The following is a 72,089-nucleotide window of genomic DNA, read 5'->3' on the forward strand; positions in this document are numbered from 1 at the left end:
ATGATTATAATAGTAATGGTATTAAAATATAAAAAAAACAACAATGTAACATAACAAAAATACTATATATAAAATCTATGTACTTAAATAGAAAAATACACTATTATAATGATAGTAATAATAAGTATAATAACGATATTGAAACACAAAACAAAAACAATAAAGATATTGAAGTAAAGTAAAAAATAAGCCTATACGTAAATATATATATATATACATATATACATAAAACATATATAAACATTGGTAATAATAATAATAATAATGTTGAAATATAAAGGCAAGTATAGCATTAAAAATATTAAAGTAGAATAAATAAAAAACCTAATTACAAATACACATATATATACGCATATAACAAAAGCACATAATAATAATAATAATAATAATAATAATAATAATAATAATATGAAAATAACAATGATATTTAGATAAAAAACGAAAAGAAGGAAAAAAAAAACGAAAACAGGACTAAAATTAAACTAAAACAAAGTTGTGAGGTAGATTTGAAAAGAAAATAAGGAGGAGAGGACCAGATTGCAATATGCGCGCAACGTGGGAGGTTCGAAAACAGAAATATCCCCAATCATTAAGACGCAGTGCTTGGTACAGGGCTAAATTGAAAACCTCAGAGAATTAGGTGGCCAAATTGCAAAATCATAGGAAAAAGGTAACTAAAGCACTAAATTGCAGCGCACTGGAGAGGTTGAGGGACCAGGGGGACAAATATCCCTAAAAGCAGAAATACACAAATCATGGAGTTAGGCGCCGTTTCACTTTTGACTTTTCAATTTTTATTTTAAAACCATTTTAACCTTTATGTATTTTTTTTCTAAGAAAACTGCTCTCAACCCCCTTTTATCTCTTCCTCCTTCCTTCACTAGGGTTTCAACACCCATCGTCACGGCGGTTCACCGTGCCAAACGGAGAGGGAGCGCCACGGGTAGATCCGTAAGACTCTTTTCTTCCTTGATTCTTTTTGTTTTAAAGTAAGTTAATGAAATAAAAATAAAACAAAGCAAAGATAAATAGAAAGATTGAGATAACAGAGGAAAAAATTGAAGTTCACCTTCTAAGCTTTTCTTTTTCTTTTGTTTTTGATACAAATTTTTTGTACATCCTCCCCTTACAAATGATAGATTTTGGCTTTTTAAGGCCGATCTACAAAACATTCCTCTTTTATTTTTTGTTTTCGTTCTTTTTTATTTCTTCCCCATCCTCGTGATGCTTTCTCTTCTTGTTGTTTTGTCTCTCATACATGTGTGTCGATGTGGGTGGCTCACGAGGAGGTGAGGGGCGTGCGTGGGTGGTGCGCGTGATGGCCAAGGGTGAAGGGGGTGGCGGCTGAAAACTTGGTGGCTAGGGTTTTTTTTTGCTGAAAATGTTTAGTTTGTTGGGCTAGGTGGGCTTTAGGTTTTTTTATTATTTGGGTCATTTGATGTGGAAGTTGGGCCTGCTGTTTTTGGGGTGGGTATTTGGTTGTATTTGGGCCAAAATTGGCCTACAACAGCTGCCCCTCTTTGCTCATTATCGTGTAACGGGAATAGAGCAAAGACATAATGAAAGGCCAATTTTGCCCGGTTTTGCCAATTGTTGACTTCTTTGGCGCTTCTCTTCTTCAGGTAGTCTCTTTCCAGTCCCTCGCATCTTGTAGCTTTAGTTCATTCCACTGTGACTTCAAAGAGATAGAAACTTGTATTTTCAATCTACTCGCATCTTCAGGGCTGTAAGATCCGTCGTGTTTTGCTCTTCTGCAACTTCGAGAGATGAGATCGATATCTTCAATATGTTCACTACAACTTCGTGGAAGTGAGGTTTGTGGTCTTTTCTTCGCAACTTCGTAAAGGCAAGATCTTATATCCTCGATCAGCTCCATCGCAACTTCGAAAAGACAAAATCTGGCGCCTTCAACCACTTCAATCTTTATTCTCTACTCGGCATGTGATCTTGAGCTCAACTCATTTCTCGCAGTATGAATTGATTCTTTAAAAACAGACATTAAAACAGAAATTGAAAATAGCTCAGCACATGAGCTAAGGCTCAACTCACTTCTCGCAATGTGAGTTGATCTTTTTGAAACTTAATTTGAAAAGCAGATTTTGAAAATACCTCGACATGTGACCCGAGGCTCAACTCACCTCTCGCAATATGAGTTGATTTTTGAAAAACAGAAATTAAAAGGCTCAACTCACCTCTCGCAATATGAGTTGATTTTTGAAAACAGAAATTAAAAGGTTCAACTCACCTCTCGCAATATGAGTTGATTTTTGAAAAACAGAAATTAAAAGGCTCAACTCACCTCTCGCAATATGAGTTGATTTTTTTGAAAAACAGAAATTAAAAGGCTCAACTCACCTCTCGCAATATGAGTTGATTTTTTTTTTTTTTGAAGGCGTAAATTGAAAACGGAAATTGAAAATACCTCGGCGTGTGACTCGAGACTCAACTCACTTCTGCAATATGAGTTAATTTTTTGATGAACAGAATTGAAATTACCTCGGCGTGTCCCGAGGCTTAACTCACCTCTCGCAATATGAGTTGATTTTGACGAACAGAAATTGAAAAATAGAAATTGAAAATACCTCAGCACGTGAGCTGAGGCTCAACTCACCTCTCACAATATGAGTTGATTTTTTTGATGAACAGAAATTGAAATTACCTCAGCGTGTCCTGAGGCTCAACTCACCTCTCGCAATATGAGCTGATTTTTTTGAAACACAGAAATTGAAGAACAGAAATAGAAAACACCTCAGAATATGACCCGAGGCTCAACTCACCTCTCGCAATATGAGTTAATTTTTTTAAACACAAAAATTGAAAAACACCTCAGCGTGTGACCCGAGGCTCAACTCACCTCTCGCAATATGAGTTGAATTTTGAAAAACAGAAATTAAAAGGCTCAACTCACCTCTCGCAATATGAGTTGATTTTTGGAAAACAGAAATTAAAAGGCTCAACTCACCTCTCGCAATATGAGTTGATTTTTGAAAAACAGAAATTAAAAGGTTCAACTCACCTCTCGTAATATGAGTTGATTTTAAAAACAGAATTAAAAGGCTCAACTCACCTCTCGCAATATGAGTTGATTTTTTGACAAACATAAATTAAAAGGTTCAACTCACCTCTCGCAATATGAGTTGATTTTTTTGAAAAACAGAAATTAAAAGGTTCAACTCACCTCTCGCAATATGAGTTGATTTTTGAAAAACAGAAATTAAAAGGTTCAACTCACCTCTCGTAATATGAGTTGATTTTTAAAAAACAGAAATTAAAAGGCTCAACTCACCTCTCGCAATATGAGTTGATTTTTTTGACAAACATAAATTAAAAGGTTCAACTCACCTCTCGCAATATGAGTTGATTTTTTTGAAAAACAGAAAATAAAAGGTTCAACTCACCTCTCGCAATATGAGTTGATTTTTGAAAAACAGAAATTAAAAGGCTCAACTCACCTTTCGCAATATGAGTTAATTTTTGACAAACAAAAATTAAAATTACCTCAGCGTGTCCTGAGGCTTAACTCACCTCTCGCAATATGAGTTGATTTTTTTGAAGAGCAGAAATAGAAATCGACAATACCTCAGCGTGCCCTGAGGCTCAACTCACCTCTCGCAATATGAGTTGATTTTTTTGACAAACATAAATTGAAATTACCTCAACGTGTCCCGAGGCTCAACTCACCTCTCGCAATATGAGTTAATTTTTTGAAAAGCGAAATTGAAAAGGAATTGAAAATACCTCAACAGACTCGAGGCTCAACTCACCTCTCGCAATATGAGCTGATTTTTGAAAACATAAATTGAAGAAAACAGAATTGAAATTACCTCAAGATGTCTCGAGGCTCAACTCACCTCTCGCAATATGAGTTGAATTTTGAAATGAAATAAAAGCATCGAATACCAAAACATGTTATCCGTGGAACTCGTGTCTTTTCCTTTAATTCAATACAACTATTATAACATCTTCTTATTCTACTGGAGTACCTGTATATGTCATGCATGATGTTATCATGATATACACATGTTTGTCTTAAATGCCTTTATGCCTACATGATTATGCTATGCGCCTTAGGCATGTTTGTCGATGTCCCTTTCCGTCATGATTTTGATGATCTGTGTTCATTGCTTTGACTCTTGACTTTCTCTTCAGCCCTGTGCCGGCCCTCTAGCTTCACGAGTAATCTGCTTTCTCGCTTATCGCTCTCTTGCCCTGGTTGAACTTTGTCCTTGCGTTAAGGCTCTTGTACTTATCAAATTTTCATCCGTAATGCTTAACATTTCTTTTGTTTAGAGTATGTCATTTTACCATTTATCATGTAAATAAACACATAATGAGATGCATGAAAAGGTCGATAGGGACAAAATGATCTTTCATATTCATCTATTTCAAATGTGGCAAACAAAGCAAGTTAAACAATGAGAGTAAAAATGTCAAAAGGAAGAAAGGATCGATTCAACGGATACAAATGCTCTAGATATTCAACACATGAACTCTTCCTCGCTCCTCAATCAAAATCTTTTGAGCGTGGCTTCTTGCGTAGAAGATTTCGAGCTTTTAGAAATGCTTCAAATCGTAGCCTCACCGCTTGACCTATCGCTCGACCGCCAGTTTGTTTCATTAGGACGCCTCTCGGTTTTCATCCTAATCTTTTGTACTAATCAAAACGCCTTTTCGGTTTTCGCCTTGATCCCTTTTTTTTTTTTTTTTTTAAGATGCCCTTTTCGGTTTTCATCTTAAGCATAATATTTCTTCACAAAGATCTCGAGTTCACCGGATTCGACAACTCTTTCCCATCCATCTCGGTAAGGATCAAAGCTCCTCCTAAGAATGCCTTCTTTACGACGTACGGTCCTTCCCAGTTTGGTGTCCATTTCCCTCGCAGTTTTTTTGTATTGGGAGAATTTTTCTCAACACGCGTTCTCCTTCATGGAATTCTCTTGGTCGTACCTTCTTGTCATGGGCTGCGATCATTCTCTTCTGGTACATCTGCCCGTGACAAATTGCCCTTAGACGTTTTTCTTCAATGAGGTTCAGCTGATCATATCGAGCTTGTACCCATTCTGCTTCTTCTAACTTTGATTCCATTAAGAATCGTAGAGAAGGGATCTCAACCTCGATAGGTAGCACAGCTTCCATTCCATAAACCAGAGAGAAAGGAGTTGTTCCCGTAGATGTTCGTGACAGATGTGCGATATGCAAACAAAGCAAATGGAAGCTTCGTGCCAATCTTTAAACGTCTCTACCATTTTCCCAATGATCCTCTTAATATTTTTATTGGTCGCTTCAATGACCTGCTCATCTTTGGGCGATAGGGCGAGGAGTTATGATGCTTTATTTGGAATTGCTCGATACTTCCTTCATCATCTTGTTATTCAGATTCATGGCGTTATCTCGAAATGATTCTTTCAGCAAACCATATCGACAAATGATTTCCTTCTTCAAAACCCGCAAACCGCAGTCTTGGTCACATTGGCAAATGAAGCGGCTTCTATCCATTTTGTGAAGTAATCAATGACCACAAAATAAATCGATGCCCATTAGAAGCTTTGGAAAATAGGCCCTATGATATCCATGCCCCACATAGAAAAAGGCCACGGAGAAGTCATGACGTGAAGAGGCGGCAATGGCTACATGAATTTTATCGCCGAGATTTGACATTTGTGGCATTTTCCGCAAAACTAATGCGCCGCTTTCCATCGTCAACCAAGAGTAACCGAGTCTCATAATCTTTCCGCCATACTAAAACCATTAGCATGTGTCCCATGATTCCTCATGGACATCTTCAAGTATCTTTCGGCTTCAACATCATCCACGCGTCTCAAAAGTACTTGATCCTTTCCTCTTTATACAGATATCCCCATCAAGAACAAATCCACGCCATTCTTCCGATTGTTCTTTTGTCGTTCTCATTCGCTTGTTTGGGATAGCTTTGATTCTTGATATATTCTAAGATATCATAGAACCATGGCCGTCCGTCTGCCTCTTTCTCAATGCTACAACAATGTGCGGGGACCTCGATATGCTCATTTTGAGGGCATTATTTCGCTTCTTTACTTGCTTTGAACATTGAAGCCAACGTGGCTGTGGCATCGCCTAATCGGTTTTCTTCTCGTGGGAAGTGATTAAAAGTTATTTCTTCGAATTCTTTAATCAATTCTGCCACTAGGTCACTGTATTTAACCAGTTTCAAGTCTCTCACTTCCCAATCTCCACGGATTTGGTAAATCACCAAGGCTGAGTCTCCATATACCTCTAAAGTTTTGACGTTTCATTCAATAGCTGCACGAAGTCCCATGATACATGCCTCATATTCCGCTATGTTATTAGTACAGAAGAAGTTTAACCTGGCAGTGAGTGGGTAATGGTTCCCTTCTGGTGATGCTAAGACTGCTCCAACCCCGTGCCCCAATGGGTTTGATGCACCATCAAAGCTCATCTTCCATGACTTCTCTTTTGGTGACTTGCATTCTTTTTCTGTAATGCACATCAAATCTTCATCCGGGAATTCAAATCTCAATGGCTTATATTCATCCATTGTTCGGGTCGCCAAAAAGTCAGCTATTGCGCTTCCTTTTATTGACTTTTGACTCACATAGACGATGTCATACTCGATAGTAAGATCTCGCCACCGTGCCATTCTTCCCGAGAGTGCAGTGCCTCCATCATGTACTTTATTGGATCTAGCTTTGAAATTAGCCATGTCGTATGATACAAAGATATATTGCTTGAGTCTCCGAGCTACCCAAACCAGAGCGCAGCGAAGATTTTTCTATAGACGAATACTTTGCCTTATATTCAAGAAACTTTTGTTGAGGTAGTAGATCGCATTTTTGACTCGTCGTGTTGCCCCAAAGACGCAACCCATTGAATTCTCGATCACACCAAATACAATATCAATGGTCTTCCGGATTGGCGGTACTAGCAATCGGAGGATTAGACAAATCTGTTTTATCTTGTCAAAGCCACTTGGCACTCCTCGCTCCATTCTCCGGATTATGTTTTCAAGGAGTCGGAAGATTGGGTCGCATTAGTTGGTAAGTTGAGCGATAAATCGGTCGATGTAGTTTAATCTCCTAAAATCCTCGACTTCCTTTTTGCGTGCGGGGTGGCTTTTATTTTATCCGGATCAACTTCAATGCCTCTCTCACGACAATGAAGCCAAGCAATTTTCCGAGGTAGCCCCAAACGTACATTTGACGGATTGAGCTTTAGCTGAAACTTTTTCATCGTCGAACAACTTCTTCAGGTTCGCTACATGCTTTTCTTCCCCTCGGGACTTAGCAATCATATCATCGACGTAGACCTCTATTTCTTTATGCATCACGTCATGGAATAACGTCACCATAGCCCTCTGATATGTTGCCCCTGCATTCTTTAACCCAAAAGGCATCACCTTGTAGCAGAATGTTCCCCACATCGTTATGAAGGTAGTTTTCTCCATATCTTTCGGGGTCATTTTGATCTGATTGTACCCCGAGAATCCATCCATGAAGGAAAACAATGAATATTTTGCCGTGTTATCCACCAACGTATCAATGTGTGGTAAGGGAAAATTATCTTTAGGACTTGCTCGATTCAGGTCACGATAATCCACGCACATTTGTACTTTGCCGTCTTTCTTTGGTACCGGGACTATGTTAGCCACCCATTCTGGATATTTAGAGGCTTGTAGGAAGCCAGCATCAAATTACTTCTTGACTTCCTCTTTTATCTTCAACAACATCTCAGGCCTCATCCGTCTTTGCTTTTGTTGAATAGGCTTGCATTCTAGCTTTAATGGGAGCTTATGGGCTGCTACATCTTCATCCAATCCTGGCACGTCCTGATACGACCATGCGAATACATCTTTGTATTCATGAGCAAAGCAATCAAATTATGTCCGGTGCCCCGAAATAGAAGTCCCAATCTTCACTTCTTGCTTCCTTTCTTCGGTTCAGATTTATTATTTCAACGGATTCTTGATGAGGCAAAATCTTTTATCCTCTTGTTCCACCATTCTTAGCAAATTAGAGACGAGACATAGTCTTCAAATTTTCTTGACTTGAATTCTCCTAAACAAACAACCTTCTCAAAATCGATTTCAAGACTCGTAACGGGTTTGTTCATGCTGTTGACATCTGAGCACCTGAAAGTTGAATGAAAAAGGAAACTATAGAAGGGCATCCAAGTATTGAAACTAACAAAGAAATGTCATGCGAAAAAAGAAAATCGTGACAAAATGCATCTTCATTGATATTCATTTGAATGATAAAGAGCGAATGCAAGCTCTTACAAAAGAATTCTATTATATCTAAGGACACAATAGAATGTTAATGTTTGAGCATTACTCTGAAGACTTATAAACTACAAGAAGGTCCTCGGCAGTCTAATTGTTCAACATGAAACCAGGGGGGCAAAGGTGTATCCTTGAGACATCTTTACTTGTGTCAGCTCCTTTGTCAATGACATTTATATTAATGTTCTGAAAACCCTTTTCGATCATTAACATTGTGCCTTTTGCATTGTCCTGCCTCGAGTATATCATTCCCACAGACGTAAATGTTCTTGACAAAGGAGGGAATTCCATAGGCTCCCATTCTGGTTCTCGGCCTTTACAATCTTTCAAGTTTTTCATTGAATTCAGCCTCTATTACTCTAGCTTGTCGGTGAGTTTTATACGGATGACGTGGTTCCAGTCTTGTGGTATTACAACTGCGAATTATATATTTTATCTTCAGCGACCGAGTATGGGATATGCAATGTATGAATGAATGCATGAATGAATATATGAATGTCAAATGAATGTCAGTCATGAATGAATATGCAAAAATTTGGTGTTAATTTCAAGATAGCCCCTGTTTAGGCATTTCCTTAATCAAAGGAGTATTACACAACGTTTGGTCACTCGATAATTGACTCCTCCATTAGAAACCCGTTTTGGCAACCAATCTTTAATCAACACCTTCCTAATATGATGCCTTTAATGCATGATGAAAAACAATAAAGCAAAGATAAACAAACTTGATTAGTAATTTAATATAGGCGTAAAAACATAGAGAACTTCAACAAATCGAACTACGACCTAGTTTATTAAATGCACCCAATCCTCTTATATAGAAAGTGAAAATGCAAAAGGCAAGAGGCATTCCTCCGTGCACTTATTTTGGGGACTACTAAACGGACAGAGGTTTGGCATGGCTCTAGTTAGGTGGCTCGTATGGTTCATTATATGCGGTTTTGGTTCTAGATAGGTACTCGAATTGCCTGTACTACCATCTCGCTAAGATTAGCACGAGCCTCGGTCATAGCCTATCACAGCTCACGAGTTCAATTAGAGGATTACATTTACTTATGCCTATGCGGAGGGACAAGTTAACTCACGAAAGCATAAGTCATATGGAACCCGAAAGTATTCACTAGCCTGTGCGGAGGGACGAGTTAACTCACGAAGGCGTAGCGTTTACTTTCACTTAAACGGACGGAGCCCGGGTAGAGAGCTCTTGTTATGCAACAAAAATGCACGTGCACGGTGTGTGGGGAGAAACTTGCAAATTAAAAAAACTAAACCAAAACTAAAATCACAAAAATTTAAAGCTGAAAAACAACCGGATAAAACAAGTTAGAATATATACAACACGATGCAAATGCATGATTTTTTTGAAAACAAAAAATTTGAAGATCACGACTAAATGTTAATTTGAACAAGGAACTTTGAAAATTTTGACAACTCGAGTTTAATTCGACTCGACTCTCAAAAAGGTCCCCAGTGGAGTCGCCAGCTGTAGCGACGTAAAATTTTTTTAGCTTAGCTTTCGGTGGGTCGCTAATTGTGATGATTTATTAAACATTTGATAACCAACTTTCGATTTTATTAATAAAGGGAGTCGCCACCGATCCTTTTTATAGGTGTGATCGGACACCTAATAAATTTATTTTTAAAACAAAAAGAAGGCCAAGTTTAGGTCTACGTGAAAGTCTAGAGAAAAATTTGGGTTCGGAGTCGATTCTGCGAGGAAGGTATTAGCACCCTCGCGACGCCCAAAATTGGTATCTTATAAACAAGTGTTGTCTTAATTTTCAAAATTGCTAGTCCAAAGTAACATTGAATTGTGATCCGATCAAAACACGAGAAATTTCAAGTTTCGCTTTCTATTGAGAAGGATATACCGCTTTAACACGAGTCGATTGATATTCACCCAACATAGCGATGAAATCGATGGCATAGTGTTTAAATCGGACGTTGCCTTGCTTATTGAAATAAATAAAACACGAATAAATATTTTAAAATAATGAACAACGGGTAATATATAAAAGTATGGGGAAGCGAAAGATAATAGTTGGAAATACATCAAGGCACATAATACATACAACAATAATGTTAAAAACAATGACAATGCATGCGATATTAAATGTAACAATAGTATGAAATACGAGAATACAATGAGAACACGATGAATATACCTATAAAGATAATTGAGAGTATATATGTAAAATGTATATATATGTATATATAAATAGTAATAGTGTTAGAAATATACTATATATAGTGTTTGAACTATATACATAAGATGGTAAATAGGTATATGTAACTTGTATTATTAAAATATGTACATAGGGTAATATATACAAAAATTTAACTAATGATATTGAAAATACATGTTCATAATATATATAAAGCATATATATAATATAATACTAAAACATTTTACATAATATATACACATATAATTACGATGTTAAAAAAACATATTAATATTAATAATAATACTAATATTACATAAAGATATACTTATATATATATATTAAAGATATGTACATATATGATATAATACATGAATAGTACGATATTTAATATATACGTAATATGTATAATAAAAATAATAATATATAAAAAATATATACGTATATAACAAAACATATACTACGGTTAATGATTATAATAGTAATGGTATTAAAATATAAAAAAAACAACAATGTAACATAACAAAAATACTATATATAAAAATCTATGTACTTAAATAGAAAAATACACTATTATAATGATAGTAATAATAAGTATAATAACGATATTGAAACACAAAAACAAAAACAATAAAGATATTGAAGTAAAGTAAAAAATAAGCCTATACGTAAATATATATATATATATACATATATACATAAAACATATATAAACATTGGTAATAATAATAATAATAATGTTGAAATATAAAGGCAAGTATAGCATTAAAAATATTAAAGTAGAATAAATAAAAACCTAATTACAAATACACATATATATACGCATATAACAAAAGCACATAATAATAATAATAATAATAATAATAATAATAATAATAATAATAATAATATGAAAATAACAATGATATTTAGATAAAAAACGAAAAAGAAGGAAAAAAAAAAACGAAAACAGGACTAAAATTAAACTAAAACAAAGTTGTGAGGTAGATTTGAAAAGAAAATAAGGAGGAGAGGACCAGATTGCAATATGCGCGCAACGTGGGAGGTTCGAAAACAGAAATATCCCCAATCATTAAGACGCAAAGGCTTGCAGTACAGGCTAAATTGAAAACCTCAGAGAATTAGGTGGCCAAATTGCAAAATCATAGGAAAAAGGTAACTAAAGCACTAAATTGCAGCGCACTGGAGAGGTTGAGGGACCAGGGGGACAAATATCCCTAAAAGCAGAAATACACAAATCATGGAGTTAGGCGCCGTTTCACTTTTGACTTTTCAATTTTTATTTTAAAACCATTTTAACCTTCATGTATTTTTTTCTAAGAAAACTGCTCTCAACCCCCCCCTTTTATCTCTTCCTCCTTCCTTCAGCTAGGGTTTCAACACCCATCGTCGCCGGCGGTTCACCGTGCCAAACGGAGAGGGGAGCGCCACGGGGTAGATCCGGTAAGACTCTTTTCTTCCTTGATTCTTTTTTGTTTTAAAGTAAGTTAATGAAATAAAAAATAAAACAAAGCAAAGATAAATAGAAAGATTGAGATAACAGAGGAAAAAAATTAAAGTTCACCTTCTAAGCTTTTCTTTTTTCTTTTGTTTTTGATACAAATTTTTTTGTACATCCTCCCCCCTTACAAATGATAGATTTTGGCTTTTTAAGGCCGATCTACAAAACATTCCTCTTTTATTTTTTTGTTTTCGTTCTTTTTTTATTTCTTCCCCATCCTCGCATGCTTTCTCTTCTTTGTTGTTTTGTCTCTGTTATGTGTGTGTCGATGTGGGTGGCTCACGAGGAGGTGAGGGCCGTGCGTGGGTGGTGCGCGTGATGGCCAAGGGTGAAGGGGGTGGCGGCTGAAAACTTGGTGGCTAGGGTTTTTTTTTTGCTGCTGAAAATGTTTAGTTTGTTGGGCTAGGTGGGCTTTAGGTTTTTTTATTATTTGGGTCATTTGATGTGAAAGTTGGGCCTGCTGTTTTTGGGGTGGGTATTTGGTTGTATTTGGGCCAAAATTGGCCTACAACAAGCTCCAATGTATTTATCCAATATAGATTGTTTCATTTTACTCCAAACAAAATAAACTTACATTGCGAAGTGTTGCACTCGTTATTATTCAAAAGAAAAATCTTCAAAATAAGGCAATGTTTTGCGTTTCGGGAATTCAAGAAAACGTACCCTAACTTATGGGGTTCCGATTTTCTTGTTAAACCTAAATAGCCAAATATCCTTTTGGATTTCTAGATACACAAAGTTTTCGATAAAAATTAAAGACAAACTTGTTCCCGATGATTCAAACGTCGCATCCTAACTTACGGGATGTGGCGCTTTGTTATATCGGAACGGAAGAGCCTTTGATGCTCGTTTCAACTTAATTCAAGCATTTTTCAAAACAAACATTAATAAAAATGGATCGTATTTTAATTATTTTCAAATTTTCAACATTCGACATTAAGATATTAATTAATCAATTAGGTACCAATTTTGAGCGTGACGAGGGTGCTAATCCTTCCTCGCACATAACCGACTCTCGAGCCCATTTTCTCGAACTTCGTAGACCAAAATCGTTGTTTTAATAAATCGTAATATTTTATTAAAGCAATCAAGTCATGAGATGATCCGATCACACCTAAATAAAAAGATTGGTGACAACTGCATTTTTATTTTTTAAAATAAAAATCGACCATTTTTCAAAAAAATGATTTTGACATAAAGATCATAATCAATACCATCCAGCACATCAACATTTGAATCCAGACCAACTCTGAATCTTCCTTCTCCGATCAAGGGATAATTTCCATAACTTGACCTCCATATAACACAAAAAACAAAATAGACCAAGACAAGGGCAAAAGCCTTAACCATGCAAAACGAAAATTGCACCTAAACGACAAAAAAACTTGCACTTTCAAAAGTAGAGTCAATCGAGGCAAGATATAAATCACGCTAAATTATTAATATGATAGAATCACATAATAAAATTTTGTGATTTAATTTAGACAAACAGATAAAATATATATAAATATGGCACATATCATAAATTTATTTATTTTTGTACAACGATAATTTAAATTTAAATTATTTTTGGGTAGGTAAATATGCGATCAATAGGACACAAGTTGAATTTATATATCATAAATTTGTTGGTTATATAAAATTTAATTTAGCTTTTAATTATATGATAAAAACTTTGTTAACGTATCAAAATTAAAAATATTTAAATTAAATATTGAAAGTTTGATATTTTGAGATTCTTATTTATAAATTTGGTATTTAATTTTATAATTAAGGGCTTTTATAAATAAAAATAATAATTTACTTAGAAAAACCACTAAGTATATTAGTTAAAGGGTAAAAGTATTAAGGTAGTGTAGGTATTTAAGTGCTGATTGCATTTCAATCTTTTTATTGAAAAAAGGGATAAATTAGTACTTATACATTTCGCAACGTGCAAATTAGTCCATTCGTTAAATTTTTTTGTTAAATGATTATGTGAAACGTTAATTTAAATGGTCAATTACTAATTTGGTCCCTGAATTATAGTTAAAATATTTTTTAAATTTTTAGCAATAATTCTAAAAAAAAATCTTAAAAATAAAAATAAAATATTAAAATTATATTAAAAATTATTTGGTGGCAAATTATATAACTTCAAAAAAGTTAGAACCTCTTGCGATTAGATGAATGCTTCCTTAGTTGTTCTTGATTCCGAGAAGCTTCATGGCTACCTCCTAGGTGACGATTACAACTGCATTAGCTGGAAAAGCTCTAATATAGTAGGACCCAGGCCTGTGTAGCATCCTCTAAGTCTAGACATCCTGTATATCTACGAGGTAAGGAAACAATTAGAATATCCTCCTTTACTTCCAATATTATTTCGATTGTTATAGAACCTCCACCATGTTGCTATCTATCTTATTGTGCTAGGAAAGGCATTCAGATCATCATCTTACTGAATTTAAAACTTGAAAAGGATTTTTCGGAGAGCTTTTATCCATGTCTAAAGGAAAAACAGTTGATCAAAACTAGGAATAAATAAATAAATAATAAAACTAGATATAAATTGAAAAATCAATATGCAAGGATGTTAGAATGCTTAAAAAATATTGTAGAGCCACCACAAAGGCGCTTGTAACTTGAAATGCATTCCACTTAATATTTTTTATATTATTTTAATAATTTATATTTACTTTTAAGATTTATTTTAGTTTTTTGAAATATTGTTAAATATTTTAAAAAAATCAAAATGATATTTTAACTATAGTTTAAGAATCAATTTAGTAATTAACCATTTAAGTTAACATTTGCATCATCCTTTAACATAAAAATGAATGAACAACTTATTTTATATGTTTTGAAATGTATAAAGACTAATTTACTTATTTTTTCAAAGAGACTAAAATGCAACACACCTTAAATACAGGAACTTTTCTGATACTTTTACTGTTTAAGGGTTATTATTGTCATTATGTTAAGAAAGTTAAGTTGCATTATTAAAATTCAGTGATGAAGGAGTGGACAGGATAATTTCTTTCCTTTTTTGGTTACGGTTTTATGATTAAAATTACAACAACTCTACTTTCCATAATTAATTTCCTTTTTTGAAGCAAGGGATGATTTCTTTCTAAATATATGCAATTTTGCTTTCAAGTTTGTGTGAAAGGTGGTTCCAACGCCTAAAAATAACCCTTACAATGCTTTAGAGAATGGCTAGAAAAAAAGCATGTAATCCCACCATTCAATTTTCAAGCGAAACCCAATATTTTAGACTGAAACAAAGATTTAAAACAACATAAAGTTTGGAAAATGAATTCTGTATCATAAAAAATCCAACCATTTCTTTTGTTCTTAAGTTTTAACCACAAATGAATCATTTTTGTTTTTAACGGTTCATGTTCTCTAAGTTTCTTGTATTTGAATAAAGGGTTTCCTCAGACTGAATCTCAACATCTAAACAAAGATTAAGATTCTTACTAGCTTTGCCAATAAGGGTTCCCTTTAATTGATTTGAATAAAAAAAAAGGGTCTTTGAAAATGGGAAAACTTCCGGCAATCATTGGTATTTGTTCCGTGCTTGTGGTGGCTATGGTGGCAGCAATAGCCGTTGGTGTCAGCCGTGCTAAAGATAGTGACAATGATGATGCCAAAGTCTCGACTTCCGAAAAAGCGGTCCAATCCATATGTCAAACTACTGATTATAGAGAAACATGTGAAAATAGTCTTTCGAACGCCAACACCACCGATCCCAAAGAGCTGATAAAGGTCGGTTTTCAAGCGGCAATCCAAGAGATTGGCAAAGTGATCGCCAATTCCTCTACCATCCAAAACGCGGCTAAAGACCCCATGACTCGTCAAGCTGTCGACAATTGCAAAGAGCTCATGGGGTACGCCATTGACGACCTCAAAGCCTCGTTTAATCAACTCGGTGCATTCGACGTTAGTAAGCTAGACGAATACGTCGAGAATCTCAAGATATGGATGGGCGGTGCCATTACGTATCAACAAACATGCTTAGACGGGTTCATGAACGTATCCAGTGAAACCGGTGTGAAAATGAAGGCGTTGTTGAATACTTCACAACAGTTAACCAGCAATGGGTTAGCCATGGTGACCGACATAACTAAAATCATTAAGGACCTTAACATTCCAGGCATGGAAGGAGTCAGCACGGGGTCTAAACGTAAGCTAATGGCGGAAGATGGGTTCCCTTCGTGGGTTAGCTTTAAGCAACGACAGCTACTGCAACAAAATGTGGCGGACATGAAACCTAATGTGGTGGTTGCTAAAGATGGTAGCGGCAAATTTAATAGCATCAATGAAGCCTTAAAGGAAGTGCCTATGAAAAATACAGCTCCATTTGTGATCCATATTAAGGCTGGCGTTTATAATGAACAAGTTTTGGTTGCTAAAACTATGACTAACGTTGTGTTCGTCGGAGATGGACCGACCAAGACTGTCATTACCGGTCGGATGAACTTTGTCGATGGCACCGTAACATTCAAGACTGCAACTCTTGGTAAGTATCATATCTATATGAGTTTAATTTACATTGTATAGAATTATATTCACTAACATATAACAATATTCACAGCTGCTGTGGGTGAAAGATTTATTGCAAAGAATATTAAAATAGAGAACACAGCTGGAGCGATCAAGCACCAAGCAGTGGCACTAAGGGTCCAAAGTGATCGGTCCATCTTCTACAATTGTCAAATGGATGGCTACCAAGACACGCTTTACACCCACAGTCACCGTCAATTCTACAGGGACTGCACCGTCTCCGGTACCATTGATTTCGTCTTCGGCGACGCCGCTACCGTCTTACAGAACTGCAAGCTTATCGTTAATAAACCACTCGACAACCAACAATGCATCGTCACCGCCCAAGGACGGACCGAACGCCGTGAGGTTTCCGGCATGGTCCTCCAAAACTGCACCATCTCCGGCGCACAGGACTACCTTCCGGTTAAGGCCAAGAGTAAAACACACCTCGGTCGGCCTTGGAAAGAGTACTCAAGGACCATCATCATGCAATCTCAGCTCGACGACATCGTCACCCCCGAAGGATGGATGCCGTGGCAAGGCACCTTCGCCCTCGACACTTTGTGGTACGCCGAGTTCAAAAACCGAGGACCTGGTGCGGTCCAGACCAACAGGGTTAAATGGAAAGGTATACAACAGATCAATGACGCTCAAGCTAAGGAATTCACTGCTGGTGTGTTCTTACGTGGTGATGAATGGATCCCGAGCTCTGGGGTGCCTTACATTGCCGGCATGGTTCCTGGTGTATAGATATCGGGGAAATATATACATATATATCTGAAAAAGATGATGAATAAGTTTATGTAGAGAGAATAAATGAGAATAAAGGAATGTAGTAAGAGAAAGTTTGGTTATAGATTTAGATAATCGAACTAAGTTTTAGGGTCTACGGTATGACTTAGTATCTTACGAAATGATAATAAATGTGGAAGCTAGACATGAAGTTTCATGCATCTTTGCTTGTTGAATAAAGATGCTTAGCAAAATGTAAGTAAAATTTTTATTGATGAAAATCGGAAAGCATTGGATTTTTAGTATAATTTCCTTTTTATCTTCTGTCATTTTCGTGAATTTTAAGGAAGATTTATACTTTTAATTTTTATATTATCTTAAAAGGTAAAATTCTTTTGGTATAATAAAATAAGGTTTCAGTTTTGATTTCTGGGAGTGTCAAGAAAAGTTGTTTCCATATGCTGTTGCCAAAGCATAATAAAATCTTAACAAAAAGTTTCTCATGCTTCTTTTTTAAGTGGTTCCTAATTCTTCTTTCAACAATGTTTCTTCCAAGTTTGAATTTACAATTTTCAATGAAAGAAATTATTGGTAAAATTAAAATTTTTATCAATATTATCGGTCAAGCAACAATAAATTTAGTATCTTGAAATAATGTATTAATACATGAAATTAAAAAATAAACTCTAGAAATAATATTATAATTTGTCAGTGTATAATAATTGTAAAAAATAAAACATATAACAACGTTATAACTTTGGGGTAGCAAAAAATTTACAAAGGTGCAAATTGTTATACCCTAACTTCCTGAACTGAGTAATTAATAAGGTTACAGATGGTTTAGACGAACCCCTTGAAATAACATCTTGATGGAATACCTTGGACATACTCCTCAAAGTCACACTTCAAATGTATCCCTTGAGTCGACATTCGAGAGGACCCCACTCATTAACGGTCACACTAAACTCCAACTGCGTCCCTATACGAGGTAATAGAAAGCAAATCATAGTACCACTCAACCTATACATATAATGACATACCACTTGACTACTTGCCTTGAACTCTCCTATAAGGTCTTGACACCTTGTGACCGGGCTTAAGAGCATATAAGACCCATGGCCTGGGGCAGAACCAAGATTCTCTCCTTTCCTTTCTCCTACTTATTTTCACTTCAAATTTTCTCAACGTTTTAGCCACTTCCGATCATCTTATCTGGCGACTCTCCACTTTATATTAAACAAAGTGAACCACACATCCCCTTGGCAGTGTGAAATTAAACCATCAACATAGATGAAAATAAAATTCAATACTGTGAATTAAACATTTTCTATCTTGCAACATAAATTTTCTTTAATTCTTTAATTAATATTATTTAAATTTTAAAAATAAAAAACAAAATTTTATATTAATAAATACTTATAATATTTATTATTAAATTATATCTCAAATTGAATTAATTTAAAAAATTAAGGAATAAAAAATATTTAATTCTTGAACATGACAATAATTTTAATTTCTAAATTTTTTATCTATTTTAATTTTAGAATTTATAACTTTTTCGAATTTTAATATATAATGATGTGATACTTTAATATTATACAACATCATTATCTACTTTTATAACATGTGTCAGATCAAAATTAAAAAAAGTTACTAAATTTTATCATTGATCCAAAAAAATTTCAGACATCAAATTGAAAAAAATTATCAATTTCACGGTTCAATGTTGTCTTATCTCAAAAATAAATTCAAAACTTGAGCCACAAAGACCGGGCCGGACAGATTGGCCTGCCAGTGCCAGGGGCATGTCTAACTCCAGCCCAAAGTTTAGTATATGTCACCAAACCGCATATCTCTCTGCTCCGCTAAGCGGGAAAAACAGTCCGTTCAAAGTTTTTGAATTCTCTCTCTCTCTCTCTCCCTCTCTCTTCGCCATAGTCACTGGACTTCGCTGCCCCAAAGTTCCTTCTTTTCCTTCGTTTTCTCTCGAAATTTTCTCGGCAGACAAACAGAAGATACTTCCCCATTTTTCCCAACCTAAAAACTCTGGGTATCCCCAAATGACTTCAAGTCAACGTCAAAACCGAATCAAACCCAAATCTAAACCCTAACTACGGATGAAGAATATGACAGGGCACCAAAAGCAACCCCAAAACGGAGAGTCCGGCGGCGGTGAATTTGGGAAGTTCCACGGAGTTCAGCCGGAGCGTGATTTGGAAGCTAATTGGGAAGTCGATCTTGCCAAAAAGCTTGAAGAGTACCTCTTGAAGATTTGTTCCGGTGAAATTACTGGCTCCCAAGACGATGAAGGACATAGCTCAGTAAATTTTGCTGAAGGTTCTGCCTTAATTTTCAATTTTCCCTAAAAAAGAAGAATTAATTTTCAATTTTCCCTAAAAAAGAAGAATCCTTTTTTTTTCTTTAAATTCTTGTGGGTTTTCTAATTATTTTTTATTTATGTATTTATTTATTTTCCTATGCAGCTGCATTGTTGCTTCAGGGTTCAGTTCAAGTGTATAGCCGAAAAGTAGAGTATCTATACAACTTGGTTTTGCATGCTTTGGAATTTCTTTCTCAAAAGAGGTTTCTTTTTAGTTCCCAAATTCTTTGTTTTTTCATGTTACTTCCACATTGTCATATTCAATGTCAGTAAGGATTGCTCCTTAAATTAAATGAAGCATTCTTCTTATAAAAGATGGTGCATATGTTTCAACAGGCAACAAGATCAACCCAATGGTGAATCGATTCAGGCCGAAGAAAGTGCTTCACGTGCTTCTCCGGATGAGGACCATGATAAATTTTGGGACTTAGATGACATTCCAGGTGACTTTGAATTGATGACCACTTTTTTTCACTTCGGGTTTAAATTGTTTATGGTATCAGCTAAAACCAACGCTTATATTCGCAGTGGAAGCAAAGATTAGCTTAGATAGTTCGACGAACAAAGACACTTTGGTTAACCACTTTGTGAAGCCCCCCGCAAATTTAGTTGTTCTTGAAGGTGATTGTTTAGACACTTCTGGTGATGGCAGCGAGTTAGAGTCCTATCTGGTATTCATAGTTGCTTCACTCGATAGTATGATGAAGTTTGACTAACTATGTTGCCTAACTCTTTGATTGTTATGTATAAATTTGTGGTTGCAGTTGGCAACAAATGATCTCTATCAGGATTTTATTCTATTAGATCCATATGATGCAGCAGCTGTTGATGATTATTTGAATGGTGATGATGCTGGTAAAGGTGAATATGGCACTAATAAGGGAAGTTCAAGGCGCAAGAGCTTTCAGTCTCCCACATGGCGTTCAGGGGGAACTGCACATAAATCATCTCACAGAAAGAATAAGGATACTAATGCTAATCAATCTCCTAGGGTTGATTGCGATTTTGGTGTTAATGATTGTAATATGGGGGCCGTTCCTTCTGCCACTGATGACTTTGGGAATGTAGATCATGGATGTGATATGGATGATAGGTATTCAAATCCTAGAGACTTAGATGATTCAGATGACGACGACGATGATAATGATCCATGGAAACCTCTGAATCCCCATGAACCTGGAAACTTGAAAGTGAGGCCTTTCAGAAAAGGTAGTTAAACTGCAGTTTCATGCATGTCCTTTTTCCTATCCATTAGTTTCGGTCAGTACCTAATATTGGTTTCTTTTGGTTTTTCCTGACAAGCAGTAAAAGCGTCCAGAAAGAATGGGGTAAATTCTACAAAGAGTATTCCCATAACCACTTTGTTTCCACTCGCTAGATTGCATGGTACCATTAGTCCTGAACTTACAGAAATGTGGGAGAGACGGCAGAGTGCCATTGAAAAACAAAGGGAATCCAAGTCTCCTCCATTATACGAAAAGGTATGTTTACTAAAATTTGTACTTAGGTGAAGGTGATGCATGGTTAGTTTGTAAACAAGTTTGCTATTTTCAGCTTCGGCAATCACTAACTGGGCAAGGAACTGGTGTTGCTAATATTTTTGCTAATTTCGAAGAAGATAATGAAGACAATGGTGATCATGATGAGAATGCTGATTTTGGTGGACCTGATTTTGACGAGCCAGAGAATATGCCTATGGATGAAGATTTACCTTTCAAGAATGAGAAGGTAAGCACATCTGTGATATGATCATTTATTGTATTTAACCACTAGGGACTATGAGAATTTTTTCCGTTGTTTCTCATTGATTGATCTTTTCATAGCATGAGAATGGTGATGCTGAACTTGGAAAGAATGAAATGTTTGACAATGGGGATCCATGTTCTCAAGCAAGCCTGGAAGATCTTTGCCGCTCTCACCTGGTAAGCATACTTTGTCTTGGCATTTATAATAACCAAACAATGGGTAAGGCTTTGTCCATCATATGTCGTGGAACATGGATTCTGTAGTGCCCTTCCGTATTCTGCTTTACACTGGAGTGTATTCTTAAAATTTCTCTTAAATAAGGAGAGAGGTACTACTCGTTTTGTCCCTTCTCTATCTAGGTGCTCAATATATTTACTTTCCAACCTACATCTCTTTTCTCCTTTTAAGGAAAAAAAAGACTTATCGGTTATGTTCTTTTATGCTTTATGTCTTATGAGGTCCATCAAGAAGTCGTGATTGTTTTAGAGAATAGAAATGCTTGATCATCTTTTATTTTTAGCTATCTCTGGAATTATTTTTTCAGTGCCTTTATATTTGGTTTATCCCTTTCTCGTACATTCCTTTTGGATAGCTCATTCTCATATTTGACTGCTGCTAGTGAAAGTAGTGATCATCAATTGCTGCTAGTTAGTTAAATCCTGGCACTCAGTGAACTATGGTATGTCTCCTTGCCTCTATATATTGGCTGCTTGAATATATTTCATGTGTTTTTTCATGCAGGATGCTCTGCTTGCCAGCATAGCTGAAAATGAGAAGCAAACTGAACTAGCTGCTCGAGTTTCGTCATGGAAACAGAAAATAGAGCACAACTTGGACGAGCAGGTAAATAAAGTTCGCTTTAATTTCATTTCTTATGCCGATTTTAGTTTTACATGATTATGATCACTAATCTTTTTCTCTCTCACTGCTCTTCTTAAGTTTTGTTTTTCCTTTTCCGGACAATTTAAACTAAGCATAGCTTTTTCTTTTTTTTTTTTTTTGATAGGATTCACATCCTCCATTTGATATTCATGAGTATGGTGAAAGAATTCTTGACAAGCTATCACTTGAAGCTGACAAAGATGTCATGCCATTTGGTGATCTTGTTAAGGGTCAAGAAAAGCATGATGTTGCTCGTTCCTTTTCCGCACTTCTCCAATTGGTATTTCTTTCTCATTCCTAAGCAAATCTCTGCACTTCTCCAATTGTTGCAGTAGACTTATAAAAACCTGTGTGTTCATCATACAGGTGAACAATGGAGATGTTGGGTTAGAACGAAGCGGACTTCTTGGAGAGTCTGTTTGTTATACGGCTGAAAACCCTTTCCATGTCCAGCTCCTCAAGCAGGACAAGAAAAGTGTGGAAACTCAACTTGGAATGCCCAAAAAGAGAGGTAAATCACCATCACGTAAAAAACCTACAAAAGCTGACAGAAATATATCTTCACCGGAGAAATGTCAATCGATCAATGCGGATTCAGATTATGGTTCAACAAAGTTGTCATCACAGAAGAATTGCAAAGCTTCTGTTAAGCTTGGGAAGTTCAGCGGTGTAAGATGCACTCCTGAGGGCAAGAGGAGACGAAGATCTCGATTGGTCGAACCTGTGGACCTGCATTCGGCACTGTAACACAAACATCAGAAAGAAAGTTAGGGCAGTCTTGTATTGTTACAGCAGCAATTCAACACTTTCAGCTGAATAGCTCTGAAGATTTCTCACCATAGATTTAGATTATTTGACAATGTTAGCTATGAATTTGTATTATTGGTGTAACTCAGTCTTAGGATGTGATTATCAGTCCCAATGGCTTGTATTAAGTATTAACATAGTACTACCAGTTTTCCTTGTAGATTTTGCTCTTATGGCATGTAATAATATCAACCTGTTTACATCGTTAAGGTAAATTAGCCATGTGGCTTATACTATTTGTCTACTCAGTCGCACGGTGTCCTCCCGAGTTGCCCTGAGTTTTTCGAGTCTCCTCTAACAACGTTAGATTCCAAGGGACAATATCTTTTAAGTTTTCACATTATTTAATTTTATTGCTAGCCAAGGACCAATATGTGTAGATAAAGGGACCTCGGTTTCCCAAAAATAAACTGTCATTTAATTCCTTTAAATTTTGTGAAATTGTAAATTAATATAATAATAAAATTATATTTTGATTTTTATAAATTCATTTTTCGCAAAGAGCAATCTTTTGGCCTTGGCCTCTATGTTTATTAATGGCTCTTGGCACACAGTTCTTGTATGTACCACTATTATAAACTCAAATCTTGCATCATCAACAATTTTAATTTTAAAATTAATAAAAACTCTAGTCTTTTTTTAGATAAGACAAACATTCAGTTCTTGTTCACATTAATCTTGAAATCGGACTACTTTTCTAAATTTTAATTTTATACTTAAAACGTTATAATTTTTATTAAAATATTTAAGTGATGAAATGATACACATCATCATATAGGCCAAAATTGAGAAAAAATCTAATTCTAAAATTAATCACAGCCAAAAGAAAATTATAAAAAAAATTCAAAGTCTACATGTTTTATCCCCATTTTTTTAGGGTGTCCAAGTTTCAACCTTTTCAATAATACAAGCAAAAATGTTAACATCAAATTCAATACAAGCAAAAATGTTAACATCAAATTCAATCATTCAAACAAAATAATTAAAATGTTTTAATTTTAGAATTACATTATACATGTTTTTATTACTTTCTTTTTATATAAAAGTTTAGAATATATATACACTTTATTACACTAGTACAAATCCGGCCGAAGAACCTCACCCAACAAAAACTCTGCCTCACCTCAATTCTAGCTAAAATAGTCTGCTTGAAGAAGACCTGACCCATCGCTAAAAGCTAGCTTGCCGAAAGTAGGACGGGCCTCGCCCAAGAAGGGGTTGCTTGAACCAAAACCATCATAACTAACCTATTAAGCTCAGCTATGGCTATTTACATCCGTTGCTATCCGCCAGAGCCTATGCAATAGGATTCTCATGTTGTGGACTACCATTGGACTCCACATTCCTCATATAAAACCCCATCTTATATGAGTAGAGACCAATCTAAGATCAAACTTAAAAACACTCTTCTGCCCTACAACAGTGGCTACGAGAGTGGTGGGTAGAAGTAGATATCATCATAAGTAGGGACAGGTCATGATGCAAGAATTTAGAATTACGTTGGGTTCAACCTAAAAAAATAAGCTTAAAATTTTATTTAAACCCGACCTATATTAAAAATGTTAAATTTGAGCTCAAATTAGTCTGCATTAATTTTTTAAATTATTTTTATATAAAAATAAGTTTTATAAAAATATAATATATCAAATATATTAAAAAGTTAAAATAAATGTTTCTTACCAAATTAAAAATATATTAAAAAAATTTTATACTTAAATAATAACAAATATCTCTAAAATATTAACAAAATTAATAATAAAATAAAAGTTATATAATATCCAAACAATAACAATAAAATAAGTAATAATATAATAGCGGAATGACAGTAAAAAAATCCTATCTAAGGCCCAAACTATTTAAAAAATGAATATTTTTTTGTCCGATCTCATTTTCCGAACTTATATTTTTACCTAAATCCTCTCACTTTTCGAATTAGTCTTCAAACCTAAGCGAGTGACTCAATCCATAATCGGTCTAAGTAGGATTCTTGGTCGTCTAAAAATGATAACTATCACTTAATCTCTTTAAATTTTGTAAAAGTACAAATTAAAAAATAATAAAATTATATTTTATTCCCTAAAAATTTAAAATTAATTTCTAATCCTCCCTAGCAACTTTGTAGCTTTTATCACCCTATTTATTCAGCCTATCGCTTCCAGTCCTATAAATTCAAATCTTGCATCAACCTTATTAAATAAAATAAAATAAAATAAAATAAAATAAAAACCTTAAATTTTGAAATAGAACCAATCAATAGCGAGTCATGTGCAAAATCAATCCAAACAGCCCATTGCCTATCCTATGAGACCAAATAAAATAAATTGCTGGATTTTAAAAAAAAAAAAAAAACCTAAAATCTGGTAGTTATTGGCATTTACTAGGGCTTTGTACTTTGTCATTTCCCAACGGCCATTCCCCCTTGAGCCCCAAAAGATCAGAGTTGTTCCCTTTTTTATTCTTCGTTTAACTTTCACAAAGATAAGCTGCAAAAAGATTGAACTTTTTTCAGCAACAATGTCAAACAAATCACCAATCTTTCCAATGCCTGAGCCTCACCACTTCAGTGATTATGGCTTCGACCCCCAATTCCACTATTTCCAGGTTTAAAAACTCTCCCTCTCATCTCTCTCTGCTTCTTTCTTTACTGACCCTGTTATTGTTTTTTCAGGTTTTGGAACAAGCAAGGAAGCACAAGAAAGGGACGCGAGACTTCATTGATTCACTACAGTTCAAGCTCGAAAAACCCATCTCTAAAGACGACCCAAAGTCTAAAACGAAGAAATATTGGTGGAGAAATGCTCTCTTGTTCTTCAACTGGAAAAAATGGTCTCCAAATAGCAATAATCAACATGACGATCGAGCAAAGGCTAAAGCTTTAAGGGCATCGAATTCAGGACCAATTTACATGATTGAGACCAGCAATAATGGTTCAACCACTCCTTATCGAACCAGTAGCCGACCATCTTCAGGCCCTTTGACTGGAATTTCGACTCCTTATATTAGTCTTAGGGAACTTAACATGGAGCAACAACAACATAGGGTTTCTACTTCTTCTTTACCCATATATTTGGTCACTTAACCCATCATATTTTTTTGGGGCTAAGCTAGTTTTTTTTTTCTTTTTCTTTTAAGCTCTGTTTATCATCTTCTTGGGTTGTGCACACAGACAGAAGTGTTTGATAAGTTTGTTTTAAAAGCTTTTAATGGATGACATGATTTGGTCCTCCATTTTTGGTTCATTTCTGCAAAACTAATGAACTCTTCAACTTGTCTTTTTTTTTTTTTGCCTTTATTGGAATTAATGCTTCATTTTTAGTTTATGAGTGATTTAGTGATTATATTTTTAATATTTCATAATCTATTTTTGTTTAGTTCAAAAAAATATTTTTAAAAATAATTTTGATTCTTTAATTTTAAAAATATAAAAAATCATGTTTGGTAAATAAAATGAAAATATCAAAACGCATACAATCCTTATTTTTCACAATAAAAGCATGTAAAATAATTACTAAATATAATTAAATTAAAATACGATTTTAGATAAATAAAATAAGTTAAATTAATTACTACCTATCTCACTTTAAAATATGTTTATGTATCTTAATATAGTAGATGTGGTTACTATTTTTAGGTCTGCTAGACCACATTTAAAAATATGGTGTCCTCGTCAATCTTATTTGATTAAATGTGGTTTATCATTTTAAAATGCATCTTTTAATAAAAATTTAAAATTAAATTAAAATATATTAAAAGATAATTTTAATCTGCAAAATAGAAATCAAGTTCGAAAGTAGGGTTACGTGTAGAGAAGATATTAATACCCCACACACTTGTTTTTAAAAAACGATATCATTTAATCAAATGTTTAAAAGAAAACGACATCTTGATGGAAACTTGTAACTAAAAACTTTTGTTTCATTTATGAAAAAGAATATTCTTTTACGACAAATTATTATCGAATGTCCTAACGGCACCTTCACAGTATCCCAAAATTATTATTTTGTTAGAACATTATCTTATTTATAAATTTTAATGATAATTAAATGCAAATAAAAAAATGAATAATACAAATCAATACATTCGTTAATTTTCAAAGAGAAAAACACATTAGGACAAAACGGAACAAAATGAAAATTTACACATAAACCTATTAAGACGGCATGGAATTTTAAACATTTATACACGCTACATGAGCGAAACTAATTTTTTTAAAGGATCGAAATTAAATTATAATTTTTATAATAGAAAAATATAATTTTAACATTTTAATAGTTTATATCATTATAATTTTTAAAAATTAAATAAAATTATTAGTGAAAATTCAAAATCTAAAAATAGAATTTCACTATTTGTTTAAAAATAATTAATCCGTGACAATCCAAGAATTTAAAAATAAATTTTAAGAAATAAAATAATATTTATATATATATTTAAAATAAATGAGAATGATGGATCCCAAGGAATTTAGAAAAATCTTTTTCTTTTAAGTAACAAAATGAAATATAAAAAATTATTTTATGATAATTGATGACACTGGAGCAACATGGACAACGAGAATTAGAACACAGATGCAACGTGGTAACATTGTGACGCCGTGTTGATGTTATTAGCTACGATTATTATTTATTCGTTGTTTTGAATGTTAATTATTAAAGCGACATATATTGTTTCTTCTATAGAAAATAAAATATATGTATTTTTTGTCTTCATCTTTTCAACAAATTAGAAAGTAATTCTATTATTATATTAAAATTTATCATAATAGATGTAACGTATAAATTAGCACTCTTTAAGCAGTTTTGATATGTCTATCAGGCTTTGAAAAAGATTTTAAATTATATTAAATACGAACAATTCAATTTTATTGTTGTTCAAAATATAAAAAAAAATACAAAATCTTAAAAGCATATTTGAAAAAATCACAAAATTTTAAAATTGGAGCTGAAAGTTTTAGGTTTAAAAAATATGCTAAAGGTCCCTATAGTTTTTGAAATTTAAAATTTAACTCCTATATTTGAATTTTGAGACATTAAGTCATTGTACTTTATTTATTTAAAATTTTGACCCCTCCGTTTAATTTTTCCATTAAAGTTAACAATTTTAAAGGTAAAATAAATTTTTAGTCTTGGACATTTATAGTTTTTTTGTCAATTTAGTCATTACCATTTAAAAGTACATAAAAACTTTTAATTTTTTCATATTTTAATTAAAATAAAAATAAAAAATCTATAATTTTAAAAATATTTTTAAAATAAAAATTATAGAAAACAAAACTCTTTAAAATTAAAAAAATAAAAACAAAAATTCTAAATTTCAATGTTACCTAAATTGAACTGGACTGATTAGATCAAGAACCGGCTGGGTTATTAGTTTGGTGAGAGGGAAAAAAATGATTGACCCATGATCCGATACAGACTGGTTGGAACAAGAACCAGCTAGTGTATCAGTTTAATGAGAGGTAAAAAATTGATTAACCCATGAATTGGTACGAATTGATTAAACTGGGCTAAAAAAACTGTTGAACCATTTTTTATATATTTTAAATATTTGTTAGTTTTTAATAATTTATTTGATTGAATTGGTCAGATCGATCGATTTGGGAATCAATTGATGAATCGATTTTTTAGCTCGAGTTAACCAGTTCGTGGCGATTCACGAGTTAATCATTTTTTCAACTCTCACCGAACCGATACCCCAATCGATTCTTGGTTCAATTGGCCAGTCCAGTCCAATTTAGATAATATTGAATTTTGGATTTTTTATACTTCTATTATTTTTATTTTTTGAATTTTAAAGAGTTTAGTTTTTCATAATTTTTATTTTAAAAATATATCATTTTTAATTTTATGTTTTATTTTAAATATGAAAAAATATTTTTAAAATTTTAAAATACTTTTAAAGGGTAAGGATCAAATTAAAAAAAACTATAAATATTAAAGGTTAAAAAGTTATTTTACATTTGACATCGTTAACTTTAACAAAAAAATTAGTCGATCAATATTTTTAAATAAAAATATTTTATATATATAATTTTGATAAATAAATTTACAATGTTTAAATAAACTCATTCAAAATATAAAATATAAATTTTATTTATTAATTTCAAAATTAAATATATAAATTAAATTGGTGGAATTAACTTGTTTCTAGCATAATTTTTGGCAAAAAACCCCACTAATATTGTAGACACTCAATTTTGCCCGGGCCCAAAAATAATTAAAAAAAAAAAGGTCCAAGTCTAATACAAAATTACAAACATATAATTTGGCCCAATCGAAATGGCCCATTACTTGAAAAGATTGAAGGTCCATCTATGAGCTTGACTCATTTGGAAATATAATCTTTAAAGATATGCAATATTAGACATGATATGCAATCTTAGATATGATACAATCTTAGATATGATGTGCAATCTTGAAGATATGATCTTGTAATCTTGGAGATTTAATTTGTAGATATCCTTTAATCTTAACCGTTGATGTAATTGATCTGTACCGTTGGATTTGGGGAGACTCAACTATAAATAGAGGCCTCTCCCTTCATTGTAACACACTTGTGTTTTGGGAAGCAATAAGAATTCTTAGGAGTATTCACTCAAATTTCTCTCCCTCTTGCGTTCTTACTCTCTGTGGTTTGTTCTTATTTTATTCTTCGTCTATCTTAGTTTTTCAACATTTTTTATTTTAATTTCTTCATTTTTCAAATATGTATATTTATTCCTATCTTTTATACATTTGATTATGTATTTTATATATTATAATATTTAACCTTTTATATAGTTTATTTTCAAATATATATTTTCTATGTATGTATATATATTATATTATATATCATGTATATCGTATATCATCTATTATATTATTTATGTTTCACATTATTCATTCTATTATTTGTAATTCTAAAATTTGTAAATTATCATTATTAAATATCATATTTTTTGTATTGTATGTATATTTTGTTAACAATTACTCACTTTATTTTATATTTTTATATATACTAATTATTTTATATATTTTTATATTGTATATATCATTTATGTATTAAATGTTATTTTACAATTATTATGTGATGTTGTATTTTATGAACATGTACATTGATATTATATTACTATTTTTTATATATTGTGCATCATTTTTAGATTAATTATTACTTTGTATGTTTGTATGTTTTGCTTATTCATCTTCAATATACGCTATGTATAGCTTTGTACATATATTGTTAAGATTGCTATATTTATTATATGTATGTATCTAACGATATATTTTTATGTTATTGCTAACATATTGTTTAGATGCATGTTTTATTATTGCAGTATTCTTTCTTATATGTTACAATGTGTATGATTCTTTACATATCAATAAAAAAGAGATTCCAAAGTTTTCAAATAAAAAAGGCAATGCTTGGTATTTGGAAGCTTCGAGAAAGGTGGTACCCTAACTTACTGGGTTGCAGTTTTTCTCGTTGAGTTCGAATAGTCAAGCACCTTTCTAAGTTTTTAAGGTTTTCAAATTACGAGCAACTGTCTTGGAATTTCAAAGCGTTGTGTCCTAACTTACTGGATATGGCATTTTGTTGTTTCGAGATAGGGATTTTCAAAAAGGCTAGTTGAGTTTCGAATGTCTTAAAAATATTGCATCCTAACTTATTGGATGTGATATTTTGATTTATTTGATACAAGTGAACTGTAATTTTTTTAAGGGGATTACATATTAAAACTTTCAAATTTTCGACATTAAAGACACTTGATAATCAATTAGGTACCAATTTTTGGGCGTTACGAGGGTGCTAACCCTTCCTCGTACGTAACCGACTCCCGAATCCGTTTTCTCGACTTTCGTAGACCAAAACTAATGATTTTAAAACAAAATATTTTAGAAGTGATCCAATCACACCTAAAAGATTGGTGGCGATTCCCGTTCTCGGTTTTCTTAAAGTCGATTCTCATTTTCTAAAATTCGATTTAAAAATGGTTTCGACAAATATAATAGTAAAAGAGTGTTAATTTTCTGTTCAAACCAACATCAAATTTTACTCAATCCTTTCCCCCCAAAAAAATGAAAAAAAAAAGAATATTTCGGTGGTAGATTATTTAATATTTTAAAGATTTGCTATTACTTTTGCATATCATAAGATTTGCACTTTTGAAATAATTAAAGTGCAACCATTTATGTGTCGGTTGACCATATTTTGAGAGCCGCTTGGATTGGTGAATGTAGGACCATTGTCAAAAGATGCCCGACGACTATGGCATATCCCATGTGCTATTTGCATGTCAAGTTTACATCACTTTATTTTCAATTTAATCAATTAAAATTTTCAAATTTAATTAACTAATTAATGCATTTAAAGGGGCTTGTGCAACACCCTCGGAGCTGAATCCCATCATCCTTTGTTGCAAATTCATCAATCATTACATAAATATGTAGGACCAAAACTTTTGAATTATTACAAGATATCTCTAGATTGTTGAAATGGCATGCTTGTTTTACTTACAGGTTCTGTCTGGATATTTTGATGTCTTGATAGCTCAGAATTAAAGGGATTTTCTCTCCTTTTCTCTTTCACAAGCAGAATTGCACATTTGCATGTGAAGAACACAATCATGAATCCAAGTGAAAGTAGCAAAAGAAATTCAATCACTATGACTGTTTCAAGAGCTGCCACCACCAAAATCAACCATTCAATGCACAATGCGATTCGAGAGCAATTTAAGTCCCAAATTGGAATAGTTTAGGAACTTACCATGAACTGCCAATGAGCTCATTGGTTTCCTTCTGATCAGATTTACAGTAGCCTCAGCGACCAAAGCCTTTGTTACCCTATCAACACAATCTGAATAACATCCATGGTGGCCTAAATCGCTTAATTTCACTGTTAAAACCGCACTGCCATGTCCGCCACCCTGAAAGATCAGATGCGATGAGATGATTAATTCAATCCTTTCATATATGCTTAACTGCAAAATATGATCAAGTACTTACATGGTAGGATAATTGTTGCATGACAGTACTGCAATCGTTGAGCGATGCTCGGAATCTTATTCCCATGGCTTTGACCATGAACTGTTTTGATATGGTAACATATGTTTGAAGCGGTTGCCATTGATAACTGTACTTCAGCTTCAGTTCGGTTGAACTCATAAGGGCAGCTGGTAGCGTTGCTAGCAAAAACCCATCACTCACTTCCATTGAAAGCGCCAAGTCAAAGCCGGGCTCATCCCCTGTAATGTGAGTGTAAGATACAGATAATTCAATAAAAATTAAGAAAATTGGGACGGCATACCTTTGCAACATTGTTGCTTCGCTATCAAGTAACTAAGGGCTGTTATTTGAATATATTTAGCTCCTTAAAGCTGAAGAAAGTTAACTTGATCTTAACTAATAGTTTGGCATATAGATGACTAAGCACAAATTATCAAGTTCGGACCTTATCTACTACAGTTCAATGATTCACCATTATCGTTCATATATGTAATATCCACTCACGAATCGTGACAACCATTTTTGTAAGTGTCTGTAAAAGTTAAATTGAATAATAATGGATTGAAAAGTAATGGAAAGGAGCCGAATCCCCCAATTTTTTGTCATCCGGACTTCGTAGATTATTTAGATATTTTTTAGCGTCCTAGTCCTAATTCATGCACTTCAGTACTTACCAGGGAAGTTAAGAATATCTGGATCACCAATGGAGAACTGAAACTGGTCTGTTTCTGTGTCGAACAACAAAGATTCACCCCGAGTGTTATTCAACACGATGAATTCAGGAACATTAACATATGGAGGATCATTAATGGGATCCACTACAACTTGTACATCCAAGTCATTGACTCCATTTCTATTCCTGGCCGAAACTCGAAGGGTATCGTTTCCAGAAAAGTTCCCGTTCCTGGTTTAATCCAAAGAATACAAATGAGTTAAACAAGTTTCTGATAATTCATGGATGCCTTTTTCCCCTACAAATGTTAGAAATTCGTAAAAGGGCGAACGATGTTACAAGGACTCGTGTATTTGAGGGTTCTTGAGAAGTCATATCCTTGTACTCATGTCCGAACATGCATTAACATGAATAACAACAAACATTCATTTAAGTGCAGCTAAAACAGAAAACTTGCAATCGAACTCAGTGATTAATACCCAAGATATTGAATCGATTGAAGGGCGAAATTGATTACTTCTAAACGTCCTTCAATGCTCAAATTGGTACCTTTCTCGTCACCTTTAGTCACACAAAATTCACTCCATATTGGCTGCCAAAACTGCATTGACATAGGTGATAGAAATATTGTTCCATGCTTAGCACTGAGAATGACAGAGATATTCTCCATTGGATCTGAATATTTCAGTTCAAATCCATTGTAACCACTGCAAAACAGTAGGATATGAGTTCAATTCTAGTGATAAAAATGGAAGTAAATTGACTGATATGAGCCTTAACTTCACCCGAATCTCGGACTTATTAGATCTTCAATTGCCTGCAATTGACTTGGAAAAGAAACAAACTGTGGTGGAATGGTGAGTACAGATATTTTGACAGTAGCAGTAGCAAGGTCACCATTAATGTCCAATATTGTATATCGGAAAGAATCATTCCCAAAATAGTCTTTATATGGTGTATATCTGAATAGCCTTCCATATTGTAGAAGTGAACCATGAATTGGCTGCAAAAAGAAAATAACATATTGCATGTTAAACAGGGAGGGGTTGGAGGGTTAATGTTTTCATTTGGCATTGCTGAACTTTTTGGTCTTACTTTCGAGAATTCGACAACACTTGCGTTGGCACCGGCAAAGTAATCATTTTCCAATACATCGAACAAAATTGATTCATCCTCCCAAAGTGAGATTTTATCATCATATGCTTTAGGAAAATATTCACCTGACAAACATTAGAAGCTAAGATTTGTTCAATCATATGAAAAAGAAAATAGGATGCTCTGCAGGCTTGCAGCAATGCTAACTTACTTCCGTACACGTTGACAGTGAAAGGGCAGGGCGAGAAATGCTTTCCTTCGAACAATACACACATCTCGTAAGTTCCTACTTCCATGGCAAGATAGTGACCTATGTATGAACCATCATTGTTATCCACAAACATCCAGTTTGAGAAACCTGGCTTATTAACCGAAGTAAGCACTAGACTTAGCTTCGAATTTTCGGACATGACAAGGTTGGAAAATGAATCCAGCAGCCGTACTACTATTTCATTTCTAACCAGCTTTGGTGCCTTGGGAGAAAATTTCACTACTCCTGAGACTGATATATTAACCTCACCTGTCACAAAGTATAAAACCATTCGTCACCAAGAAAATTGTACCATTAGTCACCTTGTGGTAATTTTTCAAGTTCGGGTCTTTTTGGATTCGGATCAGTGACATAAACTAAAAAGTTGTACCTGGTTTTACTTCCTTTGTGAATGGACTGCCGCCATTTAGGATTATATTTCCGCAGAATATATGAATTTTATAGATCCCTCTCTTCTGAGGAGTATACATGACATTGAATGCAGTTGCCCAAACATTCAAGCTTCCAGGAGGACGCTGATTTTAGAATCAAACTGTCATTAAAATATCAAACATAACATACATAAATACATGCATGCATTTACAGACAGAAGCAGTTCTTACAGTGTTGTTTAGGCCCATAGATGGAGCAGAAGCAAGTTTGGTTTCGCTTATAGAAATGTCAGGCAATTCTCCTGTATGTGATAAGGCTGTTTATGAAATGAGAAAAAATACCAAAATGTAGGTAAATTTTGTTTGAACATGCATACCATTACTGATCTGTGTAGGATATATAGTAGGTGATACCGATATGGAATAGGTTTCACTTCTGATTTCTACTCGAAGTCTTTCTACTTCCACTGGGGAGGGATATTCGAAGGCATCACGTAAATAAACCGAAAACTCTGCTTGTTCCCCAGCAACAGAAGTATTTAAACCAGTCCCATTGATGATACTCTTGAATCCATCGCAATAACCTGCCGAATATGTGTCTAACATGAGCACTTTAGGAAAAATAAGGAATCCGGGTTACATAAAAGCTGCATTACAGAAAAGATTTCCTTAAAAGGATTTAGGTAACACACCTACAAAGACGGTATATGCATATGGCATATAGGAAATGTTTTTGTTGTGCTTCATATCAGAAATGGTGAGCAAGAAGTTCCCTGCTTTAGACATGCTGAAAGAAAACAGCTGAACCCCTGGTTCTACTTCTTCGAACTGCAAATCCCTTACAGGTATAGACAAATTCGTATCGCTCTCGATAACATCAGCGTCGAATTCGGACAAGCCTGGAACAAGGTTCCCATATTGATCTTGTTGGTAGATAAGTATTTCCATCTTGGAAAAGATTTGCCATGCATTGAATTCAAATTTCCACTTGGCTATACAATTGGAGACATCTAAAGGTCCTGCAAAACCCGGTTCGAAAATTCAATCAGCTTATTTATACATACTCGGACATGCGTGAAAGGATATAATCCTCCAAGGACCCTTCGAATACATGGAAATAAGCTCATGTCCCACACTTACACCCCATGTCCAAAGAACTTACCTGGATTTACCTTGAATGGTAATGGAGAGCCATTCAAGGTCTGGTTTGCCCCTTGGATGTTCAATAAGAACTTTCCTGCTTTAACGGCTATAAACTCCACTATGATATAACCAAATTCATTCCAGGCCGTGGATGTAATGTTCAGCAAACATGCAATGGAACCATTTTCATGGAGAGCAGTCACTGAGATGTTATAAGAACTCAGTTCTTCATCAATTGAAGTTACATTATTGCCAAATGCATCTTTAGGAAGAATCAAAACTGGAGCCTTTGAACCAGCTTCAAATTCATTCAAGAACCCTAACCATGAAGCAACACTAGCGGAAGGGTATATTGGCCCTTTTAATTAAACAACAGAAAGTCACAAAATCATTAACATTTCTCAACATCAATGGAATAAACCAATGGAAAGCCAAATAAAAAACCAACCTGATTCAACAGTGAAATGGAGAGATGAATCCATGACTTTGAAAGGGTCATCATTGAGGATCACATTAAATATGCCAGCAAGAATTGGGATAAAAACAATTTGCCAAGTACTAGGATCACCATCAATGTCTAGAAAAACACCAGATATATAAGAACTATTCCCTGTCTTCCCATTCACTGTAATTAAAGGCTTAAAAGCAGTTCTATCAAGTGAAGCGTTTCCTTTACTATCAAAATTTCCCAGAACTTTGATTTTGATTGTAGCAGTTTCCCCAGCTTTGAATGTATCCTTGTCATCCAACCAACTGAATGCAAACATTGGTACTGTTGCTTCATCTGCAACATATAATATGCAATAATTTACAGTAACCTTAAAGAGTGTTGTTTCTATGGTAAAGTTTAAGAAGGAAAATAATGTGAATACCTGCAGCAGAAGCTAAGAGTAATGTGAGGGTTGAAATTAAAATGAAGTGAAATTTGGCCGCCATGATTGAGGAAATTCAAAGGAGCACTAGTTTACCACTGGGTCTCTCTTCTTGAGGAATTGAAGTGATGACGTTTATGGAAAGTGCAGTTTATCAAGTGTATTGGGTTTGTGACACGTTTCATTAAGAATGATTTAGGCCATTGGATTTCTGTAGCGGTTGCTGACAGTTGATAGCGGTTCAGTTCGAGAGCGTTTTGCACTTTCGTCTTCGCCTTTTTTTATCTTTTGTGTCGAGTGGTTCGAGCAACGGTGCCGTTTTATCAACGTCATGTATCTATACTTCTATACTATTGTTTAGGTAAATTACTTAAGAGATCCTATATTATATGGACTGTATTAAATCAGTCCCTTTATTATTAAATGGATTATTTTAGTTTTTGTACTAAGGTCAAATTAGAATAAAGTTAACATTTACTGTTTAACAAAGTTAATATTCTTTATACAACAAATGTTGACTTTATTGCAATTTGGACTTAATTTATTATTTTTAATGGTTTAAGGACTAAATTGATTCATTTAATAATAAATGAACTAATTTAATACAATCCATATAATATAGGATCTCTTATATACTTTAACCCTATTATTTAAGAGTTTGATTGAGTTGATATCAAATTCCAACCTAATTATAAAATGATTAAAAAATATTTTTTTATAAAAACAAGTTATTTTAGTGTGAGGATATCTTTATTATTTTTAATTTTTATATGAAATCAATGAAAATCAATAGTTAAACTTTTAACCTTACTATTTAAACCAAACCTTCAATTTTTTATTATAAATTTTAACAAATATATTTTTAAACAAATAATATAATATATAATATATAATATATATTGTTTTTACTAACATGGACCACCATGTTAACATTAGAATAGTTGACTCAATGGCCGTGACCATCTCAACACATTAATTGTCAATGAAGAAAATATTAATCAAATAATTTAATTAATGTGTTTTTAATGTGTAAGGTGCAATTTTCATAAAGGGTCTTAATTGAATTTTTAAAAATTACCTTAAATGAGGTGATTTTTTAGAGTTTGATTCTTTTTAGTTATTTAAATATCGATATCATATAAATCATAATGTGTGGTGGTTGTTTACTTTATCTCTTAATCACGTAGTCAGGGATTTAACCCTTTCTTATGGAAATGAAATATATTTTATGACTAGTCGATGTGTTGGGTTGATTATTTGTTTGTGTTAAATATATATAACCATATAATATTTTAATTGAAAAGCTAACTAACCTAACTATTTAAAGTAAAACAAAATTAGAAAATATAAAGAAAAAATTATGTTAAAAATTAAAGTATAAAAATTAAATATCAAATTTAAACATATTAGAAGTACCAAATTGAAAATTAAAAAGAAAAAAGTTGATTGGTGTGCCCCAATGTCAAGATTTTGCAAGTGTGCACGTATTCGAAGGCTAAACTTCAATGTATCAAAACGTGAGGTCGAAACCTATGATAGCGAAAATTGACGTATTCCATCCTCCTCCGCCTTCGCCGCCAATGAAAATACAGGTGAAAGACAAAGCTACGGCTGACGATGGTGTTGCATGTATTGTTGGACTTAATGGGCTTAACAGCCACACTAAAAAGGCTTCCCTTGTTGAATTTTCAGCCCAAATTGCAAATGAATTTTTGGCCCAAAGACCCAAAGGTAGCAATCTCGAGAGACTGGGTCATACGAATTCAGAAAGGGTGGCAATCTCAAAGGCAAAAACTAGAGACAACGAGATACCAACTCAGAAAGAGTAAATTTATTTGAGTTCAATTATGAAATATTAATTAATTTATGAGTTATGACACAATTTTAGATGAGATCTAGATATTTTTTAATTGAGTTGTTTCTTATATATCGTTGAGTTTTATTTTATTTAAAATTTTATTCATTCAATTCAATTTTGGTTACGTAAAACTTTTAAAATTGAATATTTAATTACTTTTAAGAATTTTGTTTAATTAGGAGTATTTATTTATTTTAATTTCTTGTAATTTTACCTATAAATAGAGACGTTAGGCCAGCGTTTTAAGAATAAAAAGTGAATAAAATATATTTTACTTGTGAAATTTTGTTCTTTCTTTGTGTGATGCAAAGACTGTTTTTAGAGTTTTGAGTGATTTGATTCTTGTTTTCCTTTAAAGTTTGTTACTTTCAAGTCTTTCGGAGTTGCAGAGTTTTCAACCTTTACAGATCAATTACTCAATGTTTCTGAGGGTCCTTCTCTTAGGAGTTTTTTAGGGAAAATTCGTCAAAGTATTGGCATTTTTTTGGACCAAGTCTTCCAAAGAATTCATAGAGCAATATATATATATATATATATATATATATATATTTATATTACATCTTATCTAAAGATCCTAGGTTTTTGCATATTTTCAGGGGTTTCTTTTCAAAACATTAGACTTAAAAGCATGCACAATTCTATCTTTTTTTTTTTTATTTTGCAAAATTTTTACAATGTTTCTCAGTGTAAGGGTAGAAAGGTTTCTTATAAAGATTCAAGAGAATAATCACAGATCAAATGTAAGATAAGAAGTACAAAATCTAAAATTCAAAATTCGGTTTGATATTGAGGAGACCAATAATAAATTGGAGAATAAGAGATAAGGTATCAAATTTTCGCAAACCAATTGAATTTCAGATTCTGAATGTCAATATTGTGATGAAAAAGGTCATCTAAGATATGATTGTCAGGGCTTATTATGAAGAGAGATTTTTGAGGGAGCTTTGGTCTAACTTTCCACTTATAGATTTTAGGATCATGTAAATTAATTACGTAGTGAAAAAGAAAATTGCAGCAATGGTGATAGTGGACTTGTAAATGGTGATGAATTAGGCAGTTGTACACTAGAGTCTAATTTTGAAGAGTCGTACACACCATTATACCCCTTAAATTGTATCTTGATTCGATGAAAATTTAAACTTGTGAGGGGTTTTAGGTAAGTAGTTTTCTTCTTATAAAAAGACTGAGTGTAAAAAGGTTGCAAGAGATAAAAGTCATATTCATATTCTACACTTGGTGAGAGAAGACACGTATAAAATAAAATTCGAGAGTTGTGCTCAAGGAGAAGAAAAACATGAAAAGAAACAAATAAGCCAATTCCAAAGAGAGGATAGCTGATCTTTTCACTAATCATAATTTGAATTTTTTTAGTGGTGCTTATCTGTTTCAGGTGTTAGGAGAACAATCATACCATTCCCTACATAATTTTCAGACTCTAGGATGAATCCTTTTCGAAGAGGAGGTGAATGATACGAACTCAGAAAGGGTAAATTCATTTGAGTTCAAGTTTGGAACACTGACCAACTTGCAATGAATTTTTGGATTAAATTATTTTTTTTATGGATCATAAAATGATATATTATTTAAAATTTTAAGATGTTTATTTATTCATTTAATTATAGTTTGATTATATACATTTGTAAAATTGAATATTTAATTGGTTTTAAAAGTTATTAATTTCTTGTTTATTCATTAAATAAAGTTCAATTATAGATAAAATCGTCGAAGGCTTGAATTTTATATTATTTTATTAGAAGTTTATATTTCTTACTTTTATCGATAAGTGCCTATATAAATAAAGTTTAGTCACCAAATTAGAAAGATTGTCATTGTAGGGAGTTTGTCCAATTATTGGTGTTTTTAATCACAAATTGCTTAAGGATTCCAAACCATACATTATCTATCTCCTTTTTCTTTTCAAGTTATCCCAATATCTAGGGGTATTTTGCATCACTAAGAGAAAACTTTGTTTAATTAGACTTCCAATCACCAGTCTTAGGTATAACGGAAGGCTGATGCCGATAACATTGCCGAACAAACCATCAAGGCAACTAGAGATGCCTTGATGCAAAAAAGCTCTTTTTTAGGCCCTCAAATGCCAAGCAGTGGATAGAAAGAAGGTCAATGTTAAGTGCAAACAAAATTCGAAAGGCTAAAAGTTTATCGAGATTCGAATCTCTAAAATCAATGTCATTAACAACTATATAACAGGCTAATTTTATCCGGCCTAATAAATAAAACAAAACAAAAATAATAAATCAAGGTCAATTTACAAAATAGATTGGCCCAAACATAAAAGAGCCCAATAACCCAACCCATTTGCTAAACTTATACCCAATAACTTGAAGCCCAATAACCCATAACCTAAACTCTTTTCAGAAAACTAAAAAAAACCTAGCCTCTAGCGTCGCTACCTCACAGGCACGCCACCCGAGGCCCCTCGCCTAGAGATTTGCCTTTTCTGCCGCCATTTCACCAAAATGGCAATGGCATGCTTCTCCCAACGTTGTTGAGCCTCCACCACCGCTTGCAAAAAAAGAAAATACAAGGACAGTAGTGCAACACGCAAAAAAAAAAAAGCAGAAAAGAAAAAGAAAAATAATAGTCTAATGTAAGACGTTCAACTATAAAAGCCATAAACAACATGTAATCTTTTTACAGACAAGTAATCAAAATATAAAATCCCAAATACAAAAAAGGTGATTCTTTTTTGATTTATTTTTATATTTTGAAACATATAGAGTAAATAAAAAAAAAAAGGAGTTCTTTTTTTACCTGTTTCGATCGTCGGTAAGACTCATCTTCGGCTCGAGAAGCCTTCGAGTCCCTCTAGGGCTTTGTTGAGGGCCTCATCGGAGGGGGAGAAATCGAAAGGTTTCTTGACCTTCGGTCTGATTTTACCAAGTTTTTTTCACGATTTTAACCCTAAAATGAGATTCTTAAAAAAGGATAAAAAAGGAGGTTTTGAAAATTTTTGATAACCAGAGACGGCGATCGCTGTTGCCGATGATCGGTGGCGGCGGTAGAGCTACGACGGCCCCCATAGCTAGCCTAAGGAAAATTTCAAAGGAAAAAAAAAGGGAGAAAAGAGATTTTTTTTTTTAAAAAAACAAAGGGGAAATGAATTTTTTTGAAAAAAATTAACTTAAATAGGCTTGGTAAAATGATGTTGTTTCATACAGGCCCTAAACGCCCCAAAGCGACGTCGTTTTGAAGGCAATCCGATGACCCAATCCGGATCCCCTAGGATCTGCATGCGTGGGAAAGGTCTAATTGTCGGCCTAGTCCTTCCGCCTTTGAGCCTTTTGCAATATGGTCCTAATTTCGTTTTTTCTTTTTCTTTTTTAGATTATACCATTTAATTTTTGTTAGCTTTCAATTTTGTCCTTAGTTTGCTGACCCTATGGGAATGACGCGTATCCCAGAGCTTGGAATAATTATCCATTTAGTCCTTGTTTATTTTCATGTTTTTATTTTAGGCCGTTATTTATTTGTTTGTTTAATTTTTATATAATTTATGCTTTTAATATCATTTTAATTTCAATTCAATCCTTCGCTTATTTTACCCTTTATGAACTTTTTTTATTTTATTTATTTTATTTCTTTACATTTTTTAAATATTTAAAATTTATGTTATTTATATTCCATTTTCTATGTACTTTTTTTTATATATTTCATCATCATTATTATTATTACTTTTATTATTTATACTTTGATGATGGTCATGACGCGATTGTCACCATTATCACTATCAATTGATGCATTTTATTATCATCATAGTTACATTATTATTATTATTATTCGCTTGCATGGCTTTTTTATTTTGCCATTTTATTTGTTTTTCGATTATTTATCTATTTATTATTCTAATATCATGATATTTTACCCATCACTATTTTGTTTTATTTTTGTTAGTTACCATGCGGTCATGTTAAGATATATTTATTCATTTTTATACTATGTCTAGATAAATCAAATGTATATCATTTTTAGAAAAAATTATCTTCGCTTATTTAACGTATAGAAAATACTTAAAACCGAGACAATATTCATTATTTTTTAGAATTCGAGGAGTTGTGCTCCTAACTTAAGGAGTATGACATCTTCCTAAAACCAAAATAATCGAACATCCTATTTAAAATAATGAAAGACAAGATTTAGGTAGTGATCGAATGACGATTATTTTAGTTTTTGAGAATTCAAAGTATCGTGTCCTCACTCACGGGGCATGTCTTTCTTCTCGATTAACTTGAAATAAAGCCTTTTCCATTTAATTTAATTTAGTTAAGTCATATCTTACTAACATCACACAAAAAGGGATCGTATCCTAAATTTTCTTCGAATTTTCAATTTTTAATCAACTAAGTACCAATTTTGAACGTTATAAAGGTGCTAATCCTTCCTTATATGTAATCAACTCCCGAACCCACATTCTTGGATTACGTAGGCTAAAAAAATTATCTTTTTAGTGAATCTAATCTTTTATAAAAATAGTTAAATTTTGAGGTGACCGGATTACACTTAATAAAAAAAATTGGTAACGACTCATTTTTCTTTTTTGTTTTAAAAAATAAAATTCGATTTCTAAAAAAGTTTTGACAAACTACAAAGAGAATCTCAATCAACGAATAGTCACAAGAAATGGGATCTCAAGAAACTTCCCCCAATTACTTCTCGAGCATAGTGGCATCAAAGAAAGCCTTAATCATATAATATATAAACTAAATTACACTTTTTGCAATAATATTTGTAGTTAACCCATTTTGCCCGGGCCCATTTAATTTATTTACAAATAAATAAACCCAAATAAATAAATAAAGTCCAAGACTAAATAGTCCAAAAAGTCCATTTACAATTTTCAAAATACTAAAATAAACCCACAACCCTAGAATCAATCCCAATAAGCCTTAAAACCCGAGGCCCAATACACCCAAAATTATCTCAGCAGCACTAGAAGCTTCTGGAACGTGCCAGAATAGGCCAGAGAATTGGGACTCCCACGAGTGGCTCCACGCGCGGCCTCCTTCACATTCCTCCTCTGTACGGCCGAATTTGCACAGGAATATACCAGAAGAATTACTAACAGAATACAACCAATAATGTAATTTTTATTTTTATTTTTTATTCCAAAAATTAGGCTATAAGAAGCCATTGATTTCGTCCCTGTAATTTTACACGCACAATATACGCATGCACATTAGATATTCAAAAAATCTAGCCTAAAGTTTGAAAGGTGAATCCCAGATTTATTCTTTATTTTCTTTGATTGATTCGCAAATTTAGCACGAATATATGAGGATGAACTCAGGTCGACACCGATGAAAGCCCTGATGTCACATATAGATACGGGTGAGGGTCGACCGATGTTAGGTTCGTTTTTTTAATTTTTGTTTTTTTAAAAAAAAAATGAAATTAGTTCAAAGATTCTGTAAAAAAAAAAAAGAAAAAAAAGGAAAGAGTAGTCTACCGATTTTATATGGGCGCGCATTGAATTTGATCGATGTTGGTCCATCGCCGTTTACCAAGCAAAATGGGGTATTCGGCAAACACTAAGAACCCTAGCAAATTTAATTTTAGGGCTGCTGTTTTTTTGTTCAAATGGATGGGCGGTTGAAAAAAAGAAAGGAAAAAGGGTTTAAAATGGTCTGTAAAGCAAAACGGCGTCGTCCATTACCATGAAGATCCGCGCGTTGGCCCAAATAAGCAAATTGGATCTGCGCCACTTTGTTTAAAAGGGGAAATTGCGCGCTGGATCCTTCCATCCGCTCAAAGACTCCAATGGCGCTGTATTGGCCAACTTTGGTTTCTTTTAATTTGGCTGTGCAATTTGTGTGCCTTTTCACTTTGGTCCGCGGTTGAGGGTAGTATTGTGAGCACGGGATATTTTCAATATCAGTCCCTATATATTTACGCGTGTTGTGCATTGATCCATTTTATGGTTACTTTATTTGCGAATTATCCTTCTTATCTTGTTGCAGTTTTAATTGGGTCTTATATTTGTACAATCAGTTAATTTAAAATACATTTAATATGTGAATGCCTTAATCCATGTTAATAATTCTGTTTGTTACATTTGTACAATTATTTTTAGATCGTTCTTTTGACATTATGTATCCTATTTCTTTAAATGTTTTATATATATTTGTATATTAATCATTCGCTTTAAGTTTTTCTATAATAACTATTATTTTGCATGTTATAAAATTTTTTTATTACATTTTTTTAATACCTCATTAATAAGAGTTGTCAATATATTTATATACATAAATTATTTAAAATATTTCTTGACTTATGTCTCATTTACATGTTTTTATGTACATATAATACTGTTTTGAAAATCATCTTTGTATTTATAAAATTGTTATTTTAAAATGTGTCTCCATATCATGTTATCCTAGTACGTTATTTAGTATTTATTTTTAAGTAAAATGGTATGTATATAATTTTCTAATTTCACATGTATTTATTTTTATACGTATATTTTTAAAAATCTATCATGTGTGTTATATTTTGCCATGTATTATTATTTCTTCATATTTAGTATATTATTTAAGTTATTATTAAACATATATTTAGTACTTATATTCAATTTGCATCCATTATTAAAGCTATGATATTCTTATACATATAGTTTTTAATAAACTTGTATATAATTGTGTTTTAAATTTATTATGTATATAATCTATAATAAAATTAAGTTAATTTTATAATCCAAATTTTAATTCCATGTTATTTTAAATATACAATTATTTCTAAAGTGTCTTCACATGTATAACACATATTAAATTATTTTTATTGTGGTACATGTTATTATCCTCATTTAACTTCATGTAAATATTTTTCTATGTATATATCCTATTTTAGAGTTATTTATGTGTATAATATATTTCTTTTGAGAACCATATTTTAAATCGTACCACTTATTTATTGTATACACTCTCATATTATCCTTATGTATTATTTTATATATATATATATATATATATATATTTTGTTACCTATATAACTTATATATTTACTTTGTTTCTCTCATACATTATTAATTTCATTTTTTTACAAATAATTATACCCAATTTTACTTGTATATATATGTTTCATAAATTTATTATGTATATTATTTTATATAATGTATTGTCATATTTAAAAATTATTTAAGTTATCATATGAATTATCAATTTTGAATGAATTTGTGTTTTAAATATTTCATACATAATTTGATTTGAACTTTATATTTTATAATAACTATTTCAATAAACATGTATCCCAAGTTTTTATGCAAATTTGTCAACTTATATATATTATATGATCATTAATTCATCATTATATTGAAAATGTCTTATATTGATTTCTAATTCCATTTTGTTTCATACATATTTTTGTGCATCATTTTATTTTGTGTCATGTTAATTATCGTGTATATTATTTTTGTATTAATTATTCACTATCCATGCTTAAAGAATTTTTGGTTACATTATACTATAATTGTTAGATGTATTAAGTGAGGTTTATTGTACTTTATGTATATTATTTCATATTCATAAACCCTTTTATATATATATATATATATATATATATATATATTTTTGTTTCAATGCATTAAGTATTTTTATCTATTTTAAAACAAATAAACGTATTTTTGAGCAAATTTCCAATTTTCTGTCATTCAAAAATTCTAAAATAAGGCAATATCTAATATTTGGGGATTTCAGAAAATCGTGCTCAATCGTACTGGATATGATTTTTCGGTGAACTAAATATTTGGATAACCTTTTATAATTTAGTGTACGAGTTTTCAAAAGTCAAAATTCAATCGTATTCTTAAAGGTATAAAGGATCGTATTCAATCGTGCTGGGTATGATGCCGCATATCTTTGAAACGAGAGAATTTTAACCGCTAATTTAATTATTCAAACATTTTAAAAAGGATCATACTTTGAAAAATCTTTTCTTTAAGGAACTTTTTGGTATAAGGATAGCAGCAAATCAATTTGGTACCGATTTTTGGGTGTAATGAGGGTGCTAATCTTTCCTCATGCATAACCGACTCCCGAACTCATTTTTTTTACATGAACCAAATTTATTTTTAATGGAATAAAACGTTTTAGTAGGTGGCCCAATCATACCTAAATCAAGAGATTGGTGGTGACTCCACATTTTTTGTTTTCCAAAAGTCGATCCCCATTATTTTTCAAAATAAAAAGGGTTTCGACAATATTGTTAAGGGAATGCCAATTCTTTTGGGAAAAGTCTATAAAGTGTTGTTCATCAAGAGCTGCAAATTCTTCAGTGGGTTAATATTGTCTTTGGTGGTAGGGAGGGTTGTCTCTTGAAGAGGCTTGGGCTTACTGGTCAAGTGCCTAAGAAAGTGACCATGTGCGATTTTTTTTTTTGGTACAATGGAGATTCAAACTCAAGTTATTCTTGTACAACTTAGAATTTTAAACCATGTCTATTTTAAACCCATGTCGTATAGCAGCACTATATGCTATAAGGTATGAACTCAAATTTCACCAAGCCCACTGTTGAGGCCCAATTTTGGCCCGAGTACAAACCAAGCTCCAACCCCAATTAAACCAAATCAACCCACCCCAAAAATAAAGAAATTAAAACAACCCAAAACCCAATTACAAAATCAGACCCCATCCCAAATAAATTAAGCCAAAAATTAAGACCCAAACTTAAACCAAGGTGTTTTTTTCTTTATTCTTTCTTTTTTCCCTTTTCGAATCTACTCATATATGTACTTATATATTTTCTTTTTTTTTTAAAAAAAATAATACATATATATATACATAAATATAGCAAGAAAATAAAAAAAATCTTCCCTTTTTCGAATTTTCAGCCATCGTGCACGGTGGCCGGCGATGGCGACGGTCAGCCGGAGCTCCCACCGGCAATCAGGCTGAGGAGGAGAGTGAGAGAGAGGATGGAGATTTTTTTGGTTTTTTTTTTTGAGAAGTTTGCTAAAAATGAAAAAAAAATCAGATTTTTTTTAACTTAAATAATGGAACCAAAACGACGCCGTTTTGGCTTAGTGTTTATGGGCATTAAACGACGTCGTTTTGGTGTGTAACGGGTCGACTCGACCCGGCATATGAGGATCCGGGTGTTTTTGTTTAAAAAGGGTTTTTACCCTTTTGGTCCTTCTGCATTTTCGCCGCTATTCAATTTAGTCCTGTCATTTGATTTTTATTTTTAATTTGACCCCTTTATTTTATTTTCTGCGCAATTGGATCCCTCGATTGTCTAAAGGGAATGGGGCGTTCAGAATTTTGGAGATATTTTCCCATTTAATCCCCTTTCATTTTCGCGCATCTTGTTTTAGTCCCTAATTCTGTTTTAATTATTTATTTATTTACAGATGGTCCTTTTTATTCTATTTTGATTTCAATTTAACCCTTCATTGTCAATATTATCATGTTATTAATTTAACATTTAGTATTTTTCACATTTATTATTCATTCTTTTCCTTTCCTTTTCGTTTCTTCATGTAATATTTTTCTAATATACTTTTATTATTATTACCTATTATGGTTTATTTTATTGCTTATTTATTTATTTCTTTATACACACATTTTGCATGTTTCGAATTTCATATTATTATTATTATTATTATTATTATTATTATTATTATTATTATTATTATTATTATTGTTATAATTATTATTCCTGATTTTATTATTATTAATGTATTATTGTTATTCTTCATATTATTATTATTATTATTATTTTATCTATTATTATTTATTACCAAAACTACTACTACTACTACTACTATTATTATTATTATTATTATTATTATTATTATTATTATTATTATTATTATTATTACCACCTTATTTTATCACTATTACTGTCACCATCATATTTTTTATTTTATTATTATTACTAATTTTTTTATCATTATTACTATAGTATTATTATTACTATTATATTTTCATCTACATAGATTTTCTTGTTACTTACCTATTTAGATTTCGTCTATTTATATTTTCAATATTATTGTATTTTAAGCATTATATCTATATATTATTATTTTACTATTGTTATATTTTTCATATTATGATCATCACCATTATTATTATCTTTTAAATAGTTTCACATAATCTTTATTTACCACTAGTTTCTTTATTTTCAAATACTTTTAGCTTATTTATTATTTCTCTCTTATTTTAGCTCATCTGTTTTATTTTATTTTTGCTTTTATCGCTATCATTCACATTCGCCCCTATGTTCCTTCTGTTATGCCTGTCAATACCGAAATTTATATTCGTTTATGCATTCATTATCTTATTATTACAAACTTATGTTGTGTTAACATTTACCCGACAAAAATAATTCTTTCATAAAAGTAATATTCCATATTTGGAAATTTGAGAAAATCGTGCCCTAACTTACTGGGTTTCGATTTTTCTCATTTAACCTAAATAATGGAATATTCTTTTAAATCGCAATACGAGTTTTTAATAAAACGCTTATTCTCGAAAATACGAGGTGTTGTGCCCTAACTTACTGGATATGACATCTTGTTACCTCGGGATAAGATTTTTTACAAATAAAGGCACTATTCGGTATTTTGAAGTTCGAGAAATCGTGCCCTAACTTACTGGGTTTCGACTTTTCTCGTTCACCTTAAATAATCGAACATCCTTTTAAAAAAGAGGTAAAAATACATGAATTTTAAATAAAGGCAAGCTCACTTTCAAAGTTCGAGATATTGTGTCCTAACTTACTGGACGCGACATTTTATTACTTCGAGACGAGAAGGCTTTTAACATTCGAGCGTTTTTACAAAAAGAGGGATCGTATTTTAAATTCTTTCAAGTTTTCAAATTTTCAACACAAAGGCATTAATCAATCAACTAGATACCAATTTTGGGCGTTACGAGGGTGCTAATCCTTCCTCGTGCGTAACCGATTCCCGAACCCATTTTTCTGAATTTCATGAACCAAAATCGTTGTTTAAATAAATCAAATTATTTATTAAGAACAACCACTTTTACGAGGTGACCCGATCACACCTCATCAAAAAGGATTGGTGGCAAATCCCGTTCTTTCTTTTTTATTTTCCAAAGTCGATCCCATTTTTAAAAAAATGGTTTCGACAGCTTGACGGCTCTACTGGGGACCCAAATAAGAGAGTCAAGCCACAAGTTGATTAACTTTTGTCTTTTTGTCGAAAACTGAAAATTTGGTCTTGATATACGATCCTTTCATTGCATTTCATCCATTTAGTGTTACGATCTTCGCCATTTTATTCATATATTCTTTATTTGCTTCGAGCTTTTTTGTATATCCCTGCACATTGCATTGCATGACCGCGTGGTTACACCCTTTAAGTGGGAGTGAGAAACTATTCCTTCGTGAGGTCTTCACCTCCGTGTAGGATAGTGGATCGCTTTCGGGATACATCTGTACCTATGTCTTCGTGAGATTTTCATCTCCGTGTAGCCATAGGGAAATGTATTTCCCTGAACTGAACTCTGTCTATATGAGCCTATAATGGGTGAGGATTGAGGAATCTGCTGGTTCAGATACCTTTACTCTAGAACCGAACCCCATATAGCGAGCCTTAAGAACCCACCCTAGGTAGAACCACTCCGAACCCCTAGTGGTCACCCGGATAGGTACTTTCTTTTTTTTATTTCTCCAGTGCTAACATGTTCTCTTTTGTTTTGATTGCATTGCATTTTTATCATAGAAAAGAGGTGTTGAATCACATTCGATTGCTAAATAGAAAAGCTTGTCATAGAAAATGGATTTCTTGATAAAGTGGATTATAATATGGTTGTCCGAATATGGTCCAAGTAAACAACAAGAGAAGGTTGATAGTCCATGAAGGAATACACGACTTTGTTTTATTGCCTGAGGATTCAAGCCAACAAAGATTATTCGAGAGCTGCCATGTCTTAAAGAAGCTAACGAGCATCGCGGGGATAAGTGAACAACAGGCCGCAGTCCAGATCGAGCGGAAAGGAGATAATGGAGATATCTTTTAGAAAATCTGTAAGATTCGACCATAACATCTGGATATGAAAAGGACCAGTGTCTTCGCTTGGAAAATGAGGGCAAGGCCACATATGTAATCCGTTTTATGTAAAGAAATTTATTTTTTAGAAAAGTTGTTCTAACGGAATTGAATTCAGAATCAACGCATTTCTTTCTTTTTGCATTCATCCCTTGCATTTGTATTGCATTTCATCACATGCATTAGATTTTCACAAAAAAAAGGGACCCTAATTAGGTAAAATTATTTCAGTTAACGTGGGAACCGACAAAATTCAAATGACTAGGCATCTTTACGGTACACGGAAAAAGATAAAAGATATGGATCAAAGATTGGAAAGACTTGAACAACTTCAAAGAGAGACGCAAGACCCGTTACAAATGCAAATGCAAGAGCAACTGGCGAAGATCCAGCAAGATATAAGGGACCAAGTGCTAAAGTCCCAAAGAGATATGATGAATCAGTTGTCCTAATTGCTGACTAAGGGGCTAGAAAAAGGAAAAAGCTCCATGATCAATGCTGAGGAGGATAATGAGGAGCCTTTGTACCCTTCGAGTTTCCCCCCGACAAATGCTCCAACAAATCCGCAAGGTGCACCTATTATCAGAACCCAGCAATATCAAACCGGTACCTCGGCACTAGTGGATTACCTGATAGGCTTAGGCTCCAATCCGGGGGGCAATCCAACTAATCCTATTGTTCCCGATCTGGATGAAATAGAAAAAGTAAAGAGGGAATTGCCAAAGCAACTCGAGGATCGGTATAGATGGTTGGAAGAAAAATTTAAAGTAATGGAAAATGTTGACTACTACTATGGGATTGACGCCAAGGATCTGAGTTTGGTCCCTGATCTAGTACTCCCGCCAAAATTTAAGACTCCAGAGTTTGAAAAATACAATGGGACTAGTTGTCCTGAAGCTCACATTAAAATATTCTGTCGACGGATGACAGGTTATGTTAATAACGACCAATTATTAATTCATTGCTTCCAAGACAGTCTGATCGGGTCAGCAGCTAAATGGTACAATCAATTAAGTCATGCTAAAATCAATTCATGGAAAGACTTAGCACAGACTTTTATGAAGCAATATGGCCACGTGACTGACATGGCGCTCGACAGAATTATACTGCAGAATATGGAAAAGAAGCAAAGTGAGAGCTTCAGGAAATATGCCCAAAGATGGAGAAAGGTGGCGACACAAGTCCAGCCACCTCTTCTAGAGAAAGAAACTACGATGCTTTTCGTCAACACTCTGAAAGTCCCGTTCATTACCCATATGTTGGGAAGCGCTACCCTGAGCTTTTTAGATATAGTAATGTCTGGCGAGATGATTGAAAATGCAATCAGAAGTGGGAAGATAGACGCAGGAGAAAGCGCCAAGAGGTCAACCCCAAAAAGAAATAAAAAGGAAGTGAATAATATGAGCAAAGGGTATTCCAAATTGGTCAACATAGGCCAGCCGAGGACTGTAACCACTAGTTATCAAGGCTCTTCAAGACAGGAATCTAACTCGAGGCCGAATACAGAAAGGCTTCGATTTACACCCATCCTAATGTCATATAAGGAGTTGTATCAGAATCTCTTTGATGTACATGTGGTGTCTCCGTTCTACTCGGAACCCGTGCAACCTCCATTCCCAAAATGGTATAATGAGAATGCTCAATGTGAGTACCACGCGAGAATAACGGGACACTCAATCGAAAACTGCACTAAATTTAAAAAGTTGGTCGAAAGGTTCATTGAAATGGGAGTTGTGAAGTTTGACGATTCCTCAGAACCAAATCGCTCTAACAATGCAGTAAATGCGATTTGAAAGTGCAGGCAAAAGAGTTGCAATGCCTTGAGCAAGTCAAAAGCCTGGAAGGAATATCGAGGAATCTAAATGATATATCCGAAGAGGGAGCCGAGGAATAAAAGTCTCCAAACCTTTGCATACTTGGAAGTGTTTGAACAATGGGACTGTAGAAGAGATCTGTAACGGCCTAATTTTCAGTGGTGTCGGAAATGGTGATTTGAGATCACTAAATCCGACAAATAAGATTGAACAAGATAGTAATTTAATATTTATGAGTCAAGTAAGAATTTAGAAGAATTTGTGAAATGGTGAAATTAGTGAATTAAAAGAATTTATTAGGTCAAACGGGTCAAAAACGAGGTATCGAGACCTCGAATTTGAAAATCAAGCTATAAAATATTTTTATAAATATTTATGAAGTTTCATTTAGCTAGTATTAAAGTTTGGTTGAGAAATTTTAACGATTAGGTAGTCAATTAAATAAAAGGACTAAATTGTAATAAAAATAAATTTTGCTAAAAGGATTAAATAGCTCAAGTGTTAAAAGAAGGAAGATTTAAAGGAAATTAAGCCTAAAAGTGAATAGGCTGGACGGCAAAGGCAAGAAAATCAAGAGAAAAATAAGGAAATAAGGGCAAAATTGGAAATTTTACAACTTTAACATATAAAATAAGAATAAAATTGAAGAATCTAGAGATCTCTTCATATTTCATCAGCCAAAACGCCATAGAAGGTCTGGAGAAAGCTGGTTTTTCATATTTTACATCATATCAAGAAAACGAATTGAATCGTGGAAAGGAAAAAATTCAAGAATAGTCCCTGAATTTCTACGACTTTTGCAAATTAGTCCAGGTAAGTTCATATGGCAAAGTTCAATGTTTTGATATGAAAATCTTATGATTGTTAAAGTATTTTATTGTTGATGAATACTATCAATTTGCATTAACTAATAAATAATGTATAACTAAAAGTACAAATTAGTAGGAACAATGGATTTGAGTGCTTCTATTCTGTGACCCTGATGAATTGACGAAAAATATGTGATAAGTGCGCCCGTTTAAGACCATAGCTGGGCTATGACATCGGTGCAATGTGATAATGTGACTTCAGATAAGACCATAGTGGGCTATGGCATCGGTATAATGTGATAATGTGATTCCAGTATAAGACCATGTTTGGGATATGGCTTCGGATGATATGTGAACCGTAAGACCATGGCAAGGCTATGGCTTCGTGTGTGATGCGTAATAATGTGAAAGTCCATAGTTTACTATGGCAATGTGATAATGAAGCACTCAATTCCCTTATTGTTCCCTAATTTGACAATGAAATAAATGAGAAATGGGCCTAAGGGAGTTAAATTGTGAGTAGCCATATGGAAATTATTCCAATGAGTTATTAATGAAATTGTGATTTGGAGGATTAAATAGTTAGACTAATAGATATATGATTGTGTACAATATTTGATATGATTTGTGTTTTTATGCCTATGAGCTTACTAAGCTTCAATAAGCTTACTTGTGTGTGTTTGATAATTTCTTTTGTAGATTGAATTAAAGAGAAGTTGGTAGATCGGATCAACACAACAGGACACACTATTCAGATCAATTCTGGTAGTTTTTGTTTTATGTTTAAAGATTTATATGGCATGTATAGAGTTTGAATGAATTGAAGTAAAGATGTTATAAACTAGTTAACAATATTTGTACTAAAACAATTTTTGGTAAGTAGCAGTAGTTTAACTTTGAAAATTCACCATAAATTGTGGAAATTGAGTTAAGGGCTAAGAAAAAAATGAGATTAAATCCTAATGAGTCTAGTTTCATATAGAGGAAACGGTGCATGCAATTGGATTTTATGTTATGAGATATTTAAATTGTGGTGAGACAGAGTCTGAATGACTTTGAGTTCCCCTGTTCTGATTTTAGAAAATCATTAAAAATTGAAAAAAATAATTATGAGTCATACTGTATATGTATGGATTCCTCATTGGGTCTATTTTTAAGATAAACAAACGGAATGGTTATTTGAATTTTTTACAGAGAGAAATTTGGTTCGTAGTGCACAGGGGTCAAAGTAGCCAAACCCTAAAATAGGGGAGGATTTAAATAATAAACTGTACTAATTGGATCGACCAAAAATTATATAAAAAAATTTGTAAGTATATATATGAGTATAAATTCGGGGAAAATTTACGGATTTAGATTTCGAGTTTTTTAACTCGAGATATGAATTATTTAGCAACTATGACGCAGTTGGACAGCTTGTCTGAAAAGTATGATATAAATTATCTAAATTTGGTTAAGTGCTCAAATAAGTTTAGTAGTGCCTTGTGCTCGACTCCCAAACGGTCTCGGGTAAGGGCGTTACATTTATTGGTATCGAGCTTGGTTTAGCCGATTCTCGAAATATGTATGATGTGAAAAGTGTCTAGAATTACATGCCATATAAATCGTGATAGTGTGTCGTGTATGATCCGATCTAATCCTTGTTTTTATTATAGATTATCTTCAATTAGAAAAGATGTCGATAGACCGAACAAACCGAGCAAGAAGAAGTTAATAGCAGAGTACAAACCTCGAATAAGGAACAAGTAGTGAAGTCTCGATTTCATTAATGCGAGAACAAGAACTCAAAATATGATTTATGGATTCATGAATCGGTGGTATAATGAGAATGTGCGAGAAAGAAATCGACTCGCAACCTCCTCCCCTATCTCAACATCTCAGTACCCCTTGTTGCTCCTCCACCTCCCCAACAACCTGAATCTGCAAACGTTCTCCATTTGAAAAGCTCGAAAACATGGGCTCAAGAATTTGGGGAAGAATAGATGATGACCCGTTAAAGTTTAATATTGGTTACAAAGTATAATGAGGGTTTTAAGCAAATGGCATGCTCACCAGATGATTACTTAATATGTGCCGTGTCATTATTGAAAGAAGAAGCTTATAACGGTGGGAAACAATAGAAGTCATTGTAAAATTTACCGAGAAGATCATTTGGGAATTTTTTAAAATGAATTTAAGAAGAAATATGTCGGTAGAAGATATCTGGATAAGAAGAAAAGAGAATTTCTCGACTTACGACAGGGAAACAAGTCAGTGGCTGAATATGAAAGAGAATTTGTTTATATGAGCAAATATGCTCGAGATATAGTACCCACTGAAGAAGAAATGTGTATCAGATTTGAAGAAGGGCTTAATGATGAGATCAAAATGATGATAGGGGGCATTGAGATACGAGAATTTGTTGTTCTATCAGATCGTGCTCAGAAGCTTGAAGAAGTATATAATAAAAAGATGCAACGAGATAGAAGAAGTAAAGAATCTTTCAAAAGAAGTGCATCTAAGTCATTTTCGACTTTACTAGTGAAGAAATCTAAAGAGGAATTCAGTCGAGCCACTTCAAGACTGGAAAGATCAGAAAAAGTAGGCCAAGACAACTGATTACAAAGCATCCGACAGACCATTGTTAGTGTGGGTAGTGTACAAAATACCCAAAGGCCTAAGTGTCAACATTGTGGAAGAAGTCACCCCGGTGAATGTAGAAGTAAGTTAGGGGCTTGTTATAAATGTGGGGCCACTGATCACTTTATTCGTGATTGTCCCCAATTACAAGTAGAAGAAGTGGAACAGAGGGAGAAACATAAAATTCTTCCTAAAAAAGGAAGACGTTCTCAGAGCAGTGCTACAGGGGCTACTCGTTCGGGTATGAAAGATACTTCTAGCCGATCAGAAGTTAGGGCTCCTGCTCGTACTTATGCCATTCGAGCAAGAGAAGAAGCAACAGCTCCAGATGTAATTGCTGGTACTTTCTATCTTTATGATGTTCCTGTGTATGCTTTAATAGACCCTGGGTCTACTCATTCATATATTTGCACTATGTTAGCATCTGAAAAGAATTTATTTGTTGAGCCTACTGATTATGATGTACAAGTTACAAATCCGTTAGGTCAAAGTGTGATAGTTAATTTAATATGTCATAACTGTTCACTGAAAGTTAAGGGCTATGATTTCCCTGCTGATTTGATGCTGCTACCCTTTCGTGAATTTGATATTATCTTGGGCATGGACTGGTTAATGAAACATGACGCGGTAGTGAATTGTCGAGAAAAACGAATTAGCTTGAAATGTCAAACAGGAGATATTATTTTGGTTGAGTCTGGAAATTTGGATGACATGGTTAGAATGATTTCCTTTATGTCTACTCAGAAATTGTTGCGTAAAGAAAATGAGGCTTATTTAGCCTATATTCTTGATACTCGAAGTTCTAAATCAAAGTTAGAGCAACTATCTGTTGTAAATGAATTCATGGATGTATTTCCTGAAGAATTACGAGGTTTACCACCGATAGAGAAGTTGAGTTCGTGATAGATGTGCTTCCGGAATGACTCCCATATCGGTGACACCGTATAGAATGGCTCCAGCAGAATTAAGAGAGTTAAAAGCCCGGTTGCAAGAACTGTTAGACAAAGGGTTTATCGGACGAGTATGTCACCATGGGGTGCACTGTCTTATTTGTGAAAAAGAAGGATGGCTCATTGAGGTCGTGCATAGATCACAAAAATTGAATAAGGTAACAATTAAAATAAATATCCTTTGCCTCGTATTGATGATTTATTCGATCAGCTTAAGGATGCTACAAGAGTTTTCAAAAATAGATCTCGATCTGGGTATTATCGCTAAAGGTAAAGGAATATGATGTACCGAAAAAGCTTTTAGAACTCGGTATGGTCATTATGAGTTCTTAGTTATGCCATTCGGTTTGACAAATGCTCCTGCTGCTTTTATGGATTTAATGAATTGAATTTTCCAATCTTACCTGGATAGATTTGTGGTTGTGTTTATTGATGATATACTGATCTATTCAAAGACAGAATCCGAGCATGCTCAACACTTGAGAATTGTACTACAGATATTAAGGGAAAAACAGTTATATGCAAAATTTAGTAAATGTGAATTTTGGCTTCATGAAGTGGGATTCTTGGGTCACATTATGTCGATTGATGGTATACTGGTAGATCCGAGTAAGGTGTCGGGTGATTAATTGGAAAACTCCAAAGAATGTTACTAAGTACGAAGTTTCCTTGGATTAGCTAGTTACTATTGTCAATTTGTGAAAGATTTTTCACTGATTGCTTCACCGATAACTAAATTATTACAGAAGAATGTTGAGTTTGTATGGTCGATGAGTGCTAACGAAGTTTTGATCAATTAAAGAAAATGTTGATGAGGCTCCGTGTTAACTCACTGAATCGTGTGCCATATGTAGTATATAGTGATGCGTCTCTGAATGGTTTAGGTTGTGTATTGATGCAGTTAGGAAAAGTTGTAGCATATACTTCTCGACAGTTGAAACCACATGAGAGGAACTACCCTACACATGATCTTGAATTAGCGCCATAGTATTTGCTTTAAAAATTTGGAGACACTACCTATATGGAGAGAAATGTTATGTGTATACTGCACCATAAAAGTTTGAAATATTTAATGTCGCAGAAAGAGCTAAATTTGAGACAGAGGCGATGGTTAGAGTCATTGAAAGATTACGATCTTATCATTGATTATCATCCGGTAAGGCAAATGTAGTGGCGTATGCACTTAGTCGAAATCATCATTATTTGATCTTCTAGCGTTAAATGCTCATTTGTCCATTAATGAAAATGGTTACAGATTAGTGAATTAAAGACAAAACCAGATTCTTACAACAAATTCGGAATTGCAAGATGAAGATCCGAAGTTGGTGTTGAAACGACAAATGGTTCGGGATAATTTGAACTTAGATTACTCTATTGATAATAGTGGTATGTTATACCATCGTAATAGAATTTGTGTCCCGAATAATCTAGAATTGAAGAAGGATATCTTATCGAGGCTCATAGTAGTATGTACTTGATTCATCCGGTAGTAATGAAGATGTATTGTGATTTGAAAAAATGTATTGGTGGCTCGGTATGAAACGGAAATTTGTGAATTTGTGGCAAAATGTTTAATCATCAACAGTAAAAGTGAACATCAAGTGCCTACTGGGTTTGTTACAACCCGTAATGATTCCGAATGGAAGTGGGAACATGTGACGATGGATTTTGTATCTGGATTGCCGGTGACTTCAAGAAAAAGATTCGATTTGGGTGATAGTAGATGATTAACTAAATCGGCGCATTTTTTCCTACGAACGGATTTTCACTTGATAAATTAGCGGAATTATATGTGTCGAAATTGTGAGATTACATGGGTGCCGACATCAATTATTTCGATCGAGATCCGAGGTTTACTTGAGATTTTGGAATAAACTACAGAAGCTTTAGGTACTAAGTTAAAATTTAGTACGACTTTTCACCCTCGAATGGATGGACAATCGAGCGAGTGATTGATTTTGGAAGATATGTTAAGGTGTCAGTATACTCGAGTTCAATGGCGGTACCGAAAGGTACTTACCTTTAGTGAATTTGCTTATAATAATAGTTATCAAGCTAGTATCAAAATAGCACCGCTTGAAGCTCAGTATGGAAGGAAGTGCGAACCCGTTGTATTGGTCGAATTAAGTGAATCGAAATTAGTGGAGTGGATTTAATTCGGGAAATTGAAGAGAAAGTTCAGATTATTCGAGAAAGTTTGAAAGCTGCTTCCGATCGTCAAAAGTCGTATGCAGATCTGAAAAGAAGAAATATAGAGTTCAATGTGGGTGATCGTGTGTTCTTTAAAGTTTCTCCGTGGAAGAAAGTTTTACGGTTTGGTAGAAAAGGAAAGCTTAGTCCACGATTTATCGGACCATACGAAATCATTGAGAGGATCGGTCCGGTAGCTTATAGATTGGCCTTGCCTCCAGAACTTGAGAAGATCCATAATGTATTTCATGTATCTATGTTGAGACGATATAGATTAGACCCTTCACATGTGATTCCTCATACTGAGATAGAGCTACAATCAGATATGACTTATTCGGAGGAACCAGTGAAAATATTAGCTCGGGAAGTTAAAGAACTACGGAATAAACGAGTACCGTTAGTAAAAGTGTTATGGCATCGACATGGATTGGAGGAGGCAACCTGGGAAACGGAAGAATCTATGAGATCACAATATCCGCATTTATTTTCAGGTACGAAATTTCGAGGACGAAATTTCCTAAGGGGGGTAGAGTTGTAACAGCCTAATTTTCAGTGGTGTCGGAAATGGTGATTTGAGATAACTAAATCCGACAAATAAGATTGAACAAGATAGTAATTTAATATTTATGAGTCAAGTAAGAATTTAAAAGAATTTGTGAAATGGTGAAATGGTGAAATTAGTGAATTAAAAGAATTTATTAGGTCAAACGGGTCAAAAACGAGGTATCGAGACCTCAAATTTGAAAATCAAGCTATAAAATATTTTTATAAATATTTATGAAGTTTCATTTAGCTAGTATTAAAGTTTGGTTGAGAAATTTTAACGATTAGGTAGTCAATTAAATAAAAAGGACTAAATTGTAATAAAAATAAATTTTGCTAAAAGGATTAAATAGCTCAAGTGTTAAAAGAAGGAAGATTTAAAGGGAAATTAAGCCTAAAAGTGAATAGGCTGGACGGCAAAGGCAAGAAAATTAGCAGAAAAATAAGGGAAATAAGGGCAAAATTGGAAATTTTACAACTTTAACATATAAAATAAGAATAAAATTGAAGAATCTAGAGATCTCTTCATATTTTATCAGCCAAAACGCCATAGAAGGTCTGGAGAAAGCTGGTTTTTCATATTTTACATCATATCAAGAAAACGAACTGAATCGTGGAAAGGAAAAAATTCAAGAATAGTCCCTGAATTTCTACGACTTTTGCAAATTAGTCCAGGTAAGTTCATATGGCAAAGTTCAATGTTTTGATATGAAAATCTTATTATTGTTAAAGTATTTTATTGTTGATGAATACTATCAATTTGCATTAACTAATAAATAATGTGTAACTAAAAGTACAAATTAGTAGGAACAATGGATTTGAGTGCTTCTATTCTGTGACCCTGATGAATTGACGAAAAATATGTGATAAGTGCGCCCATTTAAGACTATAGCTGGGCTATGGCATCGGTACAATGTGATAATGTGACTCCGTATAAGACCATAGCTGGGCTATGGCATCGGTATAATGTGATAATGTGATTCCGTATAAGACCATGTCTGGGATATGGCTTCGGTATGATATGTGAACCGTGTAAGACCATGGCAAGGCTATGGCTTCGGTGTGTGATGCGTAACAATGTGAAAGTCCATAGTTTACTATGGCAATGTGATAATGAAGCACTCAATTCCCTTATTGTTCCCTAATTTGACAATGAAGTAAATGAGAAATGGGCCTAAGGGAGTTAAATTGTGAGTAGCCATATGGAAATTATTCCAATGAGTTATTAATGAAATTGTGATTTGGAGGATGAAATAGTTAGACTAATAGATATATGATTGTGTACAATATTTGATATGATTTGTGTTTTTATGCCTATGAGCTTACTAAGCTTCAATAAGCTTACTTGTGTGTGTTTAATAATTTCTTTTGTAGATTGAATTAAAGAGAAGTTGGTAGATCGGATCAACACAACAGGACACACTATTCAGATCAATTCTGGTAGTTTTTGTTTTATGTTTAAAGATTTATATGGCATGTATAGAGTTTGAATGAATTGAAGTAAAGATGTTATAAACTAGTTAACAATATTTGTACTAAAACAGTTTTTGGTAAGTAGCAGTAGTTTGACTTTGAAAATTCACCATAAATTGTGGAAATTGAGTTAAGGGCTGAGAAAAAAATGAGATTAAAGCCTAATGAGTCTAGTTTCATATAGAGGAAACGGTGCATGCAATTGGATTTTATGTTATGAGATATTTAAATTGTGGTGAGACAGAGTGAGAATGACTTCGAGTTCCCCTGTTCTGATTTTAGAAAATCATTAAAAATTGAAAAAAAATAATTATGAGTCATACTGTATATGTATGGATTCCTCATTGGGTCTATTTTTAAGATAAATAAACGGCATGGTTATTTGAATTTTTTACAGAGAGAAATTTGGTTCCTAGTGCACAGGGGTCAAAGTAGCCAAACCCTGAAATAGGGGAGGATTTAACTAATAAACTGTACTAATTGGACCAACCAAAAATTATATAAAAAAATTGGTAAGTAGATATATGAGTATAAATTTGGGGAAAATTTACGGATTTGGATGTCGAGTTTTATAACTCGAGATATGAATTATTTAGCAACTATGACGCAGTTGGACAGCTTGTCTGAAAAGTATGATATAAATTATCTGAATTTGGTTAAGTGCTCAAATAAGTTTAGTAGTGCCTTGTGCTCGACTCCGGCAACGGTCTTGGGTAAGTGGCGTTACAAGATCCCTGTATTTTTATAGCTAATCTAGAGTAATATTCAAAACACGCTTGTTGCTTTAAGCCTAGAAGCAATAAGAATCCTTTTGTGAAATAGGCTGGTGTTCAAAATCTTTATTTCAATAATATGCATTTTTGTTTGAGCAAATATTCTTTTATTTCCATTTATAGATTCTTTTGTCCTTTGAACTCTCTTTCAAATATCCTTTTCTTCATTCATGATCATACCATACAAATAATCATCATTGGAATCATTTATTTTTTGGAATCTTTCTTCGTACCTACAATAGGTACTCAGATATCAATGATATGAGCGACGCTGCTACTAACCCAGAATCTTCTTTTGAGAAAGACATGTGTCTAGAAGGATCTCAAGAATTTGAAGGTAACAAAGATTGTAACATGTCTCCTGATTTGTCAAGGATGGTAGAACAAGATGAAAAACAGATCCTACTCTACAAAGGGACAGTGGCATTGCGAGCCTAGAAAAGAAGTGAAGATCAAAGCTTAGCTCACCACAAAGACAAAGCGAGACATCATTGAGTTATTCCCAATTTAAAGATGTTTTCGCATGATTGAATCAAGATATGCCTAAGTTACTAAGACGTGATGATGCTATGAGGTGTTAAAAAAAAACATGATAATGGTTTTTCGATGGCCAGGCTAATCATGAGGTTCTGGTATTGCTGGTCCACCATGGAAGGGGATTGCATCAGTTATACCATAAATGCTGGATTGAGGAAGACAAGACTTATGTGCCTCCTCCATTTCTTTCACAGATTTTTTTTTTCATATATGTGGGGCATGGATGTTAAGGGATTGATCTCGTCAAAAGTTTTAGGCCAACACCGATTCATCCTTGTGGTCGTCGGTTACTTCACTAAGAGGGTGAAAGTAGTTTCATATGCCAATATTACAAGGTCGATAGTATTCAAATTCAAATTCAAAAAAAAAAAACACACAAAAAAAAGAAGAAAACAAAAAAATAAACAAAAACAAAAACAAAAAAGTAAAAAAAAAATCGTGCAAGATAACCGAGACTTATAAAGATTAGCATAAAGAAGTGACTTTTTTACCCTCTATCCTTATCGAACGTTGGCCTGGACCTTAGCCGGGGCAACACATTGCTCTTTGGTTTATGGGATAGAATCGGTTTTGTTGTAGGCCAATTTTGGCCCGTTTACAAAATATCCAGGCCCATTAAACCATTTAACCCATCCTCAAACCCAAAACCTAAAATTAACCTAGCCCAACATCCAAGCCCAATTCCAAAACCCTAGACTCCCACTTGCCTCTTCCCACTCTCCCATGCTGTCTGCCACCAAAGACCATTCCCACTCTCCCATGCCGTCGCCACCAGACCACTCCCACTCTCCCATGCTTTGTCTGCCAAGACCATCACACACCCCATTGTCCATGCCCATGCCCCGCAAACAAGCAAAACAGAATCAAGAATAGAGAATAATAATAAAGTATGTAAAAATTAGGCTATATAAAGCCACCCAAACAACAAAAAAGGGGAAAAGGGAAAAAAGTTTGTATCAAGAACACAAAAAAGGAAAGCTCGAAGGTGAACTTCAATTTTTCTCTCATTATCTCAATCTTTCTGCTTATCTTTGCTTTGTTTTATTTTTTTCTTTAACTTACTTTAAAACGAAAAAGAATCAAGGAAGAAAAGAGTATTACCGGATCTACCACGTGGCCGCTCCCCTTTCCGTTCGGCACGGTGAATCGCCGGTGATGATGGGTGTTGAAACCTTAACTGAAGAAAGGAGGAAGAGATAAAGAGGGAAGCAAAAAAAAAATCCAAAAAAATTCCAGACCAAAAAAAATTTCCGAAAAAATTTCCAGCAAAAAAAACAAAAAAAACAATAGAACGACCCAAAACAAATTCAAATTAGAGATTGAAGAAACAAAAAATCTAAGGTGATTTTTTATATTTTATTTTAATCCGATTTTAAGTTTTTAACCTATATATATTAAAACATAAAATATAAATAAAATAAAATAAAAACGAAAAAAAAGATTTTTTTTACCTTTCCTAAGAATCAGTAATTTGGTTTGGCCCGGCACGACAAGCCTCCGGTGACCGGTCGCCTGACCGGATTTCCTTCCCCTCCCTCTCTCTCTTCTCTCTTCCCTCTCTTCCTTTTTTTTCTTTCCTCCTCCAAATGATTTTTTGGGTTATTTTTGGCCTTATATAGCCCTCCAAACGCACGCTGCTTTGGGGTTGTCATTTAACCCCAAACGACGTCGTTTTGACTTGGACCGTTCGACCCGACCCGACCCGCCTAGGATCCGCGTGTTTTTTTGAAGGAAGGGCAAATTGCGCTTTTAGCCCTTCCGCTTTTTATTACTTTACAATTAAGTCATTTTTTGTTTTTTTAATTTGGCCCCAGAATTTGTCGCGATTGTCAATTTAGTCCACAATGATGTGCTGCATTTTATGGGAAGGAATATTTGCTGTTTTGGTCCCCTGATGTTTCCGCGTGTGTTTAATATAGTCCTTTCCTTTTATTTTTATTTCAATTTTGCCCCAAATATTTTGTTTTTAGCTCAACTTAATCCTTTTTAGTTATTTTACTATTTAAATCAATTATTTTAGTATTATTATTATTATATTTTATTCACTTATGTAGTGTGTTAATATTTTTATCATTTCTAATATGTATATATATATATATAAATATTATGTGTATAATATATATATATTATGTATATATGCCATTAGTTATATATTTCTTATGTATATATTCTTAAATACTATTATATACATATATATATATATATATATGTATATTTTAAATTCCATATTGTGTATATATTATTATTACAAATTATTACTATTGCTAGTATTATTATAACTATTATTATATTAGTGTATATTTTATATACATATGTATATATATATATATATATATTTGTACATATCATTATTTTATATTATTGTTGTAAATTTTTATGTATATATTTTTATGTACGCTTCCCAATATTTTCTTTTATTGTAGATATTATTATTATTATTATTACATACTTTTATTATATATATATACATATATATGTATTTTTATGTACATATTATTATTTTATATTATTATTACCAAATATATCATTTTTCCTATTTTATTATTAGTACATGACTTGTTTCTATTTTGTAAATATCATTATTATTGTTATTTTAATATTCTAGTATTCCATGTTAATATTTTTCATTAATGATATCATTTTTTTTTTTATGTTCTTTATCTATTTTAATTTCTCACTTTAGGAATATTTTTCTCATGTTTTAATTAATTTCAAAAATAAGGCAATGTACCGATTTAATATTAAGCTATCGATTTCATCGCTATGTTGGGCGTAAATTAAATCGGCTTGTGAAACGGGACACCCTTTCTAAAAAAAATTGAAAACTAAAATTCTTATTTTTCAATCGGATCACGATTAAATATTATATTGAACTCGTATTTTTGAAAATCAAGTCAATACATGTTTATGAGATACCAATTTTGGGCGCCGTGAGGGTGCTAATACCTTCCTCACAGAATCGACTCCGAACCCCAATTTTTCTCGAACTTTCACGTAGACCTAAATTTGGCCTTCTTTTTGTTTTAAAATAATTTTATTAGGTGTCCGATCACACCTATAAAAGGATCGGTGGCGACTCCCTTTGTTAATAAAATCGGAAGTTGGTTTTCAAATGTTTAATAAATCACCATAATTAGCGACCAAGCGTAAAATTTTTTTTCGTCGCAACAACTGGCGACTCCACTGGGGACGCGTTTTTGAGAGTCAAGTCGAGTTAAGCATGTGTTGTTAAAATTTTCAAATTTCCTTGTTCAAAGTAAATATTTGGTCGTGATCCGAAAATCTCGTTTTCAAAATTCCTGCATTTGTATCTCTTCTAACTTGCTTATTTGTTTGTTTTTCAGTTTTCAACTTTTATGGTTTTGGTTTAGTTCCTTTAAGTAAAACACAAAGGTTTATGAGTTTTTCTCCCACACACCGTGCACTTGCATTTTGCATAACATAAAGCTCTCTACCCGGGCTCTGTCCGTTTAAGTGAAAGTAAACGCTATGCCTTCGTGAGTTAACTCGTCCCTCCGCATGGCTAGTGAATACTTTGGGTTACATATGACTTATGCTTTCGTGAGTTAACTTGTCCCTCCGCATAAGCATAAGTAATTGTAATCCCTCGAATTGAACTCGTGAGCCTGTGATGGGTTATGACCGAGGCTTCGTGCTAATCTTAGTAGATGATAGTACGAGCAATTTGAGTACCTGTCTAGAACCGAGACCGTATATAATGAACCATACGAGCTATCCAATTAGAGCCATGACGAACCTCTCGTCCGCTTATAGTCACCAAAATAAGTACACGGGAAAATGCCTTTACCTTTCAAGAGAATTGATTGGGTAGTTTAATTTGTTTTTCAAATTATAATTGTTGTGTTTACTAACCGAGTTTGTTTGTTTTTATTTTTTATTTTCATCATGCATCGTAGGCATCATATTAGGAAGGTGTTGATTAAAGGTTGGTTGCCAAAAAAACGGGTTTCTGATGGAGGAGTCAATTACACAAATGATCGAGAAGAATGCCGTGGTTCGGGACTGGTCTCTAAAAACTCAGAGGGACAAGGGGGATAGTCTTGTGGAAAGGTGTGCTACCAATTTGCCCGAACAAATAACTGTGAATGTTCGCCAAAATAACCTCGAAGATTTGGTTCAAATTTGGAATAAGTGGGATTCAGACATTAGAGACATTTTCACTGAGAGGTATGGAGATATAGCTCACCTGATCACCATCCGTGTAGATGAACAGTTGATTCAAGCCATGGTTCGGTTCTAGGACCCAGCTTATCAGTGTTTCACCTTCAATCAAGAAGACATGACTCCAACTATAGAAGAGTATGCTGCTTTACTCCGCATCGACAATGTACAATTCGGCAAAATATATGTGAAGGAGCCTAAGCCGATGACCTTCAAGAAAAAGTTAGTGAGACTGACAGACATGACCGATGCATGGGCTGAAAGACAGATAAAGAAGAAGAACGAAACCATTTGCATTCCATGGTCCTCCCTACGAGATTTGACTTTGAACCATCTTGACATGCTGAAAAGGGTAAATCTATTCGCTTTGGCCATTTATGGTTTGGTTATTTTCCCAAAGGTTCTCGGACATCTCGAAGTGGCGAGTTGATTTCTTCAAAGGTTAAAACAAGGAGTCAACCCCGTCCCAACCATCCTAGCAGAAACCTTCAGGTCCCTGAGTAGTTGTCGAAGAAAAGGGGAGGGACGATTTATCGGATGCACGCAGTTGCTCAATGTTTGGATTTTGAGTCACTTCTGGAAGGTAGAGCGCACTCCATTCCATATGTTTTCTAAAACATTCTCTCTGCTAGAAGCTTTCCTCAAGAAAGAATGGCCGAAGGAAGTCACCGAGCAACATTGGGTATCGCCTTTCGTAATCTTCGCCGAGGATATAACATGGAGAGCACCCGGATTCGCCCTTCGCCGCTATACAAATGTGGAAGCCAAGATTGGGTACCTTTACTTGGGTTATGGGAGGAGTTGGATATGCTCCGCTATTGGTCCAAAGGTAATTTTCTTCACGACAATTCCTTCCCACAACTGGAGGATTAGCACGCTTCGAGTTCGCTTTTGGGTGAAGGATATATGAAGAGAGTCCGAGACACGCAAAGTCTTGGAAGGAAATTCATTTCATGGAATTAGCTTTGTATGCTGATACCCTTACCCAAGATTACGGCGTATGGAGGAAGCAACGGTAAATAGTCAAAATCTCGCCAACAAACCACCCCATCCGTAATCCTTTCTCAAGGAAACGCCGTCTGAGCTAGAAGTGGCAAGACAAGAATTCGAACGAGAAAAGGCCAAGATGTCTCGGGCCTTAGTGCCCTTCAAGAAGAAAACTATCAACTGAAGATTGAAGTTCAGGTTGAAAGGTCTAGAACGAAAAAGTACAAAGAGAAGCCGAGATTGTGAGAAACGACTTAAGGGACCTTCATTTGGAAAACAAGAAATTAAGAAGCACTATAAAGAATAGCGGGTTGGGCAAGTCGACAATGAGAATGGAAGGAAGAAATTAGCAATATCAAAGAAGGAATGGAGTTTTGGAAGGAAAAGCAAAGAAAGAGGAAGAAAACATCAAGCGTACTGTTGTGATAGAGTTAAGAAGGAAAACGCCGAGTATGAAGTAGTGACTGCAGAATTGGCGAATAGTCATCCAACATCAAGAATTAAAAGGAAAACACGAGATCTAGAAAATATACCGCAATCTCGCAACAACAATTAGATAACCTCCTCAAGACTCTAGAAGAAAAGAGTGAGCAATGCGATAGGGACATTCACGCGTATGAAGGAACTCTCAAAGAAAAGAAATGCAACTCGACTTCTTGATCAATGAAATTCACAAAGCGGCTATACAAGTTGTTCAATTATCGATGAAGTCAAGTTCTCGGCCACAATTCCTCCAAGCCAAAGATCGAGCATATCGTAGTTTTAGAGCAAGTGAAGAAACAAGGCAATGTGGCTAGGAAATTTGTGTAATCGTTGGAAAAATGGAAACTTTGTGTAATAGACTATGTTGATAAATAAAAGCCTAAATATGGGGCTATCTTGAAATCAACACCATTTTTTTTTTTGCATTCCTTGCATAACTAACATTTTGACATTCGTGCACTCATTCATGCATTCATACATTGCATATCCCATACTCGGTCGCTAAAGACAAAATATATAATTTGCAGTTGTAATACCACAAGACTGGAACCACGTCATCCGTATAAAACGCGCCGACAAGCTAGAGTAATGGAGGCTGAATTCAATGAGAAAATTGAAAGGTTGGAAAGGGCTCAAAAGGAATTACAAGAGCAACTGGCCAAATCGCAACAAGAAACGAGAGACCTAATGGTGAGATCTCGAGAGGAATCACTCGAGCAAAGAGATCAAATGGCCAAGATGATGGAGATGATGTCAGCTTTAGTTAAAGGAAAGGGACTCATGCGGAGCCCTGACATTGAGGAATCTCGATCAAGAATTCACCACGATCAGATCCACTCTATCCCCGTGATTCACTCCACCGCCGATATACAACACAAAGAGGGTATATTCAAGGGGAACCCACTGGCTTGGAACATCGACCTATGCCACCTGCTCCACCCACTAATTTGGGGCAAGGAATATTCGCGTCAAACCCAGGGGCTATTCCTGCTGATCCACTAGTTCCAGATCTGGATGACCCAAAGAGAGGTAGCCAAGTTGAAATTGGATAACCATGACGCAAAATATAGGAGTCTAGAGGAAAGACTCAAAGCGATAGAAGGCACTGAAGTCTTCTCCGCACTAGGTGCCAAAGAACTCAGTTTGGTACCTGATTTGATTTTGCCCCCGAAATTCAAAGTGCCTGATTTTGAGAAGTATGATGGGACAAGATGTCCAAAGACGCATCTGGTCATGTTTTGTCGAAAAATGACGGGTTATGTGAACGAGGATAAACTACTCATACATTGCTTTCAAGATAGTCTAACAGGGTCAGCTCTTCGGTGGTACAATCAACTTAGTAGAAAAAAGATTCGATCCTGGAAGAACTTGGCGTCAGCATTTTGCGAGCAGTACAAGCATGTATCGGATATGGTGCCAGACCGTATGACCTTGCAAATGATGGAGAAGAAGCCAGCAGAATCCTTTAGACAAGATGCAAGAAAGATGGAGAGATATCTCGCCCAAGTGGAGCCTCCATCGACTAAGACCGAGATAACGATCCTTTTCATCAATACTCGAAAGCACCATTCTATGACAAGTTGGTGGAAGTGCCACGAAGATTTCATGATATTGTAATATCCGGTGAACTCATAGAGAATGCCGTCAAGAGCGGTAGAATGGAAGGATTAGAAGGCTCAAGAAAAGCAAAGACCAGAAGGAAGAAGGAGCGAAACCCACATGGTGGGAACTGGAGTCGCTACATTCCTAATTCAGATCCTAACCAACCCCGACCTCGAAATTATCCACCCCCGAATTTCTATTATCCACCTCAAACCCCTTACTACCAAGCACCACATCCGTCCTACCCTGTATACGCCACGAACAACCAAAGACCCGTCACCACTTTCCCACTAAACACGGTACCCGCCCAAAGCCAACCCAGAAACGAACCAAGACCGGCAAGGCATAATCCCGAGAGACCGCAATTTACCCCCATCCCTGTGTTGTATGGGGAATTGTACCCAAAACTTTTGGAGAAACAATTGATATCTCCCCATTACATGGCCCCCCTTAAACCTCCATACCCGAAATGGTATGATCCAAACGCTAGTTGTGCATACCATGCGGGGAACCAGGGGCATTCTACTGAGAACTGTCTTGCTTTCAAAAGGAGAGTTCAAGGGCTCATCGATGCGGGCATTTTACGATTTGATGGTACTGGCAGTACGACCGGGAATCCATTCCCAAACCACACCGAAGGGAATGTGAGCGCAGTAGGAGAGGAGGATAAACAACAAAATAGAAGATGGGTTTCTGAAGTACGAACACCTCTGCAGAGAATCTGGGAGATACTAAGTGAGAAAGGGTTGCTCTGTCGTTTTAACGGAGTATCCAAAGGAAAAGATGCAAAAGGTCACGCTTTTATGAGCTCCATGGTATTGAGGAGCATAACATTCATCCCCGCGAGGAATTCGAAGTTTATCGCAAAGTATGATGGACAATAAGGAAATTGGGATTTTTTGTAAAGCCAAAGAGGCCGATAGTAGAGAAATATGTGCCTTTGACAATCAATCATCGTTTCCCATATAAGCCGAATCAATCGTTAATAATCTATTATGACGCAAAGAAAGAACCGTGAAACCAAAATGATAATTGAAGTACCATCTCCTTTCCCTTATAAGGACAATACAACAAGATCTGTGGAAGTACGATGTCAACATCGTTACACCTGAAGGTGAAAAGCTTGAAGCCACAACTGAAGACATTGGGGAAGTAGGTCATTTTACCGGTAGTGGACGGTGCTATTCTAAAGAAGTTGAACCAGTAAAGAAAAGTAGCGACTTGAAGCAAAAAGGGAAAGCAGTGATGCACGAAGTCAAAGTCGAGCAAGAAATTCCACCCGTGCAAGAAACTAAAAAGCCTGTGAATGAGGAAGAAGCTCAAGAATTCTTGAAATTTATTAAGCACAGCGAGTATAGTGTGGTGGAACAATTGAGCAAGCAGCCAGCGCGAATCTCAGTTCTATCTCTACTGTTAAATTCAGAGCCACACCGGAATGCTTTATTGAAGGTGTTAAATCAAGCTTATGTGGCCAACAACATATCTGTCGAGAAGCTTGATAGGTGGGTAAACAATCTGAATGCGGACAATTTCATCTCTTTTAGTGACGATGAGATACCGCCAAATGGTAGAGGCTTGGTGAAAGCGCTGCATATCACGACTCGTTGTAAGGGATACATAATACCAAACGTACTCATCGATAATGGGTCAGCGTTAAATGTTATGCCATTGGCCATGCTTTCTAGAATACCGATGGATTTGTCCTACTTAAGGCCCTGTCATTCCACGGTAAGGGCATTCGACGGACGAGGCGCCAAGTCATGGGAAAGATCGAAATCCTTTGAAGTGGGCCTTACATTTATGATGTCGAGTTCCAAGTCATGGACATTACACCTTCTTATAATTGCCTTCGGAAGACCTTGGATCCATTCTCATTGAGCGGTCCCATCATCCCTCCATCAAAAGGTGAAATTTATCATGGATGGTCTGTTTGGTCACAATGAGGGCGAAGAAGACATTGTCGCATCTATCTCTCGCTGATGCGCCATACCGAAGTAAGCAAGGACGCAGTGGAATGTTCCTTTCGATCCCTTGAATTCGCCAATGCCACTTTCGTCGCTGAGGGAAACAGAATTCCAATGCCAAAATTGTCGAGAAATACCAGAATGGGTGTCAAGTTGATCAGAGGAAGGGAGCTCGTGCGAGAAGAGGTTTAGGAGACATCTACAAGGAATAGTTAGGGCTTTAAAGCCGATGCACCACAAGGCCCGATACGGTTTGGGGTTCCAAATGACATGCGCCAAAGAAGAAGACAAGGAAGAAGGATCAAGAGAGAAGAATTGCAAGAACTTTGGGCCGAGAACCGTAAGGGAACCAATAGAGTACTCTCCTTTGTCAAAAACATTTACATCTCGGGAATGATGTACACGGACAAGATGATCCACGAAATATACCGGGGTTAATTGAAAGGGTTTTCGAATGTCAAGATAAACATCATTGACAAAGGGGTCAGTGTAAGTAAAGGTGTCTCGAGGATACGCCTTGTCCCCGGTTTCAAGTTGAACAATTGACTACCGAGGAACTTCTTGTAGTTTATAAGTCTTCGAGTAATGCTCAAACGTTAACATTCTGTTATGTCTTTAGATATAATAGAATTCTTTTGTAAGAGCTCAGATTCGCTCTTTATCATTCAAATGAATATCAATGAAGATGCATTTCGTCATAATCTTTCACATTATCACTAATTTCATAATCATTTTCTCATTTCATAGCCAATCTTTACATTTGCCTCATCCCATGCCATAACATTTCATTTGTTGGTTTCAATACTTGGATGCCCTCTATAGTTCCTTTTTCATTCAACTTTCGGTGCTCGATGTC

At 34.1% G+C, this 72,089-nt stretch overlaps 5 protein-coding genes and 1 long non-coding RNA gene across 6 annotated transcripts; 4 read left to right on the plus strand and 2 right to left on the minus strand.

The window, feature by feature from the left end:
* The first annotated feature begins 15,086 nt into the window (after positions 1–15,086).
* On the plus strand, positions 15,087–17,508 carry LOC108481372 (probable pectinesterase/pectinesterase inhibitor 21). The gene is made up of 2 exons (XM_017784514.2): positions 15,087–16,442; positions 16,518–17,508. Exons 1-2 carry the CDS (start codon positions 15,461–15,463, stop codon positions 17,216–17,218), a joined length of 1,683 nt encoding a protein of 560 aa, XP_017640003.1. The 5' UTR covers positions 15,087–15,460; the 3' UTR covers positions 17,219–17,508.
* A 1,459-nt stretch (positions 17,509–18,967) lies between these two features.
* On the plus strand, positions 18,968–23,230 carry LOC108480600 (condensin-2 complex subunit H2). Its single transcript, XM_017783650.2, has 11 exons — positions 18,968–19,537; positions 19,684–19,783; positions 19,917–20,023; positions 20,109–20,251; positions 20,345–20,789; positions 20,886–21,061; positions 21,135–21,308; positions 21,404–21,502; positions 22,068–22,169; positions 22,333–22,488; positions 22,575–23,230. The coding sequence occupies exons 1-11, from the start codon at positions 19,318–19,320 to the stop codon at positions 22,953–22,955; spliced, it is 2,103 nt and encodes a 700-aa protein (XP_017639139.1). The 5' UTR covers positions 18,968–19,317; the 3' UTR covers positions 22,956–23,230.
* A 2,100-nt stretch (positions 23,231–25,330) lies between these two features.
* On the plus strand, positions 25,331–26,295 carry LOC108482332 (uncharacterized). The gene is made up of 2 exons (XM_017785450.2): positions 25,331–25,616; positions 25,684–26,295. Exons 1-2 carry the CDS (start codon positions 25,530–25,532, stop codon positions 26,092–26,094), a joined length of 498 nt encoding a protein of 165 aa, XP_017640939.1. The 5' UTR covers positions 25,331–25,529; the 3' UTR covers positions 26,095–26,295.
* A 5,001-nt stretch (positions 26,296–31,296) lies between these two features.
* Positions 31,297–36,723, minus strand: LOC108481371 (protein GAMETE EXPRESSED 2). Its single transcript, XM_053026386.1, has 14 exons — positions 36,422–36,723; positions 35,998–36,333; positions 35,569–35,907; positions 35,099–35,425; positions 34,749–34,990; positions 34,406–34,550; positions 33,976–34,284; positions 33,765–33,889; positions 33,455–33,672; positions 33,149–33,376; positions 32,671–32,900; positions 31,997–32,235; positions 31,758–31,917; positions 31,297–31,672 (listed from the first exon to the last, which is right to left on the minus strand). Exons 1-14 carry the CDS (start codon positions 36,483–36,485, stop codon positions 31,461–31,463), a joined length of 3,174 nt encoding a protein of 1,057 aa, XP_052882346.1. The 5' UTR covers positions 36,486–36,723; the 3' UTR covers positions 31,297–31,460.
* Positions 36,724–43,025: 6,302 nt separating this feature from the next.
* On the minus strand, positions 43,026–44,174 carry LOC108482289 (uncharacterized). The gene is made up of 2 exons (XR_001870858.2): positions 43,747–44,174; positions 43,026–43,317 (listed from the first exon to the last, which is right to left on the minus strand). It is a non-coding gene; the product is annotated as an uncharacterized LOC108482289 (long non-coding RNA).
* A 6,621-nt stretch (positions 44,175–50,795) lies between these two features.
* LOC108481369 (uncharacterized) lies at positions 50,796–52,100 on the plus strand. Its single transcript, XM_017784511.1, has one exon. It carries the CDS (start codon positions 50,796–50,798, stop codon positions 52,098–52,100), a length of 1,305 nt encoding a protein of 434 aa, XP_017640000.1.
* The last annotated feature ends 19,989 nt before the right edge of the window (positions 52,101–72,089 follow it).

The sequence above is a fragment of the Gossypium arboreum genome, chromosome 3, assembly GCF_025698485.1.
Source record: "Gossypium arboreum isolate Shixiya-1 chromosome 3, ASM2569848v2, whole genome shotgun sequence".
NCBI classification, from domain to species: Eukaryota; Viridiplantae; Streptophyta; class Magnoliopsida; order Malvales; family Malvaceae; genus Gossypium; species Gossypium arboreum.

What these genes read in the sequence shown, in the direction of transcription:
- LOC108481372 (XM_017784514.2), top strand. Translation starts at nt 15,461, where the DNA reads ATGGGAAAACTTCCGGCAATCATTGGTATTTGTTCCGTGCTTGTGGTG. An exon ending in ATTCAAGACTGCAACTCTTG is followed by an intron (nt 16,443 to 16,517) that starts GTAAGTATCATA and finishes CAATATTCACAG; the next exon opens with CTGCTGTGGGTGAAAGATTT.
- LOC108480600 (XM_017783650.2), top strand. Translation starts at nt 19,318, where the DNA reads ATGAAGAATATGACAGGGCACCAAAAGCAACCCCAAAACGGAGAGTCC. An exon ending in GAATTTCTTTCTCAAAAGAG is followed by an intron (nt 19,784 to 19,916) that starts GTTTCTTTTTAG and finishes ATGTTTCAACAG; the next exon opens with GCAACAAGATCAACCCAATG. An exon ending in ATCTTTGCCGCTCTCACCTG is followed by an intron (nt 21,503 to 22,067) that starts GTAAGCATACTT and finishes TTTTTCATGCAG; the next exon opens with GATGCTCTGCTTGCCAGCAT.
- LOC108482332 (XM_017785450.2), top strand. Translation starts at nt 25,530, where the DNA reads ATGTCAAACAAATCACCAATCTTTCCAATGCCTGAGCCTCACCACTTC. An exon ending in CCCAATTCCACTATTTCCAG is followed by an intron (nt 25,617 to 25,683) that starts GTTTAAAAACTC and finishes TTGTTTTTTCAG; the next exon opens with GTTTTGGAACAAGCAAGGAA.
- LOC108481371 (XM_053026386.1), bottom strand. Translation starts at nt 36,485, where the DNA reads ATGGCGGCCAAATTTCACTTCATTTTAATTTCAACCCTCACATTACTC. An exon ending in CAAAATTTACCTACATTTTG is followed by an intron (nt 34,551 to 34,748) that starts GTATTTTTTCTC and finishes TTCTAAAATCAG; the next exon opens with CGTCCTCCTGGAAGCTTGAA. An exon ending in TGCAACAATTATCCTACCAT is followed by an intron (nt 31,918 to 31,996) that starts GTAAGTACTTGA and finishes CTGATCTTTCAG; the next exon opens with GGTGGCGGACATGGCAGTGC.
- LOC108481369 (XM_017784511.1), top strand. Translation starts at nt 50,796, where the DNA reads ATGATCAATGCTGAGGAGGATAATGAGGAGCCTTTGTACCCTTCGAGT.